The following is a 72,089-nucleotide window of genomic DNA, read 5'->3' on the forward strand; positions in this document are numbered from 1 at the left end:
GTACAGCACCACCAGGGCTAACCTAAAGCGCGGCATCCGGGAGGCCAAGGCAGACCACAGAGAGAAGATTGAGGAATGCTTCCTGAGCAACGACTCCAGGCGGGTGAGGCAGGGGGTTCAGCACATGACAAACTTCAGAGCCAACAGGCTCACAGCCGCGGAGGACGACCCCCTGCTGGCGGAAAAGCTGAACTCCTTCTACGCCCGGTTCGACGAGGGGCGAACGGAGGTAACCACAACACAAACACCACTCTCTCCAGCTCTCAGCAGCCTCACCCTCACAGAGCATGAAGTGAGACGCGTGCTGAAGGCGGTGGACCCCAGGAAAGCCTCAGGGCCGGATGGCGTCCTGGGACGGGTGCTGAGGGACTGCGCCGACCAGCTGTGAAGCGCAATAAGCCCCATCCTCTACATACAACCTCTACACCTACGACTTCACCCCCGTCCACCCCAGCAACTCCATCGTAAAGTTTGCAGACGACACCACCGTGGTGGGCTGCATCTCGGGGGGGGACGAGGCGGCGTACAGGGATGAGGTAGAGCAGCTGAGCAAGCTGTGCAAGGTTAACAACCTGCTGCTTAACCAGTCAAAGACCCAGGAAATCATCGTGGACTTCAAGAGGAAAAAATCTGAGGTCCATTCCCTGCTCATCGACGGAGGGAGCGTGGAGAGAGAGTCTCAACCCTCCGATTCCTGGGGGTGCACATACAGGATGACCTGTCCTGGAAGAACAACACAGCAGCCATCATCAAGAAGGCACAACAGCGGCTCTTCTTCCTGAGAGTCCTCAGGAAAGACCACATCGGACAGGAGATGCTGGTGGCCTTCTACCGCTGCGCAGTGGAGAGCATCCTCACCTACTGCATCTGCAACTGGTTCTCCAGCTGCACAGCCGCAGAGAGGAATGAATGAATGAATGGTCTTTATTGTCATTGCTATAGTACAGGTACCAAACAACGAAATTTAGGAGGGGTGGCTCCCCTGGTGCTAGGAAAGAAAAAAAAAAAAGAAAAAAAAAACACAAGAAGGGAAGGAGCTGGTTTACATAAATAAAGGCTATGTACACTATCCACTATACTATACTGTACAGATAGACGACTAGGGTTGTCATATTGCACATAGTGTTATGCGCATGGTGCACATAGTGGAATGCACATAGTGGAATGCGCTACAGAGTCGTGAGAACGGCCCAGAAGATCACCGACGCCCCCCTCCCCTCTCTGGAAGAGCTGTACAACACACGCTGCCTCAGGAAGGCCTCCAAGATCTCCAGAGACCCATCCCACCCTGGGTACGAACACTTTGCTCGGCTGCCCTCGAACAGGCGGTTCAGGACCATGTTCGCAAGGACAAACAGACCGAAGCTCAGCTTCTACCCCAGGGCCATTCAGGCCCTGAACACAGCAAAGACCTAGGTTCTGGGCCCTGGACAGTCTGGACGGATTGATGGCAGCTGCTGGATTGAAATCAGGTGTAGTGCTGAGGCACAAATGTGTACATTTCAAGCCTGCAAACTGCGACACTTTAAATGAATGTGCAATAACACTATGTGCAATATGACAACCCTAGGGTACATAAGGTTGCAGAGAATAGGAAATGTTAGAATAGGTATAGCATAGCATACAGTACAGCAGTGTTTTATTTGTATAGTATAGTGGATAGTGTACATAGCCTTTATTTATGTAAACCAGCTCCTTTCCCTTCTTTTTTTTTCTTCTTTTTTTTCTTTTCTTTCCTAGCATCAGGGGAGCCCCCCCTCCCAAATTTCGTTGTTTGGTACCTGTACTATATCAATGACAATAAAGACCATTCATTCATTCATTCATTCATATGACGCTGAGCACGTGGACTCAACTTCTTTGGTCGACCCTGGCGAGGCCTGTTCCGAGTGGAACCTGTCCTGGAAAACCGCTGTATGATCTTAGCCACTGTGCTGCAACTCATTTTCAGGGTGTTGGCAATCTTCTTATAGCCAAGGCCATCTTTGTGAAGCGCAATAATCCTTTTTTTCAGCCGCTCAGAGAGTTCCTTGCCATGAGGTGCCATGTTGTCCAGCATTCAGAGAGAATTGTGCCCAAAACACCCAATTTAACAGCCCTGCTTATCATTTACACCTGAATCCTTGTAACACTAACGAGTCACATGACACCAGGGCGGGAAAACAACATCAAACAACATCATTAGGACATGTTCACTATGGGGTGTACTCACTTTTGTTGCCAGCTGTTTAGACATTAACAGCTGTGTACTGAGTAATTTTCAAAGGACAATAAATCTATACTGTTATTCAAGCAGCACACTGACTACTTTAAGTTATATCAAAGTTTCAGTAGGATAATGTTATCCCCTGAAAGGATATAACAGAATATTTGCAAAAATCTAAAGGGTGTACTCACTTTTGAGATATACTGTACATAATATTAGCTCTACCCTTCATCGTACCCTTCAGGGGATGATGGTGGAGGTCTGAAATAATCCCTCACACGTGTTTGATACCATTCCTCATTCCATTCCATTCATTACAATGAGGCCGTCCTCCGATTTCTACCTCAACCAGCCTCCCCTGATACAGTGCCCTCCACAATTACTACCTCCACCAGCCTAACCCTAACCCTGGTAAAGATGAGTAGCAAAGATGAGAAACAGCCAACCTTTAGTTAAAGTACATTTATTCTGAGAAAAAGAAAATCTGTCATCTTGGCATTGATTAATTCACGTCATTGATTGTCAGACACAGGTCTATTGTCATCTGTTTAAAGGGGAAGGCCAATGAGGAGTAGTTATGAAATGTGAATCACATTTTTACATTTTTTGGCATTTAGCAGACAGCATTATCCAACACGACTTACAACAAATACATTTGCCTCAGTAAGTGATCTATGCATCAGTCATCTCAAGAACAGTCATCTCTGCCCGGCCCAGGGGCCATTGGCAGTCATAATGCTAGAAGAAGGAAGATTTATTTGTATTATTATTATTATTATTATTATTTACAGTAGAGAACCTGTACAGGGATGTAGATGTCTCAGGAGGGACAGTTAAGGTGCAGCCTGAAGAGATGGGTCTTCAGTCTACGGTGGAAGACAGGGAGTGACACTGCAGTCAGTGCAGCTGTCAACAGTCTGTCTTACTCACAAAGAAACATCAATTACTCATTCAACTTTTCGCAAAGTGTCTCACACCAATAACCATCCACAAAAGCCCATTATTTATTCTAAATTTGATATCTTTGAGAAATAAATGTAACACTGAAATGTCCGACTTTGTACACTTTCACATAAATACTTTCATTCAATATCAGCAATCTTTGATACAACAGCAAATCCTGTTAAAAAGTCTGATGTTCAAAATATCAATTTAGTATAAATACATTTAATGTAAAACACCTAAGTCTAAACACAAATAACAAGGCCCTGAAATATTACAGGCAAAGGTGTTTTATAAAAACGCTACAATATGAAAAAAGAAAAAAGGACATGACTTCCACCAACTTACATATGACCCGTCATTATTCCTAATAATCGTTACAATCATCTACGTAAAGCATAATTCCAATGTATATACAGTACAATCTGTATATACAGATTGATGTACTACCTTACCTATGGTAATTCCTACATTGTTTAGTCCTCTAGGACTACATTAGCTTCAATGTGAGATGAACAGTTAGGCTTCAGGCCTTACAGTACTGCACTGGGACGGGAGTGCCCTCTGTTGGTTAGAGATACAAACTACAACACACAAACTCACTGGAAAGGCACACAATAGAAGTGACTGATTGGACTGCATCGATTGTGACCCACATTCAACTCTGTTCTCTGTTTGTATTCACTATGTGTGTGGTCAGCTCACCATTACTTTCAAACCAGTCTCTGGTAGGGCAATATTTTCCCCATGTGATGTTTAAGGGCACTTGTTGGCAAAGTTGTCCATAATAAGTAGTCTTTGGCCGGTCCGTCTTTGACCATATTAAGATTCAGGTATTTTGTTAGAGAATGATCTAGGAGAGGGGTGCCCACCGCACATGCTGGGGGGCCACTCTGTGTGTGTGTTTGTGTAAGTGTGTGAGTGTGAGTGTGAGTGTGAGTGTGAGTGTGCGTGTGCGTGTGCGTGTGCGTGTGCATGTGCGTGTGAGTGTGCGTGTGCGTGTAATTGTGTGTGTGATATTTTCAAAGGCTTGTTTTGGGCGTGTTCATACAGTATTTGATTGAAGATGGCTTAGCTCCTTGGAGTGACGATGGTTTCTTTCCTGTGTATTGTTAAAGCTGGACCCTGATGCAATGCTTCCCCAGGTTTTGTTAGGTGTACAGCTTGTCACCATTCAGGGTTATGCCTCTAATATCTTGTGGTCCTCTGGGCTGGCATGGGTGGGGCTGCTCTCTGTTGACCCGTAGTACTGGTGAGGTTGATCCTCCTGCGGTGGCACAGCCGGTGACTCAGGGCGAAGCACCCTGGGAAGGTAGACCTGTGGAGGACAGGGGGGATGGGGAAGGGGACAGAGAGAGAGAGACTGAGCGTGTGCAAAGAGGAGAGGAACTAAGACACTGGCCCTTTCTCAATTGTTCAAAACTCTATTCCTTGCGCCCCACACATCCGTCCTCCACTTGTTTCCATAAAGAAAAACATTGCAGGAGAATATGGGAGCCGCCTCAGATCTCCTCTCGCTTTTAATCAGAAGCCAAAGGAGGGACGGAGGAAAGAACGCAGAGGAATCAAGTTTCACTTCTTCTCTGATACATTTCCTCAAATGGGACTGAATCTGAGCCACACAGCAGCAGCAGTCACCACCCCCGTGTTCCGGAGGAGAGCTGCAAAAAGTGGAAGCTTGGGTTTGGGTTCTGTAGCAAGGTGGAACAGCAGCCCTCATACACTCCACACTATATACCAGACAGTACGCAATGACTATATACCAGACAGTACGGAATGACAAAACACTGAAACTTCAAGGTTGTGGTGATGTCTTGAATCAGGTGTAATCGTTCTGATTGTAATAATAAAGCATTCAGTGTTTCCATCCATAGATGAGACTTTGGTGGGTTAACCATCCATAGATGAGACTGTGGTGGGTTAACCATCCATAGATGAGACTGTGGTGGGTTAACCATCCATAGATGAGACTGTGGAGGGTTAACCATCCATAGATGAGACTGTGGTGGGTTAACCATCCATAGATGAGACTGTGGTGGGTTAACCATACTCTAATTTGTCCCGCCATAGTTTCATTACGAACCCAAAGTATTTTTAGTGCTGTTTTTTCCGTTCAGTACATTTTTCAGAGCTACTCGCGGAAAGGAGCTGGTTCAGGGAAAGGGTGGAGCTACTTTCTGGATGGGTGAGACCTGCTGTATGGATCCATTCTCTTCCAGTCTTGTGATAACGTTAAGAAAACAGCCAACTCAAGATGTCTAAATGTGTCCATGGTGAGAACAGTCTCTACTGACCATGCTGCTCTCTCCCGACCCCTCCACTTGATCCTCGTCCTCCTTCACCTGGAGATGAAACACAAAGGTTTGTGAGTGTCTAACAAGCAGACAGACACAGAGACAGACGGACGCTTACACACGCACACGCGCGCACGCACGCACGCACACACACACACACAGTCTACTTCACCACGCACTCACACACTCACCGCATAGTTGTGCGGGCTGAGGTACTTGAAGTGTCCGAAGCAGGTGTAGCTGACGCAGATGAACACGGTGACACACAGGACCACCAGGGTGAACAGAGACGTGTCAGCCATGAACCCTGGAAGGACACTTCAGGGTTAAACATTTAGGAAACATTGAAATGAATAGTTCAAATAATCAGTGTGTGTGTGTGTGTGTGTGTGTGTTTTACCTGTCCTGAGGACGGAGAAGAAGTAAAGCCAGATGAGGCAGATGATGGGTGCGGCGAGAGCTTGATTGACAGCGCCCAGGTGCACCTGGCGATCCAGGCGGGCGGGCAGGTAGGCGAAGTAGAGGTTGTGTTTGTCCGCCAGGTGTTTCAGCATCATGTACAGCAGACCTGGAGAGGCACGGAGAGCCAGGAGAGATGAGGACCTAGGGAGCTCTACGGCAAGGTCACAATGACCTGGTGTGTGTGTCAGGGTTTCCGTTAACCGGTAATTACCGGTCTTTGTCCGATAAAATCTGTTGAAGTCCGACATATTTAAACCTCTTCGGTCATAATGTCCGGTGAAAATAACCGCTAAACCCAGTAGCCCATTCGGCGGTAACCCGCCCCATCTGGCAACCCTGTCTCTCAACGGCGCGAGTAGTTTAGTCAGTTAATTTAGTTTGATCTAGTCTAAATAAAACCACTGCAGTGACCGGAGTCAAGGTTATTGTTCTGCGTGTTTTGGATGTGCTAGAGCACAGTGAATGACCACCGAGGGCCATGAGATGCGGCTAGTAAAGGACGCTAGCGGCCATCTCAACCCCGTTCATTGATTGAGCCTGCCGTGCCCGTTCCAGCCCTGAGTCGGGAGAAGTACTATGGGAGTAGTGCGCTACTATCGACAACCTGGCCTACTGGTACCATTCATTAGGATTGATTAGATTAGGTTGACAACACCACACTACATTTGAGTTTAGGGATATCAATGTTATATATTTGTGTATGTTTTATCTTTATGTATTAAATGTTATAATTGTTCCACATTTGAGACCTGTCTTCCCCCCACTCAGTTATTCAGTCGGTGTCCATCATTTAAGTTCAATTTAGTCTATCTATAGTGTTAGAGTTTAATTTGTGCCACTAAGTTGAAATAGTCCACGGGTGTGTATCCCCCCGATACATCCTGCTCATTCTCATACTCCCGAGTCCGAGAAAGTATAATTTGACAGGCAGCTAGACTTAATGCCTTCCCAATCAGCGAGACGTGGTTATAGAATTGACGTTGTTTTATTGATAAAAAGGGTAAAACTGGAAAGAGAATATAACAAACTTACATTACTGTCGTGAAACTATTTAACACACTTCAGTTAACGTAATGTGGAGTCCGTTCATTGATCGATCGATGCAGTCCGTTCAAATAGCCATCAAAAGCTAAACTAACTAGGCATACTTAAAATTACCAATTACATACTCAAATCCCATTAATGCAATTGAAATAAACATCTTAAAGTAGCCTACAGTCGTAATTCAAAGTAGCAAAGGTGACTAGGCTGCCCAGTGTGGCGCGCGTGCAGCCCTGGACATATTATGCCATAGTAGCGCATGCGAATCATGAAAGCCTATAATTTAGTTCGCGATCTAATCGTATCGGATGAGAATTTAAATAGACATTAAATGGCATAGGCCTATATAGGCTACACAACAGCTAATCACCGCGACAAACACCTATATTATATTCTAATATGATGACCGGAATTTCTCCCGTTTGTCCGACACATTGAAATCTTCCTGGACACGTTGACCGGCACCACATTTTTCTAACGGAAACCCTGGTGTGTGTGTGTGTGTATATAAGTATCTTTGTGTTTGCTGTAGTAGAGTGTGAGTGTATGTGTGTGTGTGTGTGTGTGTGTGTGTGTGTGTGTATGTGTGTATGGGATTAGCGACACAGTAAAGTAGACTAAATTATGTGTGTGTGTGAGAGAGAATGTGTGTCTGTGTATGTGTTTTTTAGTGTGTTTTTCAGTGTGTGTGTGTATGTATGTGAGCATGGAAACATGTGTGGAGCCAAACAACACTCACCAAAAGGCACAATGACCGGGCAGGTGATGCTGTAGGCCATGATGACGGTGAACACACACAGGGTGTAGCCGTACATGGCCCCGTACTCAAACTCATATGCCTGGTTCTGCACACACAGGGCAACGAGGGGTTAAACAACGCCACAGTACTCTAGGCACTGGAACATAGTACCAATACACTCAAGATAGAAGCTGGCCCCAACTACAGATCTAGAATCCCATTACCCTAGCCCAAGCTAACACACACACACTCACCTGTTTGACGTATTCCCTCTCGGCGGCCGAGCGGGCCAGCGCCATGCGGATGGTGTAGAGCAGTAACCCCGGCAACCGCAGCAGGTCCATCCCCGAGCCCACCAGTCCCGCCGTAATGACGTAGTTGACGAAGAACGCCCCCTGGTCAGGCAGGAACACACACCTGGAGGGAGGGGGGGAGAGAAAACATGCAGAAACACGCAGAAAATAAGACAAGAGAGAAGATACAAACTATTCACATCACATACATTCCATTTTGGGCATTTAGCAGACACCTGTTGTAACTAATAGTTATTATTTATAGTTAAGAGAGTTAAAAAGAAGTACATTTCTGTTGTATTAGCTAAGAATGAATTAGCTAGAACTGCAGGTCCCAGAATGCCTTGCGGCAAGACGTCATAGAAGTTGACAGTTTGTTTTGTTTTTGACAAATGTGATTGAAACGTCCAGATTGAAAGTGAAGATCCTATAGCTCATGTATTTCAGAGATCATAAAGTGGATGCCAATTGATTTTCTATATAAAGAAGCTTTCGATTTATAACCCAACGTCCTAGCCATAATTTTTTAAGGTAGAAATACTGCAATAACGCCTTTATCCAAAGTGACTTACAAACAAATACATTTGTCTAATGTAAGTGAATCATCTATCAATCAGTCCTCAAAAGGTCCTATGCTAGGACCAGGGGCCATTGGCAGTAATAATGGTATAATAATAATAATATTTTTTTTTTTTTTTTTTTTTTACAGTAGAGAAACTGTACAGGGGGGTAGTGGGGACGAAGAGGTCTTTAAGATGTAGCATGACAAGATGGGTCTTCAGTCTACAGTGGAAGATACTTTATAAAGAAGAGGCAGGACAGAACACAGACACACAGAGAAACCATGTGGATCACTTACTCAAATCTTAGCTTCCCATCTGACAGGAACTTTACATCAAACAGCCAGCGGAAGAACACAGCCAGACTGAGGAGAGAAGGAGAGAGAGAGCGATATCAGACCGTAACACACACAAAACAAATACCTTCATATCCAGTTTTGTATCTTATTAATTTGCTGTTTATCTTCAGATAATGTGTTATCTATATATGGGAGAAATAAGAGTAGAGTAAAGTGGGAGAATAAATAAGGTGATGATGGTGATGATGATGATGATGATGATGGTGGTATTACCTTGTGAGTCCCAGAGAGGGCAGGATCAGCACCATGAACAGCAGGAAGATGTACAGCTTGTGCATCAAACTCAGCTGTTCACTGGACCTGCAGAGACAGACAACATCAGTACAGACAACATCAGTACAGGTCACACTGAGACTTACGGTGGGTTCACCCCTAGCTAGTTGTGGCGCTTTTCCACTACAGGGCCGACCCGGGTCGATTTTACAGCGTTCCTTCAAACTATCGTAATTCATTAACTATATGGCCAATCTAAAAAATTCAAACAGTTTCTGAAAGCAGAGAAGTTGCACTTTTTGAACAGTTGAACTTTTTTAGGCTTATTACGGTAGTTCACCAACAAAAAAAAGCACAGTGCTCAACGTGTCAGGAGAAATAAAAATAGAATCGGGGCTTTAACACATGTCGGCATTTCCCTGGTTGCGAGATCTAAACTAGTCTACTAGAACTGAAAGCGGCAAGTAACAGGCACTTAACGTTACATGTTGTATGGCTGTATCTGCTGCATTTTGACATAATTCTTATCGCATTTCCCCCCGCTGATCTGTATAGCGGGGGGAATCTTATGACACGTAACTCCTCCTACAGTCCCGGGTCGTTCCTGTATAGTGGAGAACGATTCCTATATGGAACTTTTCAAAAGCGTGCCGAGGCGAGCCGTGCCGAGCCGAGCCGGTCAATGGAAAAGCACCATTGGTCCCAATCAGGGAGAATTTCCCCCCTCTGGGTTAGTTTGGGCGTATGTGAACACAGCAAATCGCACTCAGATCCAGAGAAAATCAACCGGACCGTGTCCGCCTAAACAAGGTGGTCTCGGTCCGATTGCAATCGCTCCACGGAGCGATTCGTCTGCAGTGAGAATGCAATACAATGCATGTCAACATTAGACATTAATGGTGAACTCTGATAACCTGGTCACGATTATGTCATTTTGTCCGAAAATTAGAATAGTTCTCAAAAGTTGATTGACACAAATTCAGACCCATCACAAAACTGTTAGCAAGCGCGTGGTGTTGAGGGCGTATTCAGAACCACAGCAGACCTGAAGATCGTTGGCTCTGTCAAGATTGCAGTGTGAACACAGATCGAACCGGGTCCAAGTGCAACATTGTAACATATTATGAATAGAAGCAGTCTGAATCAGACCAAATTATAGGTGTGAATCCACCCTTGTGTGTGTGTGTATGTGTGTGTGTGCATTTGTGAGCACAAATGTGTCTGTGAGTGCATCAGCGTGTGTGTGTACCTGCTCCAGTGGGCCTCTCCCAGTGTTGAGTAGTACACTATAGTGGGCAGCAGGGCGGAGAAGGACCACAGCATGAGGGTGGGGAAGAACTGACTGATCACAGCACTCTGCACACACACACACAAACACACACACACACACACACACACACATTTGAATATTACTTACACAGTACAACACACTTATAATACAATATTAACAGCATCTCTTTTTTAAATTACATTTAATTGATAACTACATTTGACTTTACTATGTGTGTGTGCATGTGTGTGTGTGTGTGCACGCGTGTGCATGTGCGTGTGTGTGTGTGTGTGTGTGTGTGTGTGTGTGTGTGACTCACATTGAGGTAGTGGATGGGCTTGGTAACATCAAACTTGTCCAGGGTGGTGAGGATGATGGAGGGAGTGGTAAGGAAGGTGAGGAGGAAGAAGAGGAAGAAGTTGAGCAGCAGACAGCGCATCCACCAGCGGACGCCCTGCACTGACAGGTTCTCCCTGAAGGAGAGATGGAAGCGAGGGATGAAAGGAGAAATAAACGAGTTGTTGTGTTAAACACAATAGCAGCATGGGACGTACTGTTCACACTTTTTTTGTATTGAATTATGCCTCTTGCATTATTGTCTGCAAATTGTCTGGATACTGCTAATTGTATCCTGTCTTATTTGTCACTTATGTCCTGTACTATAGTCACCTTTTTTATCTTGAATTATGCCTATTGCCTTATTGTCTTGTGCTGCAATGTCAGGAACCGAAGCCTAAGTATTTGACTCTCTTACACTTGTTTAATGTGACGTAACAATAAACTTGAAACTTGTTGTTGACAAACAGAAGACCAATGCTGAAGGGGTGATTGTTGGCTGTGGCGTGCGTAGGTTAATGTTATGGTTGTAGGGGGGGCTCACCAGTACACGTTTTTGGGGTGGGGGGCGGAGTTGACCCTCCAGTTCTTCACTTTCAGGGTGGCGCTATTGGACGAGGGCTGGGGCTCCCAGCCACACCCACACCTCACTGCCCCGCTGGCCCTACCCCCACAGTCCAGGGCGTTGAAGTCTTTTAGAATGCTGACAGGGGGAATTAACGACAGCTGTCAATCACACGCTAATTTTGAATGAAATAAAAACAGCTCACTTCCTGTTCATCTAACATAACGTTACTGGACTTCACTCTCTCTTCCAGAGTGACTTACTATTTGGCTATGGCTTCAGACTGCAGCGTGACGAAGGCCATCCCTAGAGGGCGCTGTGGGACCAGCTCCCTCTGCCTCTCCTCCTCCTCCAGCAGACCAGACTCCTTGCCACGGTAATACTCAATGGCATCAACCTGCAGTGGAGACACACACACTTTACACATATATATACATACAAACGCACACACACACACATACACATATGTAAGCGCCAGCCCCCCCTCCTGGCTGACACATGGTACGGCCTGCCCCCCCTCCTGGCTGACACATGGTACGGCCTGCCTCACCGCCCCCTCCCTCCTGGCTGACACATGGTACGGCCTGCCTCACACCCCCCCCCCTCCTGGCTGACACATGGTACGGCCTGCCTCACCCCCCCCTCCCTCCTGGCTGACACATGGTACGGCCTGCCTCACCTCCTGAGAGTTCTGGCAGGAGCAGCAGCAGAGGTGGCCACACAGTCGGGGGTCGATCACCTCCCTCTTGCCGTCCCGCTCCAGGATCCGATCGTAGTAACGCAGATTCTTCCCCGCTCGCTTCCTAGGGAAAACACACACAACACAGAGGGTTGTGACATCACCACAGGAAGTTGGAGGACTTTTAGAGACGTTTCTCTAACTGATCGCTGCTATTGTTGGTTGTTGTTCTTATATCCTGCTTATTTTATTATTGATTTTGCATTCTGCTGCAATGCCAATGTCCAATGAACCTGAACCCAATAATTTGACTCTGTGTAACCGTGATGTAATAAAAGTAGGGATGGGACGATACACTCAACTCACGATACGATGCACCTCTCGATACAGGGGTTGACGATACGATACAGTCACGATACGATATCATAAATAAAACAAGATCAGTGTTTCCCCTAGGTTTGCTGCCTTCGGGGTGTGGCCAGCGTCATGTCCAGGGGGTGTAGGAGATAGGCTCCTGCCCTATGGGCCATTAGGCTCGAGGTTCTCAAGGCTACTTTCTCCTCTGTCCTTCATCGTAGGCGGTCGCATTTTTCGCTCTCTCTCTCTCTCATTTTTCTCTCTCTCTCTCTCTCTCTCTCTCTCTCTCTCTACACCACCGTTGTCTTGTCTTGTGTCTGCTTTCTGCTGGAGTTGTTGCACTGTTTCTTCGAAACTACAAACTACAAACATGGAATTGATAAGCTGGTCTCTCAACACAATTGACAACATTTTTTCTACAAGAAACTCAGGACAAGGCGAACCTGCGTGCCCACATGGCACTTTTGAAGACGTCGAAGATGTGTACCTATTTGGATTAATGATAGCAGGACATCTGCTATTTGGCCTGAGCATTGTCCTGGGCCCGGATTCACAAAGCGTTCTTAAGAAAAAAATTAAGAAGATTTGGTATTCATGAAGAAAATCATATCTTTTCTTTAGTTTTTTCTTAACTTTCTTCTTAAGATTTTTCCTAAGATAGAACTTAAGAACAACTTAAGAACAAATGAGATTCTCGAAAACAAAGTTCTTAGATTTCTTCTCAAATTTCTTCTCAACTTTAAGAGAAGCTCTCACCTGTCTTAAAGCAGCTAAAGTGAAAGGGAAGTCTTACTTGAACAATTTTGTATTGCATTTATTAGATTTTATTTATTTATTTTATTTATTTGATTTTATTAATATTTAGTTTAGCCCTAGACAATGTGTAACACATTTTGTTAATTCAAGTTGGTCAGAGTATTTTTGTGTGAATGTAGCCCATCACATAAAGCATGTTTGAGATATAACTGAAATGGGCCTTTCAGCCTGTGTCACATGTAGGCCTATTCCTAGATTACACCACAATGTACTCAGAAAGTAAATCAACGAGGCAGTTGTTGTATTTGATGTATACTACTTAATTAATCATTATGAACATGTTATTAAGTAGGCCAAGTAACTGAAACAATGTCCTTACTATTATTTATTTTATATTCACATTTTAGATGGAAGTTCTTCATAAGTTCAAAAGAGAGAGAGAGAGAGAGACACACACAGGTGTAAAAATCACAGTTCAAAATCTAAGAAGTTCTTAAGTGAGAAAACTAAGAAGTTCTTAAGAACTTCTTAAGTGAGAAAACGAAGAAGTTCTTAAGACATAGGACAATTCTTAAGAAAAAAATGGTGAATAGCGTTTAAGAACATTCTTAGGAACATCTTGGGCCTGATTATGCACTTCTTAACTTGCCGTCTTAAGTCTTAATTAAGACGCACCGCCAGGTTAAGACCTACCGCCACCCTTATTATGCGCTTCATACGCGCTACTGCTATTATGCAGGTGTCGCTAGGCGCCCACACATAAGACGTAAGACTCCCGTGCATATATTACTCATTGTGGGAGTGTTCATATGTTAATGAAGTGCGCTAGGCGCCCCTGCTATTATGCGATCTGACTTTGCGCCTAGCGCTAAGAAGTGGTTTGAAAAGTTCTTAGGCGCTAGACCTCATGCACGTTTTGAAACACGAGCGCGCCTCCGCGGTTTGCGCATGCGCGCCGACCGACTTCTTAAGAAGTGGGTCAGCGCGCATGCGCAAACCGCGGAGGCGCGCTCGTGTTTCAAAACGTGCATGAAGTCTAGCGCCTATGAACTGCATAATAGCATAGCGCTTATGACTTAACGCAGCCGGTTCTTAAAGGGAATGGTACCTGGCACGCTGATTGGGTTGATTGAGAAGACGCCCAAAACACACCCATGACTAATTTCTGGGCTTAGCGCCGGGTCTTAGGCGCCCACTACCGCACGCATAATAGCAAAGTGGCCTTGACCACGCCTCCACGTCTTAAGTTTAGATCTACCGCCTCGTCTTATTGCTTAAGACTTATGAAGTGCATAATAGGGCCCCTTATCTTTTTTCTTAAGAATTGTCTTAAGAATTATCTTAAGAACACTTTGGTGAATCCGGCCCCTGGTCTATCGAAAAATTGGAGAGACGGCAGCTGCACTTAAGCTGGCCGGCATGTTAAATGACATGGGCAGAGTGGTGAGTAATCAAACTGTCTTGACATCTGAACAAAATCACAAGATGAAAGGCCTGAAACTCAGGACAAGGCGAACCTGCGTGCCCACATGGCACTTTTGTAAAGCGCTTTGAATTGCATTCATGTACGAAAGGCGCTATATAAATAAAGTTGACGTCTACCATTTGATTTATAGCAGGTCATCTCAACCTGCTGAAAACTAATCTCCATTCCGGCCCCCCCCTGTTATTATTAGTGTAAGCTTGATGTAGTTATACAAGTTATTATTAGTGTTATTGATGTAACCCCTCCCTCCCCTCCATTCCTGTTGTCTCGTGTGTCCCCCCCCCCCATCTCTGTAATCTTGTTTTCAATCATTGTTCTATTGTAAAGCGATGTACGAAAGGCGCTATATAAATAAAGTTTCACTTCACTTCACTTCACTACTTCACTACTTACGTGGTCTTGACTACCTGTCCACTTTCTCACCTGGTTCTTGCTGTCTCTCTCTCTGGTGTGCCGACACCATCCTGCTCTCTCTCCTTCTCTCCCTCTCTATCCTCCTCTCTCCCTCTTTTGCTGTCAACCAAAAGGCAAACATAACAACCAGAGTATTTCTAATCTAATAAGAGGTATAAATTGATTCATATACATTTATAACATAATTATAATTGAATATTGGATTGCTGTGGGCAATAATAAGAAAGATTGTATATCTACTTTAAGTAAAATAAAAGTGCATCCAGTTAGCTCTTTATCTGGCAAGTGTGCAAGCAGACTAGCTCATCTCATCACCTCTGAGCTAGCTAGCTAGCTTGCTAGTTCTTTGACTATTTACACCATGGAATTATAGTCACACATTTTCTAGTCACAATAATAACAACCAATTTTAACCAAGTTTCTCTGTCAGAACACTCAGCAATTATATTTGCTAACGTTTCAACTTTCTTACTTTCCATCTGCAGACATCTCACCCACCAAAAACTCTCTCGCGTCGTGCGCACACTCGCGCAAAATCTTGTATTATTCTCCAGCGCGGCACAGCGCGAACCGAAGTGTGGAGATAGGTCTGGCTATGCGAGACTACTGGCGGACTAATACAACGAGCCTATGGGCTTGCCCCTCACCAGATTCAGTTTGGGTGCGTTGGGTGCAGATATTTCAGCCTGCTTGTCAGATGTTTGGTGTCTACGTCCGTAATAATTCCTCTTTATTACGGACGCCTCCCCCCGCCTCCCCAAGAAGTGTAGCCAATGGAAAATAAAACACAGTTTATTTCGCGATCCATTTATCTGCAACACGATGCGTATCGTCACGTTTTTGTATCGCGATATCGCCATACGATATTTCGTCCCATCCCTAAATAAAAGCAATTCGATTTGATTCTGATCAACACGTATGAGTGCAATTATCACAGCTCAAAAACAGACATAGGGTTAGCCTACTAGTGCACACTGTCCAGGGGTCGTCCTACCTTTCTTTGTCCAAGGTCATGAGCTTGGCCACATTGTAGGCCCTGTGCACGTCACACACTCGATAGGTGGGGTAGGCCTCGCTGCGACGAAGGGTGTGAACGGGAGACAGGTTGAGAGACAGGTTGAGAGACAGGTTGAGAGACAGGTTGAGAGACAGGTTAAGTGTTTTGTCCTACAGGCAGGTTATTCTCCTCAAAGCCAGTGTTTACCAGCGTTTACACTTGAGTCACTCTGGTCAGGTTGAAGGAGAAAACAAGGCCACTACATAGGGTTCTGGCATCCCTCCATTCTACATCACATTTACATTTTAGACATTTAGCAGACGCCTTTATCCAAAGCGACTTACGAGTGACTAACAACTACTTTGTCTAAAGTAAGTGAATCTTTCTTAGTCATCATAAGAAAAACTAATCTATGCGAGGACCAGGGGACGTTGACAGTCACAATGCTGGGAGAAAGAGAGTGTGGAGAACAGTACGGGCCTGGTCCACTTACGTGAAGTGTGTCCTGATGGCCTCCTCATCGGCCTCCCGAGGAATGGAATGCACAAACAGGGTGCTTCTGGCCTATGGGGGAGGGGGGGGCGGTTTTGGGCGGTCACAGATCACCACTAACCACTAGCAAGGTGATGAATGATTGATAGATAGATGGTTTGAGATTGTGTATTGAGGTGTTTGGGTCACAGGGTGGAGGAGAATGAGGGTGTGTGTGTGTGTGTGTGAGTGTGTGAGTGTGTGTGTGTGTGACATGGGCCCAGGGTTTGTAACACAGCTAGCACAGGAACTCACCGTCTCCCTGCGCCGCATTCCCTTCATCTGGGAGGTGTGGCGCCTCAGTAGCGCCACCGTGAGGATCAGATAGAGTACTGCAAACACTGTGTGTAGCCACAGCAGGTTGTCACTGGAAAAAGCAGCGTGTACTATTAGAAATGTTGCAATGGACCTCTACCAAACAGCAAGAATTAATGGGCTTACAAAGTGAACATTATCTATATACAAATTCACAGAAACACGCACACCGCGCACACACACACACAAGACACACGCACACACGTGCGAGACAGACAGACGCACACACACACACACACACACACACACACACACACACACACTTACTCCTTCTGAAGATTACCGACAGTTGTCCTTCCAAAATTGTAAGGGTCATTTCCTGAAACAAACCACATCAATTGACTGTCTAACTTCCTTCAGAGGGGACAGTTTCCTAGTAGTGAACTGGCTCCATGAGTGAATTTAATGTGATGCTACTGGATTGCTATCATGAGCAAAATATTATTATTATAAGATTTGTTGGCCTTAAACTGAGGATTGACTGTCACTATATAATGAACCATAATAAACACTTTTACAGCCAAAGTTGTATATAAAGTATTACAAATATATTTTTATTATCTCTTTAATTATAAACTTCAATTTCAGCCTTAATTTGCCTCTGGACGCACCAAGGTTGACCTAGTGAATTCATCCCATGTTCACCATTGAGTAGCTGGATACCACTCTTCCAGTTGACTTGTTGTTATGAGTTATATCCTATCATTTAGTGTATGTTGTTGCAGTCACACTTAATTATAATATTTCCGTGAGGTTATTTAATAGCGATGTTGTGGTGACACTGGCAGGTCAGTTGGGGGTAATGGGATCTGATTGAGGAAGTTGAGCCACACTGTGATAATCAGAGGCAGGAAACCCACCATGTAGCAGGAGAAGGTGAGTAGGAGATGTGTTGTGTTGCTTATTTGGAACACTATGTTGACACTGTCACAGCAACAGCTAATTCTGTTACATTGTGGGCCGGTTTCACAGACAAAAGCCTAGTCTTGCTGGACTAAATCACACTTTTCAATGTAAAACCTCCATTGAAGATGCTTTTTTTTATGATTAGTCTTAGGTCTTTGTGAAACCGGCCCTGTGAGTTAGAAAGAACTGCGACAGTGATGCGTGGGTGGTAATTACAAACACAGGGAGGTGGCTGTGTTGTGTTTGCGTTGCAGGCGGGCCAGACCTACCCAGCAGGTTTCCAGACAGGTTGACTGGCAGGATGACTGCGACCGAGGTGACGGTGATGAGCACCAGGAGAGTGATCAGGTGACGTTGGAAGGACAGGTAGTGCACCGCGTCGATACCACACCTAGCCTTGATCTTCTCCTCGCTGCGCAGACAGACACACGCAGACACACAGACACACAGACAGACAGACAGACAGACACACACAGACACGCAGACACACAGACAGACAGACGGACACACACAGACAGACAGACACACACAGACACACACATGTAAAATGAGGATGCCCTGCGCAGTGCCATAAAAAGGCACACTATCCTTAAACATAACATACAGACACATTGACACACAGACACATGCAAGCATGCACTTAAAATGATAGATGGGGGGCGCTCAATCTCTATTGTCTCTGTCCCAATAACGCAGAAATGCGTTATACATATACATATATTTTTTTATATACCGTACATTTTTTTCAGATAGATAAATGGAAAAAGGAAAAAGGATGGATGGAAAAAGACTCACTCCATTCTGATGACGTAAGGAAGCCAGGAGCAGAACCCCTAAAGGGAGGGAACAAAGAGGGGAAGATGAAGATTGTTATTAATATCTGATGATAATGATGAAGATGATCATATTGAGTGTAATGATTTCAAGAATAATGTTGGCCATGGTTATGATAACCATGGATAGCCCTAGCACTAATCATGCTAAATGGATAACGCTAGTACTAGCGCTGGTAGATGGATAGCACTAGCACTAAAGGTGGTCTAACAATGCCTGTGTAAGTAGCGGAGGCCCTGACCTCAACATCCGCTTAATTACTTCTAAAACAGGTTGATTACCGTGACTGTCTTCTCCCCACCCTGCCCCTCCCTCCTATGGAGCTATTTTAGTGCCATCAGAAATTGAATTGTATTTGACAGATAGAATTGCATATGAGCAGAAATTGAATTGTATTTGACAGATCTGAATTGTATTTGACAGATTGAATTGAATCTGAGCACAAACTGAATTGTATTCGACAGATTGAATTGTATTCAATTCAGTTTTCATTATTTTCATTCAGTTTTCAAATTCAGTTTCTCTAAATACCATTCGTTTTTTCTCTAAATACAATTCAGTTTTACTCAAAATACAATTCAGTTCTCAAAATACAATTCAGTTTTTCTCAAAATACGAGTTAAGTTTTAGAGGCACTCATCCGGGGACTCTGAGCTAGGTAGAATAATAGAGCACCGATTCTAACTCCCATCCCTCCCATCCGACGTCGTTATATGGAGAAAAGTAATGAAATAGGCAATGTGTGTCCTTTCAGTCTGCCTGAGGTGTTGTAGGGGGGTATTTAGTATAACAGGCTAATGGGTTTATTGTGAGTTTACTTTGATTGTTTGTTTATTGCCTTGATCACCGTATTGAGAAGTCATATGGTTATGGGGGGTGATATTGCAAGGTAATTTAAGCACCTGCGCATCTTGCATGGCGGTAGTGGAGAGAGAGGGGAGCGATGTATTTTTGTTGACCGCATTATACGCATATTCTATATGCATTGTTTGTTATTTTTCTGGTTTTGATCGCTTACGGATTATTTTTGTACGTCGCCAAGTTTGATTGTTCTATTCAATAAATGATCTCGCTACAGGTGTCATATAACCCTAACCCATATCCTGTCGTATAAAAGTACCTTATTGAATCTCCAGGTAATGTATTTCTGACATCCATCACTTTTGCTGTCGTTAAGATTAGGGATCTCAAGTCTCACGCATTGGGCGTAAGACACACGCGGCGTGTGAGCGTGTGAACGGGTTGAAATGCGTGTGAGACTTGAGAGCCCTGAGTTAAGATACTTTATTTTTCTGTTTGGTAGTCTGTCCAATGTGACACTTGCCCTCCTCCACCGGCCCTAGTTTTGGATCTAGCTTGCTGTTCATTATTTTCATGATAAATCGTAGCTAACTAGCTATAACATCTTCATATACACCATACAGGCTAAATACTGATTAACAGTAATCACCCTAACTCTACTTTGGCAAATGCCCATTGAACAGATTTATTCATTATCCTATCTTAAGAAAACGAATGTAACACTCTCATCTGGGGATTTACACGGCAAATCAAATGAAGAACTACACATCCCTGATGACAGGGAGATGACATATGACTGCTCTGATGAATCAACCCCTATTTCATCAATTTTCTCTATATAACGACGCCGATCATTGATCGGCAACGACACTATATAATAGTTTTCCTAACTGGCCATCGGATTTGGGCTCCTAATATCTAAAAAGCACTACGGTTTCCTTATTTTATCGGATTAAAGTAGCAAAGACAAGACATTTCCATTGACCGCCAGTCAAACTTCTACACTTCTATCACCCAAAAAGGGGCGTGGACATGACGGGAGAGCAAAGTACCCGGATGCGTTGCTCTTATGAATTCGGATGGGAGGGATTAGAATCGGTGCTCTATTATTCTACCTAGCCCAGAGTCCCCGGATGAGTGCCTCTAAAACTGAACTCGTATTTTGAGAAAAACTGAATTGTATTTTGAGAACTGAATTGTATTTTGAGAAAAAACAAATTGTATTTAGAGAAACTGAATTTGAAAACTGAATGAAAATAATGAAAACTGAATTGAATACAATTAAATCTCTCGAATACAATTCAGTTTGTGCTCAGATTCAATTCAATCTGTCAAATACAATTCAGATCTGTGAAATACAATTCAATTTGTGCTCATATTCAATTCAATCTGTCAAATACAATAAAATTTCTGCTGGCACTAAAATAGCTCCATACCCTCCCTCCATGGCGAATTTCACAGAAAGGTGACAACTTTTCACCCCTGCAGTGATGATGATGATGATGATGATGATGATGAAGATGATGACGACGCACCACCGCCCCTCACCATTTCCTGCTCGCCGTCTTCCCCAGTTGACGCGCAGGACGTCATGCGTCCGTAGCGCCGGTGCGACGTCTCGTTGAACCTGAGGCACATTGGGGGCGAGGTCAGTAGTCATGGCAACAGGGGGGTAAGGTGTCAACAGGAAGTTCAACTGCACAGCGTTACGACTGACCCTTCGTTGTCGGAGACCAGCGCCAGGCGGCCGTAGTCCCACAGCTTCCTCCTGATGACGGAGAAGAGCACGAGCAACACCTGTGATTGGTACAGAACGACGACGACACAGAGCCAATCAAGAGAGGTCTAGTTCATACAATGGTTAGCACTGCAGAAAGAAATAGACAGTTGATTCCATAGTCTGCAGTGTTTCCTCTATATGCATTGATACATTTTCTCCGCCACTAATTGATTCAGTCCCCTTTGATTCAGGCTGCGCAACGAGAAAGGCACCGAGGTATTATGACCGGAGAGCAGAAAAAAAGCAGATTGAAGCTAGATTTAGGCCGCTTTCAGACCTACATTTCGTTCCGATTTAGGGTGTAGTAAGTTACAATGTTGCAATTAACCTCATCTCGGTTTGTGTTCGCACTGCAATCGAGACTGAATCGCTCTCAACGCGCGCGAGGCGACGCGCTTGCAAAACAGTTTTGGGATAAGTCCGAATTTAGCGGGACATTTGAATTTCAGGAAATCCATCTCCTTTCCCTCTCTCTTCGCCCGTCGCCAGTCCCTTTAATCCCGTATCCTAATCGAAAATGGAACATCATCAGCGACGACTGTGGGTTATTGCATTTACTTCTGTTCTCTGGTTCATGTTCTTATACCAGAGTATTTTAAATGAACATTCGTAATGTAGTCTCTGATGTTCATGGTCAACTAAATCAGGCTATTTTGTGAAACAAATAATGTTCCCGCTAATGGGTTAACCGGGCAGCCTCGCACCTAACGCTAGCTTTGAACTATTCATAGCATAAACGTTGGTAAATGTCATAAACGACACAGTATTGGCAGGGGAAAAGAAGGGGAGTGGAATTTTTATTGACAACGGATTTACATGCTGGAAAAACATGCAGCTAAAGTTCAGGGAACATTTGGACAAGGGAGCATGGTCTAATTACAGGGCAATATGCGCGGGGCAAAAACAGAACGGCGGATGTACGGGTAAACAGGGCTCATGTCGGTGTCATCAAAGGTAAGAGTTGGTTTTCTTTAACTCAGCTGATAGCATTACCTTGCTGTTGGTTGTTTACCGAATGCTCCATCTGACTGTCACACTGTGATTTTACTTGTGTAAACAGTTAATGAGTAACGTTAGCCGGTGTTGTGCGTGTACTCTCATGTAGGCCTACTTCGTATTGATGAGCTGATGATCTTTCATTGTGTGTGTGTGTGTGTGTGTGTGTATGTGACTGTCAGTCACAAGTTTATATTCTACGGATGTTGTTCAGTGCTGTATGCGCGTTCCCAGTTCCATGTGTACTCTACTCTTGTGTACTTCATATTCGATGAGCTGATTTTCTTTTGTGTACTTCATATTCGATGAGCTGATGATCTTTCTGTGTGTGTGTGTGTGTGTGTGTGTGTCAGTGTCTTGGGCGTATCTGTCAGTCACATGTATATTATACGGTAACCTATTTTCAGTGCTGTATGCGTGTTCCGCATGTTCTGCTGCAGCTGTAGGATATCTTGGTATTTGATCACCTTCTATATAAAATCACCTGCTCGCCTTTAGTGGCTTAACCGCTATTTATTTTTAATTTTTTTATTATGTTGCCACCCTCTAGTTGGTGAAATTACGTCTTTGTTTTGAGCGCCAGTGCACGTTTCATGTGAGTGCACGCGAAAACTGACCACCCCACCACTAATGTGAAAGATCCTGGAGGAAACACTGGTCTGCATGAAAGACATAGGCCTACATTGGGTCGAAAACAATCTGACAGCTGTGTGTATATGTGTGTGTGTGTGTGTGTGTGTGTTAGGGATGGGACGATTATCGTTTATCGCGATAAAAACACCCGCGATAACTTAATCGTGGAGAATTTTAATTATTTGAATAATCGTCATAATCGTGAATGAATAAACTGTGTTTAACAAATGTCTGCCGCTATTTTTCAGCCTAGGCTACATTGCTTTTGCAGTCAAGTTAGCGACTGTTACTGTAATATAATTGCAATTCCTCACATGAGCCGCGCGCGAATATCCTCACAGAACTTGTCTCGCGCTATTGTTCAGCCTGCATGGGTAACGTTACTGTCAAGTCAGCCTTGTCAGTCAGTCACTAGGTAACGTATGCTAGCCTACTCACCATGTCTGTCAGTCAGTCACTAGGTAACGTATGCTAGCCTTCTCACCATGGCTGGTGAAAAACCTTAGACGGGATACTGTCATTGGCCTTCCTTGTTATTACCAGGCAGTGACAGTCTATGGCTGCAAAAGGCACGGTCGCTCCTAAGCTTTAGCAAATATATTGTGGTTTACTTAATACTGTTCAGCACTTGAGGTTACATGCAATGCATGACTTGTGCTATAGGCTAAATACAATGATTAAAGCGGCAAGTAGCAAGTGTGCGCATCAAAGGCATTAGGCACGTAACAGCCATGCTGTATAAACACATGACAACCGTCCGTTATTTCCCGAACTTTGCCCGAACCCCCTGCGAGGACCCGGGTACAACGGTACGCTCCCCGCGGCTGCTATCAGACTGGTCGCGGGAGTGAGTGTTGAGGGAGAGAGGAGACGGCAACCCTCGCTCGCCATAGACTGTATCCCTACTCGTCTCTCCTGAGCTCGGTTGTAACATGAACCGTGGAATACGGGATATGTTAGATGCTTTACAGTAATTCCCCAAATGACCAGAAAAGGAAGTTAGATTTGTCGCTGGTCGCTTTTGACTAATAGGAGCTGTGGTCGCATGGTCTAATTACAGGGCAATATGCGCGGGGCAAAAACAGAACGGCGGAGGTACGGGTAAACAGGGCTCATGTCGGTGTCATCAAAGGTAAGAGTTGGTTTTCTGCCCGAACCCCCTGCGAGGACCCGGGTACAACGGTACGCTCCCCGCGGCTGCTATCAGACTGGTCGCGGGAGTGAGTGTTGAGGGAGAGAGGAGACGGCAACCCTCGCTCGCCATAGACTGTATCCCTACTCGTCTCTCCTGAGCTCGGTTGTAACATGAACCGTGGAATACGGGATATGTTAGATGCTTTACAGTAATTCCCCAAATGACCAGAAAAGGAAGTTAGATTTGTCGCTGGTCGCTTTTGACTAATAGGAGCTGTGGTCGCATGGTCTAATTACAGGGCAATATGCGCGGGGCAAAAACAGAACGGCGGAGGTACGGGTAAACAGGGCTCATGTCGGTGTCATCAAAGGTAAGAGTTGGTTTTCTTTAACTCAGCTGATAGCATTACCTTGCTGTTGACTAATAGTCGCCAAGGGGCTCTGGAAGTTGGCAACACTGGGAGTGCGTTCTTTAAACTTCCTTGGGTACGTTAATGAAAGGTGCTGATTGGCCGAAAAGGAATTGCTCTTTCTTAAGGACCCGGATTATGGCCAGAGATATGTGCCACTAGAATCTGAATTACTGACTTAAAATGTCCTAAAAATACAACAAAATCTAAGTTAAAGTGAATACAGTGTGTTTTATTGGCATTACATTTATTTTATTTTTTTTACATTTTATTTTATTTATTTTATTAATTCTCGCGATAATATCGTGGCTCGCGATTATTTTGCCCACGATAATCGTGACATGACATTTTCTAATCGTCCCACCCCTAGTGTGTGTGTGTGTGTGTGTGTGTGTGTGTGTGTGTTGGGAGGTAGGGGTATCATTTGAGGCACACTTCTGCAAAATTCCAGCCAGCCATCCAGCCACACACGCACACGCACACGCACACGCACACGCACACACACACACACACACACACACACACACACACACACACACACACACTCACTCACCAAGAAGACAATGAAGTCCAGCAGCAGTACAACAGGCACCCCGCCGAAGCTGACTCCTTTGAGGACTGTGCTCTCTGTGGAGCTGAAGCAGCTGCTGTTGTCCATGTGTTGGGGAGCACTACCATTGCTTGCCTCCAGGGGCTGGCCCCACAGCAAGGACCCCATCACACAGGAGCTGAGGAAACATTCATAGCATTTTTAGAAGTTATAGAAGTATTGAGGGCCAAACTGGAGCTAGACTAAAATACAAAATGGTAACATCATTCAGGACATTATAGCTCAGTAATGTGATGATGGTGCCCACCCCATAAAGGCTTTTATACAACGGATAGATCCGGTCCATTGTCTCTATTGGTCAGTTTGCTTTCCAGCCTCCCAATATCCATGGCTGTGTTCGAAATGGCATACTAGCATACTGCATACTAGCATACTCTAATGAGTATATACTGCATACTGCCTACTAAATTCATAATAAGTATGCCAATACCAGCCAACCGTTTACACTGCAGTATGCATACTGCCTCCCAGAATGCATTTAGCACCGGCCGGCAGCAGGGATTTTAAATCCTACATTTTAAATCTCCATTGGCTAAAAGCTGTAATTTTGGCTCTACAAGTCTTAACATGTCATTTTTAGTTTTAATATGTTTTCAGGCGAGAAAGTAACCATATACATTCCCAAAATGTGTCGAGTTTATCAAAATAACCTGTTTATATATCTGACGTTTTTTTCCCTCTTCTGTTCGCGAGCTACATTACGGCTGCGTTCGTAAATTCGCCCTGGAAATCTGATCAGCACTCATGGAATGCCTCTTGTCCAATCAAATTACCTGGTCCCTTTATGACATTGAACCCAGTGTGCGCTCCGGCGCTCTCAGAGCGAATTTACGAACGCACCCTACGTTGCTTAGATACCTTCATTGCGTGTTTCGACAGAAACGTCGGAAGATATTAGCTAAACAAGTTGTAAAATGATTTGGGGCCTATATCTTTAGCTAGCTAAAGTAACTAGCTTACTTTATTGTTGTCTTAGTAGTTGGTAAAAGAACAGGATTCAAATAAATATATCAGCAATAACATATCGTGGGCTTGCTACAGCAAGCACAATTACAACCCAACTTGAAGCTACAATACTGGGGCCATTCGTGACTGGGCTACAGGCAGTCAAATACTAGGCAAACGTGTGTGTAAGACACAAATAAATTTGGATTTCATGCATTTCAAGTGGCATCTTGCCTCATAATCATGACAATGTAGTCATGTCTTTCACCATGTTAATTCCCCAATATAGTGAAAATACCATCGCTCAGCCATGATCAGACTTAGCTGGGGTGCTGCAGCTGAAGAGTAGCTATCAAATAGAGAACAAAAATGCAGCATCTGCACAGTCAAATCTGTGCAAAAAACGATGTTTATTGCAAGCTTTCGGTCTCCAGCCTATCGGACAATGTAAACAACAGCTGTATGATGAGTTTGTATGACGCAGTTTGATGAATGAATGAATGAATGAATGAATGGTCTTTATTGTCATGATATAGTACAGGTACCATACAACGAAATTTGGGAGGGGGGGCTCCCCTGGTGCTAGGAAAAAAAACTAAAAACAAGAAGGGAAAAGAGCTGGTTTACATAAATAAAGGCTATGTACACTATCCACTATACTATACTATACAAATAAAACACTGTGCTGTACTCTATGCTATGCTATACCTATTCTAACATTTCCTATCTCTGAACCTTATGTACCCGAGGGTTGTCATATTGCACATAGTGTTATTGCACATTCATTTAAAGTGTCGCAGTTTGCAGGTTTGAAATGTTCACAGTTGTGTTTCAGTATTGCACTTTAGGGCTGCAACAACGAATCGATTAAATCGATAAAAATCGATAACGAAATTCGTTGGCGACGAATGCCATTATCGATTCGTAATTTTTTTTTCTTCTTTTTTTTCCGGGTTTTGTTTCCATAACAAACCTACTTCCTGTTGACGCACGCCACGCTGTCTTGCGGCCGGTGTAGGCATCGCGAATCATAGCGAATCATTGCGCTACCTATGGCCGGAAAGGGCAGAACCTATGACCGGAACCGGAAAAGTGGGAAAATCCGGTACCTACACCGGCGCGGCGGCTACATTTAAATCATGCTACTCAAAAGCCTTGAGAGTGAAGCTGTCTGCTGTCTGCTGTCAGGACATGCTAGTGAGTTAGCTAGCAGGGTTAGCTCGCTGCTGCCGCTAGCTGACTGTCACTACGCTGCTCGTCCAGCTGTAGTCTGCGTAGCTGTGCTGAGAACCAGAGCACGAACTATGTTTCTATAGAGGAGGGTTACACTAACAATGTTTCTATAGAGGAGGGTTACACTAACTATGTTTCTATAGAGGAGGGTTACACCTATGTGTTGATGTCTACCTGTGTGTTTGAAGTCTACCTCTGTGTGTTTGAAGTCTACCTCTGTGTGTTGATGTGTGTGTTGATGACCTGTGTGTGACCTGTGTGTGTTGATGTCTACCTGTGTGTTTGAAGTCTACCTCTGTGTGTTGATGTCTACCTGTGTGTTTGAAGTCTACCTCTCTGTGTTGATGTCTACCTGTGTGTGTTGTGCTGAAACTATAACCATCACTAGAGCAGTATAACACCCAGGACTTGTTATTGAATCCTAATAGACAGTCAGTACCCCACCCTGCTCTGCTGATGTCTTTATATGAGACTGCTGTATCAACCCCCCCCCCCCCACTCCACTCAACCTCCCAGTAACAGCGTCCAGACAGACCCTCTTTACACCGGATGTAAATGTATATATAATACACGTATATATTTAAAATATATAGAAATATAATTACACTACACTACACTATTACACTACACTATTACACTATTACTATTACACTATATCATTACAAAGCAATAAAACATGCCTTTTGTATATATATTTTGTATAAAATGGTATATATTTCAATATTTTACAGTCCCTGAATCGAGCAGAGGACGTGCCTCAACCAGAGGGTGTGCTGCAAGGAGACGGCTGTCTTCAGAGAAAGATGCTGGTTGGGGTCACGGTGACTGGCAACCCACAAAGGTTCCATTCACGGCAACCCCTGGACCCCAGAATGCTGCTGCAGAGCTGGAATCTGACCTGCCGGTTGATTTCCTGGAGCTGCTTATTCCTGATGAGCTGCTGCAGCACATTGCAGATCAAACCAACCTGTATGCCCAGCAGTTTTTACAGGCACATCCCGACACTCTGCCACACTCCAGAGGGAGGTCATGGAAACCGGTGACAGTCCCAGAACTGAAACAATTCTTTGGACTCACTTTCATCACCGGTTACATAAAAAAGCCAAAACTAGAAATGTATTGGAGTGTGGATCAACAGGACGCCACTCCATACTTCAATAAAACCATGTCCAGGAACAGGTTCCAGCTCATCTGGAAGTTCCTCCACTACAACAATAATGCATCACAGGACGCCACAGATAAAATGTATAAAGTGCGTCCTGTTTTAGATCATGTTGTAGCCAAATTCAAAGAGCTGTATCAGCCCTTTGAAAGTATCTGCATTGATGAAGGAATGATGCAGTGGCGTGGCCGCCTATCATTCAAAGTGTATAACCCTCAGAAGCCGGTGAAGTATGGAATTAAATCCTACATACTGTGTGACTCTTATACTGGGTATTGTTTTAACATGAAGCCTTATGTTGGCCAGCATAACACACTCCCAGACACAGTGTTCTCCCTCCTTGACCGTCTCACAGGACACGGATACACACTGTACATGTACAACTCTGTTCAACTGTGTGAGCAGTTGATCAAAGCCAACACCAACGTCTGCGGAACACTGCGAAAAAACAGGGGGGAACCGCAGATCATAAGGGAGCCGACAAAGGCCGACTTGGGTGTGGAGGGGAGGCTGGTGCGGCACAATGGCAGGGTGCTGGTTATGGCATGGCAGGACAAGCGTCTGGTGAGGATGGTGACAACCTGCCACCATGACAGCATGCAGAGGGTGGAGGTGTGGCAGAAAGGGAAGAAGGAGAAGGTGGGTCAGCTCAAACCGCAGTGTGTTGTGGCATACAATGCCTGCATGAATGGGGTGGACAAACTTGACCAGAACATTGCATACTACCCATTCATTAGGAAAACACTCAACTGGTCAAAAAAGTTTGTGGCGTACTTGTTTCAGCTTTGTGTGTTCAATGCCTATGTGCTGTACAAGGCCAGGAACCCGGGGAAGTGCAAAACACACTTGGAGTTCATGAGGAGGGTGGCGAGGTCGTGGACTGAAAAAACCTATGAGGAGGAGGAGGAGAGAGGAGGAGGAGGGGGAGGAAGAGGAGGAGAGAGGAGGAGGGGGAGGAGGGGGAGAGAGGAGGAGGGGAGAGAGGAGGAGGGGGGGGAGGAGGAGGAGGAGGAGGAGGAGGAAGAGGAGGTCCGACAAACCAGGGCAGCAAGACAGAGAGACCCAGACAGCAGGCTGGATGGCCGGATGGCCAGGCATGAGTTGGAACGCTTAAGGCCCACCAGCAATAACACACAGCCAGCAAGAAAATGTAGGGTCTGCGTTCGAAGGGGTAAAAGGAGAGAGACCAGAATGTGGTGCAGGTCCTGCCATGTACCCCTGCACTCAGGAGAGTGCTTCAAAGCCTACCACACAGAAAAAAAATATTATTGAGTGATGATGATTCTAAATGTTCTAAATCTGTGAATAAATGTAGTTATTTTGTCATCAAAAGCCTTTTTTCCTGTGTTGTTTTTATTGTTTCATAGAAGTAAACAACTTTTCAGATGTTTGAGGTGTCACTAAAACTAAAATATGTGGACGTCAGTCACCGTTTTGCTTGAATTTGCTTCTCTGCAGAAAAAGCTCGTTTTCTCTGTTTATTGGTCAAAATCAGGTGTTTTTGCTGAAACCACCCTATGTTCTACGGCCGATTTCTAAACACTCAAAGAGGCTAGAAACAATTTTTTTCTGATGAAAGAAGAGAGTCTTAAGTCTTGGTAGATATGTTCAATGTTTATGTAGTCCGAAAAGTCAATATTTGGTGGGTCTTCAAAGTTCAGCGAAAATGCCCCAAAAGTCTGGCAGTATGGAGCTCAATATTATTTTTATTATTTTTTATCTTTTCCCCCTGCTTTTTTTGTATCCCAAAAATAATCGGCAGATTAATCGATTATCAAAATAATCGTTAGTTGCAGCCCTATTGCACTTGATTACAATCTAGTAGCTGCCATCAAATTGTCTAGATTGTCCAGGGCCTAGAACCTAGGTGTTTGCTGTGTTCAGGGCCTGAATGGCCCTGGGGTAGAAGCTGAGCTTCAGTCTATTTGTCCTTGCGAACATGGTCCTGAACCGCCTGTCCGAGGGCAGCCGAACAGAGTGTTCGTTCCCAGGGTGGGATGGGTCTCTGGAGATCTTGGAGGCCTTCCTGAGGCAGCGTGTGTTGTACAGCTCTTCCAGAGAGGGGAGGGGGGGCGCCGGTGATCTTCTGGGCCGATCTCACGACTCTCTGTAGCGCATTCCTCTCTGCGGCTGTGCAGATGGAGAACCACACGCAGATGCAGTAGGTGAGGATGCTCTCCACTGCGCAGTGGTAGAAGGTCACAAGCAGCTCCTGTCTGATGTGGTTTTTCCTGAGGACTCTCAGGAAGTAGAGCCGCTGTTGTGCCTTCTTGATGATGGCTGCTGTGTTGGTCTTCCAGGACAGGTCATCCTGTATGTGCACCCCCAGGAATCGGAGGGTTGAGACTCTCTCCACGCTCCCTCCATCGACGAGCAGGGGCTGGACCTCAGATTTTTTCCTCCTGAAGTCCACGATGATTTCCTGGGTCTTTGACTGGTTCAGCAGCAGGTTGTTAACCTTGCACAGCTTGCCCAGCTGCTCCACCTCATCCCTGTACGCCGCCTCGTCCCCCCCCGAGATGCAGCCCACCACGGTGGTGTCGTCTGCAAACTTTACGATGGAGTTGCTGGGGTGGACAGGGGTGAAGTCGTAGGTGTAGAGGTTGTAGAGGATGGGGCTTAGCACCCAGTGCTGAGTCTGAGGGCTGTGGAGGTGTGGGAGCCCACCCGCACCCTCTGGGGGCGGTCAGACAGGAAGTCCTTGATCCATGCACAGATAGAGTGTGATAGTCCCAGGTCTAGTAGTTTGGTCACTAGCCTGTCTGGAAGGATGGTGTTGAAGGCAGAGCTGAAGTCCACAAAGAGCAGTCTCGCGTATCTATTTCCCCTCTCCAGGTGGGATAGAGTGGAGTGGAGAGTCGTCGCGATGGCGTCCTCTGTGGACCTGTGGGCTCTCTAGGCGAACTGGTATGGATCCAGGTTGGGCGGGAGGCGTGTGACTATGTGGGCCCGGACTAGTTTCTCGAAGCACTTCATGATGATTGGTGTGAGTGCCACCGGGCGGTAGTCGTTTAGGCAGCTCACCGTGCTTTTCTTCGGGACTGGGATGATAGTTGAGGTTTTCAGGCAGAGTGGGATGGTGGCCTGGGACAGGGACTGGTTGAAGATGTTGGTGAAAACCCCGGCCAGCTGGTCGGCGCAGTCCCTCAGCACCCGTCCCAGGACGCCATCCGGCCCTGAGGCTTTCCTGGGGTCCACCGCCTTCAGCACGCGTCTCACTTCATGCTCTGTGAGGGTGAGGCTGCTGAGAGCTGGAGAGAGTGGTGTTTGTGTTGTGGTTACCTCCGTTCGCCCCTCGTCGAACCGGGCGTAGAAGGAGTTCAGCTTTTCCGCCAGCAGGGGGTCGTCCTCCGCGGCTGTGAGCCTGTTGTCTCTGAAGTTTGTCATGTGCTGAACCCCCTGCCACACCCGCCTGGAGTCGTTGCTCAGGAAGCATTCCTCAATCTTCTCTCTGTGGTCTGCCTTGGCCTCCCGGATGCCACGCTTTAGGTTAGCCCTGGTGGTGCTGTACAGCAGTGTGTCCTTCGCTGAGAAGGCATTGTCCCTCTCCTTGAGCAGTTTTTGGACCTTCACAGTCATCCATGGCTTCGTGTTGGGGTAGACCCGGACACGTTTGTCCACGGTGGCTGAGTTGGTGCAGTTCAATATGTGGTTCAGAACCGACGACGTGAACTGTTCCAGGTCCTCATGCTCATATTCCTGCCATGAGGTGTCATTCAGGCAGATCTGCAGTGGAGCGGACCCTGCTGGCCAGGTTCTGACAGTCTTAGTGGTGATGGGAGCACTTTTCCTCATGGGAGTGTAGGCTGGGATCAGGATTCAGGAGGATTGACACGTGGTCAGACATGCCTAGATGAGCTAGTGGTCTAGCCTTGTAAGCAAGCTTGATGTTGGTGTATACCTTATCCAGTGTTTTTTCTCCTCTTGTTGCACATTTAACATGCTGATAAAACTTGATGAGACTGAAGAGATGCACAATGCATTTTGGGGATTTAGTACCCCAGTAGTGTCCAGTCATGGCATACTATAATATTTGCCAAAATCTAGTATACATACTAAATTTCTCACGTACTCAAATCTCTCATACTGTACAGCAGGGGTAGGCAACCTTTTTTATATGAAGTGCCATTTTTACATTTTCTTGTTAGTCAGTGTGCCAACCACAATATCAACATTAATTATGACTCGACATCAAACCAAACCAAACAGACCAACAGATCTGCAATTTTATTCCACAACATGAACAACAATTTTCAGCAAATAGCTATGTATGCAAAGCCATGTATGCTAAATAAACAGGCCTAACAGTCAACTAACTGAAACTTGAACAAAATTACCAACATAACATCTAAGACAACTAAAACTTTGTGATGCGTAGCACAACTTTAAGCAAATTGGAGCGCTCAATTTCTAACAAAGTTGCTAACTGCGCCGCTCCCTATGGTTATCATTTTAATAAGTAGGCCTAACTGGATGGTGATTATACACAGGGGTGCGCATAACTGGTGCGCCAGTGCGCATGCGTCGCCAAAATGCATGCTGCGCGGCAGATCAGCCGCATGAAGGCGCTCTTGCGCACCAACTTTTTTTTTGTTTTGTTTTGAAAAGTTGATTTCAGTGTTTACAGAACAGAGCAGTGCTTAAAGCGATGTCCGTTTATATCAGTGTGTTTAAAGAACAGACATTCAGTTAGTGCTTAAAGAGATGTCAGTTGATTTCATTGTGTTTAAAGGAGTCGGACAGACTTTCATTCTTAAAGAGCAGTCATTTGATTTTGCATTTGTTTCTTTTGTTTTGCACACAATAATTTGGTCGTTCATCTTTATTTATGAATAAATGTCGTTTTGCTAATAATATATCCATGTATCCCTTTTTTATCCATCCTGTGGGACGGGTCGTGACTCGCGAGCTCGGGGAGCACCAAGCAGCATCCCTAGGTGCTCCTCTGAGCACTGGCCCCAAAAAGTGATGTGCACCCCTGATTATACAAGGGTCTTACTTGTATGAATTATAATTTATATTTATATAATTATTTGGTTGTTACTTACATTTTATTCTTTTATTCCAACCACAACAAACATTTTTTTTCGTTTAGCAAAGACCTATGTATGCAAAGCCATGTAAACAGTCCTAACAATCAATGTGATCCCTGGCCCTGTTTTCCTTTGCCTAACTCCATTATCTGGGGGTGGTACTTGGTCACTTTAAGTAACAGACAAGCTTCAGAGTGGTCAGTTGTCAGACGGCTGCGTGAGAGGCTCAGCACACTCTTCATGTGTGAGAATATCTGCTCACACAGATAGGTTGCTAACTCCGACTCTGCATTCTGATGTATTCGCATATTTCAGTGGTGCTGATGCTGTGCGTCACTGACAGCTCCCGTAAGTGTCCGAAGTAGCGGAAAGTGGAGGTAGCGACGCCCTTTGAAAGAACTGCCAGCTTTCCCACAAAAGCCGCCCATGTCTCGTACATATCCAGAACTGTTTGCCCCGCACGGTCCGCACCTGAAGATAAAATAAGATAAGACTTATTGTTGCACTTTGCACTTGCACGCTCACGCACACACACACAACAATATTATTATAGTTAACTAAAGCTAAACCATTTTAAAACATTTTAGTTATATTAATAGAAATAAAAAATAGACTTAAAAAAAAAAACTGAAAACACACACATACACATTACGATACATACATACCTTGCAGACGGAGATTGAGCGTTCAGGTGTCCAGTAATATCTGCGAGGAACATGAGTTTCACAACCCACTTATTGTCCTCGAGTTCTGGATAGTCTTGGCCTTTTTCAGCCAGGAAGGCCTTTATGGCATCAAAGCAGCCGACAAACCGGTCCAAAACTTTCCCGCAGCTTAGGAGAGGGAGACCCTTGTAGACGCAGTCCATTTCTTCAAGCAGGGACTGTAACTGCCGGTGTGTCAGTGCAGATCGCTTGACTATGAAGTTAACAACTTACCCTGGCTGTTTATATAATATCAGGATCAGACGCATGGTGACATTCAACAGGGTGAGACAGCAGGGTGAGATAAAATTCAGAATTTTACTTTGAAAATTGGCGCCAGAATACGACTCTCGTGGAGTGGATGAGAGACTAGGGCTGCATTCGTAAATTCGCCCTGAGAGCGCCGGAGCGTCCCTGAGACTGCCTCTAGTCCAATCAAATTACTTGGTCCCATTGTGATGTTGAACCCAGTGTGCGCGAATTTACGAATGCAGCCAATAAAAATAAAAATAAACATTCTCCCATTCTCGCACTTATTGCTTGCGTGCCACTGTTTAAGCTGCTGGCACGCGTGCCATAGGTTGCCGACCCCTGCTGTACAGTGTGAACGCTCTCGCATACTAAAATCCACGTCATTGTATGAGTAGTATGCTAGTATGCCATTCCGAACACAGCCCATGATATGACATACACACGGCCTAATGGAATGTTGACACATCTTTTCATATTACTCCGCGTTTGTATATATTGTGGCGAATGTTATCGCCTGGTTACGTGTTACATCGACGGAGAGAGCGTGGAGAGAGTCTCAACCCTCCGATTCCTGGGACACAACATGTGGGATGACCTGGCCTGGAAGGACAACACTAAAGGCACCATCAAGAGGGCACAACAGCGGCTATACACCCTGAGATGCCTCAGGAAACAACACAACAAGCAGGAGATACTGGTGGCCTTCTACCACGGCGCAGTGGAGAGCATCCTCACCTTCGGCATCTCCAACTGGTTCCACAGCTGCACAACAGCGGAGAGAAACGAGCTACAGAGAGTCGTGAGAACAGCACAGAAGATCACCGGCGCCCCCCTCCCCTCTCTGGAGGAGCTGTACAAAACACGCTGTCTCAGGAGGGCCTCCAAGATCTCCAAGGACCCGACCCACCCTGGGCACGAACACTTTGTCAAGCTGCCCTTGAACAGGAGGTACAGGACCCCGGCCGCTAAGACAAACAGACTGAAGAACAGCTTCTACCACAGGGCCGTCAAGGCCCTGAACACAGAAAAGGCCTAAGTTCTGGGCCCAGGACAGTCTGGACGGATTGTATGGCAGCTAGTGCTGAGGCACAAACATGTACATTTTCAAGCCTGCAAACTGTGTCACTTTAAAATAATGTGAAAAAATACTTTTTGTGCAATATGACAACCCTAGTTGACTATCTGTGCAGTATAGTACAGTGGATTGTGTACATAGCCTTTATTGATGTAAACCAGCTCCTTACCTTCTTGTGATCTTATGCATCTATGCTTTTTCTAAAATGTGTTTTCTTTTCCTTTCCTAACACCAGGGGAGCCACCGCTCCTAAATTTCGTTGTTTGGTACCTGTACTGTAGCAATGACAAATAAAGTCCATTCCATTCCATTCCATTCCATTCCATTCCATACAGCTAGCTAGTCGCGGCTACTGCTATTGCTCACTGCTGTTGTTCACTGCTGTTGTTGTTGATCACTGATTGGCCGCTTGGCCACAACTGATTTGTATATCAGCGGCTCCAAGGGATTATGGGCACATTCCATGTCAGTTTTATGTGTCAAACCGTAGATGTGTTGTACAGGTGGGAGTATGGGGTAGTTGAGTTCAAGGGGATAACCCAAGCTTTAACCGTGCCTTGAATTGTGACTGTGTCAGTGTTCTATGGCGTGCAACGGTCAATAAAAGCTCGCGTGAGTACACTTCGTATGCGGAGTCCAATCTATATCCAGGTCAATGACGTGACGTGTACATTTTGTGTCCGAATGTAATATTTTCTAAAATTAACAATTAATATATATATACATTATGTTAACTAACACTATTTGCTCTCCTTTATTGAATACACAAAGAGTTTATGGCTCCGATTTATCGGCCACCGATTTAAATCGGTAGATTTCACTCCAAATTACTCGGGTCGGTGATCGTCAGAAATGGCCGATCGCAAAAGCCGATCTTTTACGTTATTTTATTGTGGGAAAACAAATTGTAAGCGAACTATTAATGAAAACATTCGGAATGCTTAGCTATTGCTACACACAACAGTGCCTACGCAGACCGTAAGCACTGTGATTGGTCCGCTTGGTAGCACATGATTCCGACATGATTCCGACTCTCTCGTAGACCAAAATGCGGAAGCCATGACAGAAATTTCATTTATTTTTTCTGTAATTACTTATTAATAAAGATTTGAAAAATTATGATAACCATCGTATTATCTTAGTTTAATGTCATTTCAATGCATCATAGAACTTTTATTTACAACAAGCATAACCCAAAAATCGCTATTATGCCGCTATGAGTACACCGTTCCAACGGAGCACCCCATGCCATGGAAGCGTCAAGCACAGCCTTCGCATAAGGAGCGCGATTCACATTTACGAGATGTACAATCCTGTTTATTTCGAAATAAATGATTACCTGTGGTGTTTCACAGCGGATGATGATAACACATATTTAATGTAAAGTTATCTATAAGAACTGTGATTGGTCCGCTTGGTAGTGTCACATTCCGACTCTCTCGTAAATGCGGAAGCCATGACAGAAATGTCATTTACTTTTTCTGTAATTACTTATTAATAAAGATTTTAAAAATTATGATAACCATCTTATTATCTTAGTTTAATGTCATTTCAATGCATTATAGACATTTTCTTTACAACAAGCATAACAACAACATCTTTATTATGCCGCTATGAGTACACCGACCAACGCGACGCAGACCGACCAACGCAGAACTATAAATTGGGAGAGCCCTTGCGGCTCCGGCGTAGGCTACGGTGTAGCCGCGCGTAAATTCGACGCAGAAGTATAAATTGGGATATTTTATTTTGATAGCCTATCTTACTGGATGTAGGCATTTGCCCTCCATGCTTAGAGTGAAGTTCAAGTGTTTAGAGTATGATAGGCATAGGACTGGGTCAGTGAGCAGTGAGTTTCAGTAAATCTTTTGTTACAGCTTATATAGTGATATGAGACTTCCATAAATATTTGTATATAATGTCCCAATTTATTTTCCTTTTTTTACCAAGATGTTGGCAACTTGTATAGCCTATTGTTAATTAAAAGAGGTTACATTCAAATTAAATGTGTCATTTAGCTTTTGTCTGATATACTGTATATTGAAGTAGGCTATATACATTATATATATAAACTCCTCAAAAAAAGTTCTGAAACGTTATTTTGGTCGATTATTCCTCCCCTTTAATAATATCAATTGGTATTAGTCACCTTTACAACGAGGTACAACTTGTAAGGATCATGCATTCGTAGAATGAGCAACACAGCTAAACGTGTGGGTAGCTGCCCAAAAATATTTGCCAAAATCCCCTATATTCTTCTGCTGGTATTCACTCTCGTTTTGAGTTGCTTGGTGGATTGGATGATTGCACTCTCCCACAGTAATAAGGAAAAAACAACACATATTGGCCATTCTTACACTTTTTTCATTTTACACTGTCAGGGACCTCAGTAGTGTGTGGAAGATCCATACGCAGTCACAACAGCTTGGCTCCTCCTCCTCATGCTGGTCATTCCTCAACCAGGATTTGCCACAAGTCAGCCAACATGGTTGCGTTGGTCACTCTGGCACGTACAGCACGCCCAAGCTGATCCCACAAGTGTTCAATTGGGTTGAGGTCTGGATTCACGGCAGGCCATTCCATCCTCTCCACTCCCAAATTCTGGAGGTACTCTGTGATGATCCTGGCTCTGTGGGGGCGAGCGTTGTTATCCTGGAGGATGGAGTTAGGTCCCAGATTCTGGAGATATGGGATCGCCACTGGCCCCAGAATATAATTCCTGTCAATTAGGTGCCATTCAGGTGCCAGTCACACACCTGTGACTGACATACACCTGCCAGCACTTGAAGCTCAAAACGAGAGTGAATACCAACAGAAGAATATTGCAGGGGATTTTGGCCCAAAAAATTGGGCCGCTACCCATACGTTTAGCTGTGTAACTCATTCCACAAATGCATGATCCTTACACGTTGTACCTCGTTGTAAAGGTGACTAATCAGGCTTCCCAACGATATAAAATACAATACCAATTGGTATTATTAAAGGGGAGGAAGAATCGACTGAAATAACGTTTCCAAACTTTTTTTGAGGGGTTTATATTTTTTGAGGGGTTTATATAATATAATAATAATTTTGAGGGCCTATTCAGGGGGCAGGGGGAACATTGATTGGATGACACAGGTGGACTTGAGTGAGGATTCCAAGGGCAGGAACACAGGTGGATTTGATGATTGGACACGTGGACTGGGCAAAACGATGAACACCTGGGAAAGACAGATAACTGAACAGAAAACATAGGAGGACGTAACAGTATGTAAACCATGAAGGCCACATTTAAGATGTCTTTTATACAGCCATATCGACTGACTTGGGCTTCAGGCCCTAACTGGGTGATAGGCCAGACATTTACTATGCCATACAAATGGGTCTGCATTTGCTTGGTGCCTAATGGATCAAGACTTTTGTCTAAAAAGCAAAAAATATGTAGGCTATTATCCAGTCAGTAGGCCTACAGTTATGTATTCAAAAAAAGATCGGTATCGGTAGATCTTGAGGAAAAAAATCGAGATCCAGATCGGAGCATCCCTATTTATGGGGATTTTCTTTACAAATTCAGGCACTTTCAGCTCTTTAAAGGGTTGAAAAGTAATTCGGTACAACCGTCCGAACACAAATGCAACCAGCTAATGTGCAATTAAAATATCTAAAATTATATTACAACTATTATATAAACATTCTGGGATGATTTTACAAGGGTTTATAACAATATACTGCAAAATGGTTAATGATTTTTATGTAGAAATGTTTGCTTTCCTCAAATCACCTTTGTCACAAAAAAAATCTAATCAACTGATAATCATCATGTGACAGGATATGACATCATTAAGACCCCTGCAGCAGACCCTCTGAGTGAGAAGAAAAGTAGCCAGCTCTCTCTTAAATGTTTGATAAATGCACTTTTCCGCTCCCTGTTATGAATGTCCCCAAATATCACATCATTCGGTACAACCGCTAAAACACACTGAAAATGTTGAAATATTTTCGAAAGATATATAATATGAATTATTATATTGCTAAGTTCAAGCTCAAGGTCAAGTTCTCACATAAGTAGCTAAACATGTGCCTGTTTTAACTGTTTACTTGAAGAAAATCATTCGGTACAACCAAAAAATAATAATTCGGTACAACCAGAAATCTGGTTAAATATAAATATAATGGTTGTACCGAATTATGACAATCAATGTTAGTCCTATTTGCACATCTTTGGGTGCAAAATATAAAATATATTATTAATGGAAAATGCGTTATAGGCCTACATCATTTAACTTTTTAACTTTTTGCACTTCTGAAAACCTTATCCGTCATTGACCCATCGACGTTACAATATTACCGTTATCAAAGTTACATTATTACCATTGCTTAACAACCGATAAACAACTGTTCAACTGATGAATACACTTACAATAAAACATTAGTTCCATTAAAATACATTAATTAGAAGTGTGTCTTGTCTTTCTTTTGTGAAATATTGATAGATAAATGTGGTAACTGTTGTATAAAAACGTTATGGAACGAGAAGCCGTGGATATCGGCACAGCTAGCTGGGTGTTTAGGCACGACGCGAAGCGTTCCATAACGCTTAGGTAGCCTATAGACAAGCAGTCAAAGTGAATCATGTTAGGTAGTAGGGGTGTAACGATGCATCGATTCACATCGATGCATCGATTCATTGACTAACGATCTGATTACATCGACGCAATGTAAAAACATCGATCTATATCGTCATCTTAAAGATACACCTTTATTTTGAAATGGCACATTCTGCGTGACTGTCACCATTATATATGAGTTGCCTCTACCAAATCTATCTAAAAAAGTCACGAGGAAAGTCCTGTCTTTCGCTTTTTAGCTTGAGGTGCGCTTGTTTTGGAATTCCATTCGCTGCAGCGGCCGCGCTCACCCCGCCCCCGTCCAGTTTCTCAACTGGATTGGACAGCGCCTTCGCCTGTCTGGGGGACATCGCTTGGCCGCGCAGTTTTGTTTCATAGGACATTAATGTTTTAAAGCTGAATATCTCTTGTTTGTGAGACTAGTGAACGGGTCTATTTTTCTTTTTGTAACAGAAGAATACTGTATAATACAATATGATTTAAATGCTGGATACCTGGAAGAGCTCACAAATAAAATGGTCAAATCATATTCTAGTTGTTTTTGTGAGTTGATAATTGTGTTAGATTGGCATATGATATCGCGTCATATCGATCATATCGTCATATCGATCTTGAATCGAATCGAATCGAAATCGTATCGTGACTGACATTGTGATATCGTCAAACATTGTATCGTCATACAAACAAATCGATATAATATCGTATCGTGATGAAGCTGGTGATTTACACCCCTATTAGGTAGCCTATAGACAAGCAGTCAAAGTGAATCATGTTAGGTAGCCTATAGACAAGCAGTCAAAGTGAATCATGTTAGGTAGCCTATAGGCAAGCAGTCAAAGTGAATCATGTTAGGTAGCCTATAGACAAGCTGTCAAAGTGAATCATGTTAGGTAGCCTATAGCCAAGCAGTCAAAGTGAATCATGTTAGGTAGGTAGCCTATATGGAAGCAGTCAAAGTGAATCATGTTAGGTAGCCTATAGACAAGCAGTCAAAGTGAATCATGTTAGGTAGCCTATATGGAAGCAGTCAAAGTGAATCATGTTAGGTAGCCTATAGAAGCAGTCACAGTGAATCATGTTAGGTAGCCTATAGGCAAGCAGTCAAAGTTAATCATGTTAGGTAGCCTATAGAGAAGCAGTCAAAGTTAATCATGTTAGGTAGCCTATAGAAGCAGTCAAAGTTCATCATATTAGGTAGCCTATAGAAGCAGTCAAAGTGAATCATGTTAGGTAGCCTAGAGCCAAGCAGTCAAAGTGAATCATGTTAGGTAGCCTAGAGCCAAGCAGTCAAAGTGAATCATGTTAGGTAGCCTATAGACGAAGCAGTCAAAGTGAATCATGTTAGGTAGCCTATAGACAAGCAGTCAAAGTGAATCATGTTAGGTAGCCTATATGGAAGCAGTCAAAGTGAATCATGTTAGGTGGCCTAAAGGCAAGCAGTCAAAGTTAATCATGAATGAATGAATGAATGAATGGTCTTTATTGTCATTGATATAGTACAGGTACCAAACAACGAAATTTGGGAGGGGGGGCTCCCCTGGTGCTAGGGAAAAAAAAACTAAAAACAAGAAGGGAAAAGAGCTGGTTTACATAAATAAAGGCTATGTACACTATCCACTATACCAGGGCTCTACGCTAACCTTTTTCACTAGGAGCACATGTGCTCCTAAATGAAACATTTTAGGGGCACACAAAGAAATTTAGGAGCACAGTGAAAATTTTAATTATAACACATTTTTATTAGTGATTTTGCCATTTTTGCACCAAAATCACACATTGGCCCATGCCTACAGCCCTACTAGACGCAGAGTTGATGGCATTGTATTATGGTAACTAGCTGTGTCAAGTTCTCCTGGTTAGCAGCATGTTCATTCATTCATCCATGTCATGCCTGTCAGCTAGCAGCTAGCAGCCCAGCCAGGCTTTAGGGCTAGGTCTGTCAGCTAGCAGCCCAGCCAGGCCATGCAGAGGTCTGTCTCCATGCTGCCCACCTCCCTGCTGCTGGGTCAGGCTACATCAGTCACACACGGTGGCCAGACAACTCCACATCTAGGGGTATTAAACTACCCCACATCCAGATGACCAGTCCCCAGCCCCATGCTGCCCGGGGTGGTGACATGTGGAGGTGGCCAGCCCAGCACGGTGCCTCTGCGGCGGCTAGCTGTTAGCACACCACCATCCCCGGGGGTCCCACCTCTCTGCCACACTCAAGTACAACATGTTGCATTTTCATGCCATTAGGCAACTTGCTTCCTAGGGTTTCCTAGGGTTAGAGATGCATTTGGACTTCTGGAGTACCTCCACTACTTTCAATGGGTTCTGAAGGTCTGAGAGCTTTCTACTTTCTACCCTGGGTAGTTAACCCTGGTTGTAACCTTGGGTTCAAATCTGGAGTGTGTGGGACCAAATCTGTAGATGTGGTGAGCTAATGAAGCTAATGAAGCTTGAGATGAGAAAAGGGCGCTTGTCTCTTTAAGGCCCAGGAGGGAGTTAGCGATTAGCGATGTTAGCTTAGCGCCAGTTTAACAGAAGTAACTTCACTTTTAACATGACTTCCCGTGGTCGTAGCGGGCTGGCTGACGGCTTAAAATGTGGCCACACGGTTCGCGCAGATTTATTTTTAGAATAATAAATAAAAATAAAATGTACTCGCACGGTGTGCTCGTGAATTTATTTCTCTAGTCGCACAGATGTATTTTTAGTCGCAATTGCGAGTGAAATGGTCGCACTGTCGAGCCCTGTATACTATACTATACAAGGTAGCCTAATCATGTTAGGTAGCCTAGAGTAGTGGTCACCAACCCGTCGATCGCGACTGGTAGATCTTTGAGACTTTCCCTGTAGATCAGCGGTGGCCAACCCGCGGCGGCTCTTTGGCTGTCTGTGTGCGGCTCTTCAATCCATTCATTAAAAGTGTTGGTGTAGCGCTCTCTCTGACAGGCCGCGTTCGTAAATTCGCCGGAGCGCACACTGGGTTTAACGTCATAATGGAACCAAGTAATTTGATTGGACAAGAGACGTGGAGGCACCAACGTTCTCAGAGCGAATTTACGAACGCGGCCTCTGTCTTGCTGCACGCTGCTGTACCCCGCTACTTTTTTTTCAAGGATCATCTCGAGTCACTAACAGCGTTGCCAGATTGGATTGATTTTTCAGCCCAACCAGAGTCTAAAAACCCACCCAGAGTGATCATAAGTAGCTCGATTGGGCTGGAATCGGCCAAATCAGGCAACACTGTTCCCTAATTGTCCGTTCTGAGGAGAAGCTGTCACGTAACACGGCTTTTTGACAGTTCATTTATTGACAAATTACGGATAACAACAACAAAATAAAAATGTCAGGGAAGAAATGTACAGCTAAACGCAAGTATGGAGATGAGCACAGGAAGTTTTTAGCCGAGTGGGAGGCGTCCTAACGATTCCCACCGTAGTTGGGGTAGACCACGCCCACACCACGCCCACGCCACGCCAACTTCTGGAATATGTAGGGGTGTTCTCTGTATCTTGTTCTTCCGCCCCGCAGGTCGTAACACGGGGTGCACGATTAGATATAGGTTACCCATCTCTGTATGCAACTCGGCGGCGCTGAGTGTGCCGCGGGCCAACGGTCAATGTTCGCCGCGGGCACGGCGGCCGCCGGGCGCGGCTCTCATTACCCTGTGGGCCCTGGAACGCGCGCCTATTCTTAGTGTCAGTGATTGTGTTTGTGTTTGAGAAAAAAAAACAAAAAAACACCCCTACATATTCCAGAAGTTGGCGTGGTCTACCCCAACTACGGTGGGAATAGTTAGGACGCGAGTGGCGTCGTGAATATTTATTTGTGGAGCGCAATGGAAAGCCATTCTGCCTGATATGCCAAACATCGTTGGCACATTACAAAGCTTCCAATCTCCAGCGCCATTTCAGCACAACGCATGCTAACATTGACCAGGAGTTTCCAAAAGACACCGAACTTCGCAAGGGTAAATTAAACAGCTTGAAAAGCCAGACACAAACACAGACCAAGTTGTTCCAAATATTGGTTAAGCAATCAGAGACAGTGACACTTGCGTCCTATCAAGTGGCCTGGAACATTGCACGTGCTAAAAAGCCATACAATGAAGGAGAGTTTATTAAGAAATGCATCACTGATGTGATGGAAATATTTTCTCCAAATGAAACACTGAAAAAGATGGCCTCAGACATCCAACTGTCACGCCACACCAAGGGACACCAAGGGACGGTGACTTTTGGGGACTTGTCAGCAGAGAGAAGTTTCCTCTTCTCACTGCATGTGCACTAAGAGTGAGTGCCTACTTTGGATCCACGTATCTCTGTGAAATGTCATTTTCACAGATGAAAATAATCAAATCAAAGTACAGGAGCCGCCTTACTGACAGACACCTCACAGACTGTCTCAGACTGGCAGTCAGTAGCTATGAGCCAAACTACAAAGCACTTGTAGACAGTATCCAGTCACAACCATCACACTGACTTGAGTGAGTAACATGACTGTTTCGATGTGAAAAGTAATGCTGCATAAGATGCACTTAGCACTGACTGTCTGAGACACAAGTACACATTACAGTTCTACTTTATAAAATGCTATAATTGTAAATATGTTTGTCAATGTTCATAATATGAGAAAGTACACATTAGTTTACTTTTGTTTTGATGTGAAAAGTGATGCTGCATAAGATGACTGCACTTAGCACTGACTGAGAAAGTACACATTACAGTTCTACTTTATAAAATGCTAATTGTAAATATGTTTGTCAATGTTAATAAGTAAGAATAATAATTAAGTCAGTCAAGTGTCAAAATGTCAAGAATGTCAATGTGTTAACGTTGACTAATGTTACTATGAAGAAAATAATTTTATCATACATTCCTCCATTCCATGCCTTTATTTTTTTGTGTTGTAATGAAATGACATAATCAAACTTTGAATTGAATTTCAGTTATGTACAATTCTTAAAGCAAGACAGCTGCCTGATATGCTTGATACAGTCTTTTTTGTTGTTGTTGCATCCATTTTAATGTTGGACCAATGCATTGCATCTAATTAAAATACAGGCAAATAAACGTCATTACGTTTAAAGTACTATCTTGGCTGTCTTTTTCTCTCAACGCTTCAATAGGTAGATCTTGCCTTCACCAAGGCCGAGGTCAGGGATCTTGGGCTTTAAAAGGTTGGTGACCACTGGCCTAGAGGCAAGCAGTCAAAGTAAATCATGTTAGGTAGCCTAGAGGCAAACAGTCAAAGTGAATCATGGGTGCTGAGAAGTCTTCAGTCACAAGCAGCGAGCTCCACCCTGAACATTTGAAATAGACTGTGCAAACATTCAGTGCAGCACCAACACAGTAGTAACCGAAAGTTGAAAGTGTTTAATAGTGTAGGCTACATGAAAAAAAAAAAAAGCTACACGCTAAACACGATTTGTATCCATGGACAACAGATCATGTTAAATCATAACAGAGCCGTTGTCAGCTGCCAGCCCAACAAAGCAATGGATAATGCTCGATATTATTTTCACGAGAAAAAGTGTATTTGTTTGTGTCATACTCTGCCACAGAATATGGGGAACAACTGAACAGCTGTTATGATGCAGCCCCACTGTTATGGACGAGTAGGAGACAGACGCGGTCAGGACAAGGAACATTTTCGCATGGACTGTCTACTATCTTCGCAGTCATTGATCAAGTAAAAGCCTGTCTTGTTGACATATCGCACAATAAAATGCACCAGAACCGAAGTAGCAGTTCAGCGCTATGTAGCATTCATCTGCTCACATGATATGGCAGTTCAGCGGTGTGAGACATCCGTGTTGTTTTTGTTGCGTATCAGACATGAAACAGCCTAGTCAGCAGTCGCACCCCGACGTATCTCCTGTTGTGATCTATGGACGAACATACCTGTGTACACTCTCAAAGGTGTTGCAAAGCCCGGAGTTACAGGAAGAAATCTCTGATGTCTCGTCCTGTTAATAGTTGTTCGTCATGTATTCATGTGTTCATGTACCACATCCGCATATGCGCAGATAACCGATTTTTGAATCCCCGTGTCCAGACTGAGGCAGCGGAACAGAGACGCCCATTAAACGTGGCTTTTTAGTGTGATTGATAATCCATTAATACATACTGTAATCATGATAACCTAAATTGCACTTAAACAACTGTCAATTTGAGTACATTTAGACTTTTGTAGGCCTATTGTTATTATCATATGGCTTTACAATAGGCCAAGGCTATGTAAGAAATACATAATAAGCTCAGTCACTACATTGTGGTAGGGGAGAGTGAGGTAATGTGGGACACCGGGTAATGTGACCCCTGTATCTAGGCAACGGAACACATTTGTGGTCATGTGACCATTATGTTTTCAAGCCCCTCCCATTCTCCCCTTGCCAGGAAGCTGAAGTTGGTGCTGGTGCTGTGGAAAGTATGTTTTTACACAAAAAGTAAATTTTCTTGCTGTGAACTTAATCAACTGTTGTGTCAAAGCAAATTGATTCAGGTAGAAAAACTTATATCATACATGTTGATGAACTTCCAACACATAAAACCATGTGATTGATGCTAATTCAGATTAGCCTGAATTGCTAAGAGATGTTGTTTTTTCTAAAAAGGTGGCTGTGGGGTAAAGTAAGACAAATGCTGTGGTGTAAAGTGAGACACTGTCTCACTTTACCCCACCATGAAGCACAAGTTAAGTTTAGTCTTAAACATATTTTAGTGTAATATTACATAACAAATGTTTGATTTTTAATGTCATAAACATTGTAGAAAAGACATCATGCCAAGAAAGTACACCAGGAAGACAACCTGGGGCCAAACAACCTTTGAAGAGATGGAGAGTGCAGCCGCTGAGGTCCTGCAAGGAAAGAAGTCCTTAAGAAAAGCTGGAAGGGATAGAAATATTGACAAGACAACCCTACAAAGATTCATAAAGAAAAAAGAGAAAGGGGAAGTTAAATCAGTAGCCTGGGGTGCAGTAGCTGAGGCAAAGAGAATTTTCACAGATGAGATGGAGGAGGAGCTTGCCAAACACTTGAAACAACTAGCTGACCAGTTCCATGGCCTTGCTCCAGTTAAGTGCTGTGAACTGGCATTTGAATACGCAGAGAGAAACAATATCCCTGTCCCTGCCAATTGGACAGAGAAACAATGTGCAGGTAGGCTAGGGTGTGCAAGAGATCACGTGATTCTGTAGGTTAACTTAGGCCAACTGATCTTGCCACAAAGCTAAATCTTATAATAATGAATTCTCTACTCTTTAGGAGAAGATTGGTTTGGCAGCTTCTTAGCACGTCATGCAGATGATCCACCTTCTGCAGTTGAACCACCTGCTGCAGATGATCCACTCGCTGATGCTAATCCATCCACTCCGCGTGGTCCTCATGGATGTGCCTCGCCAGCTGACTCAGATGTGCCACCTGTTCCCAGCCGACCTGAATATGTGTCTCCTCGTGAAATCCTACCACTTCCCAAATGTCCCCCCAGAGCACAAATCAAAAGAAAGTGTGTGAAGACAGCCATCCTAACTGATACTCCAGAGAAGCAGACAATAGAAAAGGCTTATGAAGAGAGACAAAAGAAACTGGCAGGGAAAAAGCCAAATAGCAAAGAAAAGGGAAAACCGAAAAAGAAAGCACCCAAAAAGAAAATCATAGATAGCAGCTCTGAGGAGAGTGATATCGCAGTCCCACTTGATGAGGAGTTTGACGAAGAGAGCTCTGAGGATGAAAGAAGTGATCCTGGAAACACAGATCTGAACGTGGGTGACTTTGTCCTAGTTAACTTTGCAACAAAACGCAGGAGTGTCCGTTACGTTGGCATGGTTGAGAAAGTTGAGGATGACGAAATTCTTACACAATTCCTCAGAAGAATCCAGGGAAACAAGAAAGAGTGGGAGAGACCCAGGTTGCTTTAAAAGAAAATGATGTGGCACATGTTCCTAAAGGTGATGTGGTGAAGAAGCTGCCTCAACCTAATAGGCCTGGAGGAACCACACGGAGAGAGCAACTCTTCACCTTTCCCTGTAACCTTCAGGGCTGGAATGTAGAGTAGGCCTTGTTTAAGAGTATGAGGCTGATGTTCTAATCCAGGTGGGTCTAGCCTGTGTCCTGAGTCCCAGGCTGTTCTAGCTGTTTCTGATGGTCCTATGTTCTGACCCGCGTCCTAACTATTCCCACCGTAGTTGGGGTAGACCACGCCAACTTCTGGAATATGTAGGGGTGTTTTTATTTTTTTTTTCTCAAACACAAACACAATCACTGACACTAAGAATAGGCGCACGTTCCAGGGCCCACAGGACATTGACCGTTGGCCCGCGGCACACTCAGCGCCGCCGAGTTACATACAGAGATGGGTAACCTATATCTAATCGTGCACCCCGTGTTACGTCACAAGCTAAAATCCAATGGGGTTGCGGAACGACCTGCGGGGCGGAAGAACAAGATACAGAGAACACCCCTACATATTCCAGAAGTTGGCGTGGCGTGGGCGTGGTGTGGGCGTGGTCTACCCCAACTACGGTGGGAATCGTTAGGACGCGTTCTGACCCCCAGACTGTGTACTAGCTGGTTCTGATTATGGGTCCATGTTCTGACCCCCAGACTGTGTATTAGCTGGTTCTGATTGTCCTTTGCTCTGACCCCCATACACTAGCTGGCTCTAAAGGTCCTGTGTTCTGACCTCCACACTGTGAACGTTAATTAAATAAAACATTTTGAATTATATTATGTTGTATTTGATTTACTGTTTAAGTACTTTGGGTTACTTTCAAGTATTTAAAAAAATGTGCTTAATTGACCAATCCCCATGATTCTGTTACTAGTCCAACATTAGTTTTGGAATGTGTGGTTGTCAATCTAGCTGTCAGAATTCTAATTGTTACAACATATGTTGTTATGGTAGTTTTAAAGTGGAAAAAGTAAGTGGATCAGCTTACCCCCAACTGGTTCACTTTACCCCCTTGATTTCTCTGGTCGGTCTCAGTTTACCCCTAAGCTGAGGTAAAGTGAGACACAAGACCACTTTTTAAAAAACAATCATATTTTCATTGCCCTTTGTCCTGAAGACATTCTGATCATTTCCATAGCGAGAAAACATCCTGAATTAATGGGAAATGTGTACATTTTACTGATTTACTCATTTTAGCTTGGCTAGAGGGGAGCAAATGTTAAAAAATGTATCACATTACCCCGCTCTCCCCTATATATGGAACTATTTCCAAATTAGTTATTTTTTCTCATATATTATATATTTTTCTCATATATTTTCTTATTCTTTTTATTTATTTACTGACTATGCTTTATGTCCTTAATGTTGAGGATGTCATTAGATACTGTAGTCTGATCTCACAGTATGGCATGTTGTTGGTCAGTTTATGGTCACTGATCATGGGTCATAAGTCATGATTAGTTCATGCGAGACTTTGCTTTAGGATGGTATGGCCTACTCTGATGTTGTGGGTTTTGGTTTGTTAAATGTAGGCTATTTTCTGGGTGTTATGCAACATAACCAAACTAGGTGTGTTGTGTTTTTGAGACAATTGCTGTCAATGTGTTGTGACGTGTGTATGACTGAGTGTGTACACAAGGGACTGAGCCAAACACACACAGCCAGTTGTTATGCTAATATTGGCTATGGGAAACAGGAGTAGCTGCTAAGTAAACTCTGTCAACAGATTTAAAAACAAAAACAAATGTACGGTATTCGGATTTCAGATAATTCAGATAAAATCAGGCATGAGATGAACTGGCAATTTTATTAACAAAAAGGAAGGGATTTCATCCCTCCAACACAAGTAAGTATGAACCTGCAGGTCCCCACTTGCATATTAAAACTCACTCCTCAAGTTGAACTGCCTCCAACTGTCAACAAAGAATTGACGCTGTGCTAATGAAGGTGTGTGCGTTGAATGACTGATTATCGATTGAATGTGTGACCTTGAACATCTTAGGCTACTCCAACTTCGATGTGTAGGCAAAATTAAAACAACCCGAAGATGGATAAAGCCAGGGGTAGGCAGATTTGAGTATTGTGCCAGGTATTGTGATGGGTATGTAAATAGTTTATTGATTAGAGCTGGGTGAATGGAATTAACGTCACCCTCCTTAACTTTGAACAGCACCACTGGTACTGCCGCGTGTGTGTCTGAGTTGTCCCACGGTCATTTGTAATTCTGGAAAGCGTGTGATGTAGTGAATCTGTACATGAACATGATGATGAAGCACTTTGGGAAGAACACACAGTGCCTCCAGTAAGTATCCCCCCCCCTGGACCTTTTCTACTGGGGTACTTTATGATTAATTCTATTTCAATGTCAGGTTGTAACATATCAAAATATAGAAAAAAGTCGAGGGGAGTGAATACTTACTCACTGTATATCCCAGTATGCTGTAGGTAGTCTGTATATCCCAGTATGCTGTAGGTAGCGATGGGAGTGACCACTATCTCCATAGCGGGGAGGTACACTATGCTATGTCAGAGACAAACCAGCAGAAGAAGTAGATAAATAAACTAAATGTAATGAATTCGACCTTTGTTATAACTGTTTAGCTACCATCTAGGCCTGTAGGCTGAGGTAGCAACATGGGGCGGCTGTGGCTCAGGAGGTAGAGGCTGTGGCTCAGGAGGTAGAGGCTGTGGCTCAGGAGGTAGAGGCTGTGGCTCAGGAGGTAGAGCTGGCGTCTAATGATCGCAAGGTCGGCGGAACCATGTGCTTAGTTTGGTCCAGGTCCTCTGGCAGCCCCAGGGTCCAGATAAGGACCTGTACAGAGAGTGAGGGTGGCGGTAGCAAAGAGGTTAGAGAGACCGGCTAGCAATCGGAAGGTCGCTGGTTCGATCCATATCTTTTCTCAGTATACACCAACGACTGTAAAAGTAACCACCCAAGCAACCATATTATAAAATATGCTGACGACACTGCAATTCTAAGTCTCCTTGATAAAGATACAGACCCCTCGGTGCTCCATGATGAGATTAACATATTCACTAAATGGTGCGACAGCAACCATCTCATCTTAAACCTCACCAAAACTCAGGAGGTTGTGTTAGACCCAAGGCAGGTAACTGACCATGAGCCTGTGGTCGTTAAAGACCAAACAATCATCCAGGTGCCCTCTTATAAGTACTTAGGTATTCAATTAGACAACCATCTCTGCTGGAATACACACTCAGACAGCTTATGTAACAAACTACAGCAGAGGCTTTATCACCTGAGGCGACTCAGACTTTATGGGGTGAGAAAGCAGATCATGAGAATTTTCTATCAGTCCATTGTTGAAAGTGTAATCAGATATGGAATAATTGTGTGGTTTGGCAACTTAACTGTACAAACAAAAAAACAGTCAGCATTCACAAAACAGCTATGAAAATTGTAGGTGAAAGAGACTATGTGATCCTAAATAAACTATATGAAAAAGCTGTCCTGGACAAGGCTAACAAGATAATCGCAGACCCCCAACATCCGCTCTCCACAGAATACGAAGTTCTCCCCCTAGGTAGAAGGCTTCGCATGCCAAGATGTAATTATAAGCTCTTAAAACCATCATTTGTCCCATTCTCCATTAAACTAATCAATTCGCTCAAGCAGAAACGATGATTAGGACATGATCACCAGCACCTGCACTTTATCTTAGACACCACTTGAAGGGTCATGTGCAATATTCGAAAACACCACTTGAAGGGTTATGTGCAATATATATTTATACCAAATGATGCCATGTCCAGGTGGAAACTGCTGCCAATGTCACTCATTGTTTGTTGCTGTCCTGTTGTTTACTTTGTCTACTGTATGTTGTATGTATCGTCTGTTGCACTTGAAGCATGAAAGTACCATGCCCAAGACAAATTTCCCCTCGGGGGACAATAAAGTATAATCAATCAATCAATCAATCAATCCCCGCCTCAGGACGGAGCTGCATATGAGCTGGTGACTGGAGGGTTGCTGGCATCATATCTAAGGTGCCTACCACTGCTGTTGTGCCCATGAGGAAGACATTTAACCCCGAATTGCTCCAATTGTGCTGACTACAGCTAACCCTGTGCCTAGAGCAGAAAAATACATTTTGTTGCACGCTGTGCAATGACAAAAAGGTTGAATATAATCTAATCTAAAATAAACACACAGCACACACTATCAGCCACATCACATAATGCCCTCTAGCCTTCAACCAGCCCTGTGCATAAGTGCACTTTAGCATTGAGATGATTGATATCTTGGCCAGGAGACAGGAGACACTGTGAGGGTTAAGCTGAGGCCGAACAGCACCTGGCAAGCCTGACACTGCCACTTAGTGGGCTGACCGATGAATATAACAACACACTCATAAAGTGGTCCAGCAGGGAGAGCAGAATGAGGGTGATGAGGCTCTATTGGCATTGCACACCAAATCTAAAACTACATTGTAAACACACACACTGTTACGCCCCCTGGTGACTCAGGGTAGCAGGGCGCAACATAAAGAAACAGAATGGACAAGTGAGGGTGCAGTCACACAAAAACCAGGAAACCAAAATGCAATAAATGAATATTTATTGATAAAGCAACACAGGGAACAGAGAGGACTAACAGTGGCACCAAATAAAAGTGATAATCCAAAATAATAATCCCACCCCCCTTTACAGGTGCTAGGTACCTCAAAGTACACTGGGTGGTGCTCACTCTAAACTGGGGTGCTAGACAGCAGGTAAATCCTTTGTGAGTGCAAGATGTGAACCCAGGGTCTCTCAACTAGTCATCTGCCCCTGTGTGCACAAATAAACATAAAAGATTAACAAACAGAATACAGAATATAACTTGAAGTACAATCAAATCATGATGTACAAAAAGTAATATAATAAGTGGAACCTTTCACATCTATAAACATCTAAATTAACAAGACAAAGAAGAAACCAAAAGCCAAACAAGATCTCTACCCACCAGAGCCTATGGACACAGAGGTACAGGTATTTATGGTGGAATGATGGGACTGGAACCAAGCATGCATCTGAGAAATTTAGGAGAATTGACAACAGGGGGAGACAAAAACACAACACCAACCAATAGGCCTACTTCAACATAAATAACCACAAAACCAACACGGTACGTAAGACCCTTGACCCCATAAAGAGTCAACCCATGGCTGAGGATACATCAACCTCTCCTTCACATCTAAATGAGAGTCCACTAATACCCACCAACTACCCACAGGAGAGGGCATAAGCAAACGCATTCCTGGCACACTTCTTGCAATGAGCTAAATTATAACTGTTACCAAACAATGACCAATGCATGAGTCTTTGGCTGTAGCTATAAATGCGATGCAAAACCCGTCCAGAGGATTGTTGTCTGTAAAACAATCACAGGCTCCCCACTAGACCCAACATAGACCACAAAGAACGAGGATCTACAAAATCAGATTGTAGAATCTGGTTTTGGCACTAACAGGCAAGGGGAGCTCCATGGACTGGAACTAGGATGTGCTAAACCATGGTCTACTACATAATAATAATAATAATAATAATAATAATAATAATAATAATAATAATAATAATAATAATAATATCTTAGATTTGTATATCGCCTTTCTCGAACCCAAGGATGCTTGAAATAAGCCACTTCCGGTTTCATCAGAACTCTTTTTGTTGTCTTTTTGTTTGTCTGTCTGTTTTGTTTGTCTGTCTCTTCATCAGGACTCTATAAGAATGTTGTTTAACAGGCCTTATCTCACCCACATCTATAGCATGATGCATGACGTTACACATACTCAGCCCGTCCTCAACACTCTGAGAGAGGAGCGCTGGAGCTCGCTGCAGCCGGTGTTGCAACCGCAGCAACAACGGGCGTACAGAGCGTCACTTCTAAGGTTGGGGAGAGCATGGGTGACAGCACATACAGAGAGATCTTCAGGAAACTCCTGAGCTAACACATCTGGCTGTAAACTAGTGGGACATTGTAAAACTTCCAATACTGGCATAAACTTGTCACCATGTCCTTTCCTAGTTAAAATGTAACCCCCTCCACTGGTAAGGATGGACGCACACCCAGATGTGGAATAATGGGACTGGAAACAAGCATGCATCTGAGAAACTTAGGAGAATTGACAACAGGGGGAGACAAAAACACAACACAACACACAATACCAACCAATAGGCCTACCTCAACCTAAATAACCACATAAAACCAACACGGTCATCCACAGCCAGGGATGAGCAGCCAACAGATATTGTCATTGTCATCAAGTATAGTCCATAGTATCCCAAGGTGAGAGGGGGGGGTACTAAGAGTCATGGTCAAGTGTGTGTGTGTGGGGGGGGGGTTGTTCAGTGGGGTGTGTGGAGGGGGGGATTGTTTATCAGAGTGATAGCTCTGTGGAAGAAGCTGCTGCTGTTGGTGCGAGACCTGAAGACCCGTGGCTGGGGTGGGAGGTGTCCTTGATGATGTTTGCTGCCCTCCGTTGACACCGGGTTGCCTGGAGGGACTCAATGGAAGGGAGTTTGGTGCCGACGTTGCATTGGGCGCACTACTCCGCTAGGTGTTGAACCTCCTCCCTGTAGGCCGACTCGTCGTTGTTGCTTATCAGGCCTATCACCGTGGTGTCGTCGATGGAGTTCGATCTGTGCATCGGTACGCAGTCGTGGCTGAAGAGTGAGTAGAGGAGGGGGCTGAGCACACAGCCTTGAGGCACACTGGTGTTCAGGGTCAGGGTGGAGGAGGAGAGGTTGTCCAACTTGACGAGCTGGGATCTGTTGGTGAGGAAGTCTAGGATCCAGTTGCAGAGGGAGGTGCTGAAACCACGGTCTCTGAGTTTGGTGACCAGCTTGGAGGGGATGATGGTGTTGAATGCTGAGCTGAAGTCAGTGAACAGCATCCTGGCGTAGGTGTTGCCTGTGTCGAGGTGGGTCAGGGTGGAGTGAAGCGCCGTGGAGATGGTGTCCTCTGTAGACCTGTTCTTGTAGTAGGCGTACTGCTGGGGGTGTAGTCCGGGGGGAAGCTTCACTCGAAGACCTTCCACGGAGTGCCTTCTCGAAGACCTTTATGGGGCCGGATGTGAGTGCAACAGGGCGGAAGTCCTTCAGGTTCACTGCAGCAGAGTTATTTGGCACAGGCACAATGGTTGTTGCCTTGAAGCACTTGGGGACCACTCCCTGGGCCAGTGACAGATTGTAGATGTCAGTGTAGACCGGCGTACGTGGTATAGCGCCTGTCCTGAGCACCCAGCCAGGAATGCCGTCAGGGTCTGCAGCTTTATGTACATTCACGTTGCTTAGCTGGGGAAAGACCTCCTCCTCGGAGAGCGTGAGTAGCTGGTCATCTTGGGGGGGCTCGGTTTTGGTGGCTGTTTCTTTGTTGTCCCGGTCGAAGGGAGCGTAGAAGTGGTTTAGCTCGTCGGGTGGGAACGTTGTGCTGGTGGGGGCTGTGTTTTGGGGTTTGTAGTCAGTGATGGACTGGATGCCCTGTCACATACAACGGGGGTCTGAGGTGCTCTGGAAGTGCTCTTCAATCCGCAGCTTGTGATTGAGCTCGGCCTCCTTGATGACCCTCTTCAAACTAGCCCTGGCTGAGCTCTGTGTCGCCTCTGTGACACCGCTGTGTCGCATGCTTTGAAGGCGGTGTTGCGTGTCTTCAGCAGTGTAGGGACCTCTCTGTTCATCCAGGGTTTCCAATTGGGGAAGATCCGCTTGTAGCTGGTGACTTGGACACAAGTAAGGCTAAGAGATTAATAGACATAATAATCTGATAGATAACTGATCTTTTATAGCATTGTCCAGAGTGGAACTAGTCTATTAGAATAGTGGTGTCAATTAAATTACTGGAGAGTTCAAATAGTTCCAAAACTTCCTTCCTGATTCAACCAATATTGATTTTTTAAAAATTATTATATTACATAACATTTTTGGCATTTAGCAGATGACTTTATCCAAAGTGACTTTTAGATGAGACAAATTAGATTAGATTAGAATAGATTAGATTCAACTTTATTGTCATCGCAGAGTACAAGTACTATATAGTTTAGCATCTAACCAAAAGTGCAAATAGTGATATAGTTCAACGGGGTGTGTGGAGGAGGGGATTGTTTATCAGAGTGACAGCGCTGTGAAAGAAGATGTTCAGTAGCCTGCTGGTACGGGACCTGATGCTCCTGTAATAAAATACATACATTTTGTCTAAGTAAGTGAATAATCTATCCATCAGTCATTGCAAGAAAACGTATTCTATGCTAGGACTAGAGGTTTTAGTACTCAGAATCAGAATCGCTTTTATTGCATCATACTGTTAAAATTCTTTGGGTTTGGTTCCTCAACATTGACATTGCAGCATTCAGATGCAAAAATGTAATGTAATGTTCATTTTTGTAGTGTGTGTGGGGTTGGTTAGGGGGGCAGCTTTTTGTATTCTTCCACTGTATTTCTCCAGGAGCCTGATTATTATTATTATTATTATTATTATTATTAATAATAATAATAATAATAACGTACATAATAATAATAACGTACCTAACCCTAACCCAAGTGCCTTTCACAAACCCAAGGTCGCTTTACAAGGGAATGGGACAAACAGAACAGAGCCAGAGAGACAAACACACAAAACAAGAAACAGTAAAACAGCAGAATGAACTAATAAGCTGACATGCAGACTACAGGTTGAATGCAATGGTGATTAGGTGGGTTTTAAAGGCAGCTTTGAATATGTCCAGGGTTGGAGAGTCGCAGATATCCTTGGTAGAGAGTTCCAGAGGGTGGGGGCTGCCACACTAAAGGCTCTGTACCCGAAGGTCCCGAGTTTGGCGCTGGGTTGGATGAGGAGGCCCGTGTTAGAGGACCTCAGGGTTCTGGATGAGGTGTAGTGGTGGAGGAGATCGGAGAGGAACGGGGGGCCAGGCCATGGAGGGATTTGTAGGTAAGCAGGAGGAGTTTAAATGTGATGCGGTGTTTGACTGGGAGCCAGTACAGACGGGCGAGGATGGGGGTGATGTGCTGCCAGGGCTTGGTGCAGGCAGCGGAGTTCTGCAGGTACTGGATTGCTTGGGGGAAATAGTTATTTGTCAGCCTTAGGGATTTAGCCCAGAGGCTTCTGTGCCGTTTCCCCCTATGGTAATAGCTCGAACAGTTTCTGATCGGGGTGGCTGGGGTCCCTAATAATCCCGAGGGCCTTTCTGACACACCAGTCCTTGTAGGTGTCGTGGATGGAGGAAAGCTCACATCCGCTGATCTTCTCAGCTGTCCGCAGTCCGCACTACCCTTTGCAGCGCTTTGCGGTCTTGGGAACTGCAGTTCCCATACCAGGCAGTGATGCATCTCGTCAGGATGCTCTCGGTTGTGCCTCTGAAGAAGAAGGAGGGACAGTTAAAGTGTAACCTAAAGTGATGGGTCTTCAGTCTACGGCGGAAGATAGCTAGTGACTCTGCCCTCCTGACAGCTCATTCCACCAGCGGGGCACCAGGACAGTGAAAAGCTGTGACCGAGTATGTGTAGGGGGGCGGGGCTAACAATAAAACTACCACACATTTGGAAAATCTCTCTGTTGAATTTGTTTGAACACACAACTTCCATATAACTATGTTTTGCGGTGAACTATTCAGTTTAAAAATAGTAAAATTTAACTACCAATATTTTTCAAGACTGGCTAGCACAGTAAACGCTTGCCTGGCAACATGCTCCATAGATTTGCGTGAAGCAGGAACTATTTGAATCTCCATTAGCGTTGACCCCTTCATTGGCGCCACTCTTCTAACATCCAACTCTTCTACCATGATGGAGAATGTCTACTGTATTGATATTATGCATGTCGGTTTGTTTGATATTAGCACGGTATGACCCTGCACCTGACTGTTTCTACTTACAACATAACTCATCGACCCTTCCAAACAAGTTAGCTAAAGCTATAGTATAGAGTTATAGGCAGTCATTATATATCTTTGGTCATCAATAAATACTACATATGGCACATATTTATTTTCAGAGTGCAGTAGTCAGATGTGTCAGTAGATTATTGACTTGGCTGATTCATCCTCAGGTGGCAGTGGTAACCGCAGTGAATGCCCTGCTCCTCCCGTCTTAGCCGTTGTTGGGGGGCTACCACTCAGAGATATGCATAGCGGTTTCTAGGCACCTCAACCTTGAGAACATTCCTCAGGTAAGACTGAAACCTCAACCAAAACAATAAAAACTCATGTCCATTGTTAAGACTGCTTATGTGTTAGGCTGCCGATTTGAGTACTACTGTCACACACTCTTTCTCGGATTGGTACACACATTTTTGTACTTTTGATAGATATATATAGTCCTTGCATAGCTCCATCCATTCATTTGAGAGTGGTTATATTTTCTAGGCCCATTCCTCTTCTGTTTACCCAGAACAGTGGCAGGACCTGCCATTAAAGACTGTGTCTTGTTGTGTGTATTGTGAGGATTTTCCTTTAGTGACGTTGATGGAATACCCAGTTGATGGAATACCCAGTTGACGGAATATCCAGTTGATGGAATACCCCCCAAGAAAAATCTTGTATCTCATTTTTAATTTTTTGACTTTCTTACATATTTTGTTACTTTTATTATGTGTTTTTTCCATTTTCCTCACCAGATCAGTTACGGTGCGACCGTACCAGGCACACACCATCGTCCAGATCCTTGCCGCCCACAAGTGGACCTGGGTTGGTGTGGTGACCACGGATGGAGACTACGGTCGCTACGCATTAGACCGATTCCAACACTACGCCGAGATTGCCGGCATCTGCTTAGCCTTCACCACCATCCTCCCTGACGTGCTGTATGATGCCAAGGTGAAAGACAGTGTCAACAAGACGGTCGGTCACATTGTCAACAACCCTAGTGTCAAGGCCATAGTTTCCTTTGCCAAGCCCGATCACATGATGTATGTCTTTGCCAGTCTGCTCAAATATCCGAGAGGCCAGGGAAAGGTGTGGGTGGCCAGCGATAACTGGTCAGCTTCAGCTCGCGTATTGGGGAACTGGACCCTTAGCGATGTGGGGACGGTCATTGGGGTCACTCTCCAGTCGAGGGAATGTGTCTGCATTCAAGCAGTACCTCGATGATTTGGACACAGATCCCGATGCCCACAGGAACAACTCTTTCTCCGAAACTTTCTGCTGGAGCACAGACAGAAACAACAGAGGGAGTGGCTTAGACCAAGCCACACCCACAGGGAAATACAAAGGGGAGCGAGGTTGGTCAGGTTGTTGTGGTCAGGTTGTGGTCAGGTTGTTGTGGTCAGGTTGTGGTCAGGTTGTGGTCAGGTTGTGGTCAGGTTGTTGTGGTCAGGTTGTGGTCAGGTTGTTGTGGTCAGGTTTTTGTGGTCAGGTTGTGGTCAGGCTGTGGTCAGGTTGTTGTGGTCAGGTTGTTGTGGTCAGGTTGTGGTCAGGATGTGGTCAGGTTGTTGTGGTCAGGTTGTGGTCAGGTTGTGGTCAGGTTGTGGTCAGGTTGTTGTGGTCAGGTTCTGGTCAGGTTGTGGTCAGGTTGTTGTGGTCAGGTTGTGGTCAGGCTGTGGTTAGGTTGTTGTGGTCAGGTAGTGGTCAAGTTGTTGTGGTCAGGTTGTGGTCAGGCTGTGGTAAGGTTGTTGTGTCAGGTAGTGGTCAAGTTGTTGTGGTCAGGTTGTTGTGGTCAGGTTGTTGCATACCTGTCAACCCTCCCGTTTTTCCTGGGATTCTCACGTATTTTACCTTTCTTTCCCACTGTGCTCCCGTTATAATATCATTTAACACATTGTTGGAGTATGTTAAGATGTGAATGGTAGGCACATGTTAGACATGCACACAATCGCGATATCCATGTCGGAGTTAACTTGTCTCCTCTCGTTTCTTGGGCCGCGTTCGTAATTTTGCTCTGAGAGCACCGGAGCGCACACTAGGTGCAACGTCATAAAGGGTCCAAGTAATTTGATTGGACAAGAGGCATTCCATGAGTGCTGATCAGATTTCCAGAGCGTACTTACGATAGTTATGGAGATAGACTGCAGTTCTATGAGTGGAGCGGAGCCCCATAGGGGAGCTCTGCTCCTATTGGTTTACCCGCTACCTAAAGTAGCCAATGACTGAATTTTTCAATGCCTGCGCCCGCCTGGGGTGCTATAAAAAGGGGCGTACTTCGCTCCATCATTCTCCCAAACATACAAAACAGCCGGGTTTGAACGAGTCGAAGTGGGCCAGCAGCCCTATGGGGCTCCGCTCCACTCATAGAACTGGAGTCTATCTCCATAACTATCGTTCTATATCGTGAAGCTCCGCCCCATAGGGGAGCTCTGCTCCTATTGGTTTAGGCGGAGCGAGCGAGGCCAAATGTACCCCCACTGAGACTATTAATCCGAAAACAATCTCAGCGGCACCCGGAGCTGACCACTGATGTTGGTTCAAGACAACCTTAAAAAGTTGGCCCAACCCACACCGAGTCTGCTCCACTGATCTAGCCCTTACGTGAGCACGCAGGGTTGTAGATCTAACGGAACATGTCCTGGAGGAGGGTCCCCTCCCCAGGCACATCCGTAATCATCCTGACAGCACTTGAATAGCATCCCCAACCAGGGTAATCCAAGTGCCATCCCCACTACATCAGTCATCAGCAAACTGAGGACAGAATGAGAAAAGGATGAGGAAGAAATATCACTTACCCAACCCTTACGTTGGGTTGTTGATCTAACAGAACATGTCCTGGAGGAGGGTCCCCTCCCCAGGCACATCCGTATTCATCCTGACAGCACTTGAATAGAATCCCCATGACCAGGGTAATCCAAGTGCCCTTCCCACAACATCAGTCATCAGCAAAAACTGAGGACAGAATGAGAAAGGATTGAGGAAGAATATCACTGACCTAACCCTTACGTGAGCACGTAGGGTTGTTGATCTAACGGAACATGTCCTGGAGGAGGGTCCCTTCCCCAGGTACATCCGTATTCATCCTGACAGCACTTGAATAGAATCCCCATGACCAGGGTAATCCAAGTGCCTTCCCCACTACATCAGTCATCAGCAAACTGAGGACAGAATGAGAAAAGGATGCGGAAGAAATATCTTCCAAGTAATACCGTATAAAAAGTGATGGCGACGACCAAGACGCCGCCTCACATATCTCCTCCACTCCCACTCCCCTGAGAATGGCCACTGATGTGGCCATGCCCCTGGTGGAATGAGCCCGAATGCCAGGCGGCACGGGCTGCCCCTTCGATTCGTATGCGAGGCTAATAGCCTGAGATGGCAGCCGCGTAAACTTTAATAGTTCCCGCCGCCAATCCCTTGTCAACAGCGACTGTAAGAAGCACAAGAACGTTTCGACCCGACAACAGACAGGGTCAACGTCCTGTCCCTCACACCACTGTGTAAAACTCGCCAGCGCGCCGCATATCCCTTTGCAGTGGATTGCGCACGCACACTCTGAATGGTCTGAATGACCGCGTCTGTCAGACCCCTGCGTTCTAACAATCCCTCTCAGTAACCAGGCCATGAGGGGCCCCCCCTCATAGGCGGCCCCTTCACCAAGCCTCCGGCTTGAGAGAGTGCATCTTGTCGATGAGGTATGGGCCATGGGCCCTCTACCAACATCTCCATCAGTTCCGGAAAACACGGGGCTCCGGGACGGTCCAGGGCTACAAGAATTAACTCTAGCCTCTCTGACCTCACTCGTGCCAACAGTGGGAGGATAGATGTCAGGGGTGGGAACGCATATAACAGGACCCTCGGCCATGGGTGGTGTGCGAATGTATCGACTCCCAATGGCGGGTTGTCCTGTTCGCGCAGGGAGAACCAAAGGCGACACTGCGCATTCGTCCGTGACGCAAACAGAACCACTTCTGCTTGCCCGAACCGTGCCCAATCAGCGACACAATGGAGGGTGCTAACCTCCAGTCGTCGTCCCTCGGGCCTCCCCGTGATAACAGATCTGCTCCTTCGTTGAGCAGACCTGGAATGTGGAGAGCTTCCAGCGAACTCAGGCGACTCCGCGCGCGATGACGCGCGGGTCTCTCCATTAGCTCAGGTCGGTTTTGACCGATCACTGTATTACAATCAACTTGCGACGGCGTCTCACTGGAACCAGTCGCAGTCGTGCGAACCGCCTCTGCAGTCTGCGCATGTGTAACAGGCCTAAGGGGACCACTACATGGGCTGCAGACATCAGTCCTAGTAAGGACATCCTTGACAGAACGGTGATTGTATTTGTCACTCGACACACCCGGAGAGCTGACGTCAGTGTCGCTCTCCGTGGTGCCGATAAACTGGCCCTCATCTCGGCAGTATCCAACTGAATGCCTAGATAGGAAAACTGTTGAGCCGGCCACGGAGCACTCTCTGTCCAGTTTACAGCTAACCCCAGCTGAGTGAGGTGCTGCACCAGTGAGGTTGCGTCCCGAATGGCTCGATTTGGGCATTGGGCCAAGACCAGTAGGTCGTCGAGATATGCTAATATGCGTATCTCGTTTCGCCTCAGTGGTTCGAGTGCTGTCTGCACGCATTTGGAGAAAAATCGAGGAGCAAGCGCGTACCCGAAGGGCAGGCGCGTGTACTCGTAAAACTTCCCTTGGAAAGCAAAACGTAGGAATTTCCTGTGCCACTCTGTGATTGGCACACGAAATACGCGACCCTCAGGTATCTACGAAAGGGGCGTTTCACCACTCTCTCGTTGAGGACCCTTAAATCTAGTATGGGTCTCATGCCTCCCGATTTCTTTGGGACAAGGAAATATGGGGAGTACCACCCCATGTCCCACTGGTCCCTCGGAACCATTGTCACTGCGCTCTTTGTTAGGAGATTCGTAATCTCCTCCTGGAGCGCACGTGTTTTTATCGGGCAGGACAAAACAGTCCCTCTCACGCCCCTGAAGGGCGGAGGAGGCTGAATGAACTGTAGTGCATATCCCCTCCTCAATGTCCTGTCCAGCCAGCCCGACAGAATACCTGCCCCTTCTAGCCATTCTGTATAACGCAACGACAGCGGCTGGGCCGTCTGTTGTGGTGCAGTCGACAGAGAAAACTTGAATTTCTGTATGACCCCAGCCGCCGCTGCCCACCGAGGAGGTGGCACAGCCCAAGGTGGGGTCATTTCGAAAGGGATGGGCTGCCGTCTGTAAAGAGTGTTTGTTATGTGTAACAATGCTCTTTATTGACGCAGGTTTATTATGCCTGATAATCAAAGAACCGGCCGCACGCTCATGAGCTGGGCCAGGTCTTGATAGACATGGAGGGGTTTTTGATGTAAATAAAGGTCCCTCTATACGGCTACATACAGGGGTGTTTAACCCGCTACGTGTCGTGATAGGGGTAAGTCCGTTAGGCAGAGAGCTGGCCACACGCCGGTAAGCTGGGCCAGTCTCCGGTTTGTTTCTAACCGGTAGCGAGTCGACCACACTCTGACAAGGCAGGTGGGTCTCCGCTCTGGTAGATACCATGGAAAATCCTCCTTAGGGATGGTTTGCCGTCTGTAAAGAGTGTTTGTTTTGAGTAACAATGCCCTTTATCAACGTAGGTTTATTATGCCTGATAACCAAAAAACCGGCCGCACGCTCATGAGCTGGGCCAGGTCTTGATAGACATGGAGGAGTTTTTGATGTAAATAACGGTCCCTCCATACGGCTACAGACAGGGGTGTTTAACCCCCTTTGTGTCGTGATAGGGGTTAGTCCGCTAGGCAGAGAGCTGGCCACACGCTGGTAAGCTGGGCCAGTCTCCCGGTAGCGAATGGACCACGCCCTGACAAGGCAGGCGGGTCTCCGCTCTGGTAGATAACATGGGAAAATCACCTTTACTGAAAAAGTAAGGTGGGGATTTTCCTTCCTTTGCCTCTTTATGAGGTAGCAGCCATGAAGAGGAAACCGGTGGTGGGGTCATTACCGACCCCTCCGCCAGTGAAGCCGGGTCACGCTGCCATGGGGGGCCGGGAGCTGGGGATGCCGAGTGGGGCATGGCTCCGTCGGTAGAGGTGGAGCCAGTGCCGCATCACGCCGAAAACTTCGTTTCGCAGCCGTTGACGGCCTAGTCGTCACCACGGCGGAAGAAGAAGAGGTGGACCAGGTACATCGTCGCGGCACTGAGCTTGCTCAGAAACTCCGCCTCCGCTGATTTTCGCAATGGCGGCGTTAAATACGGCGATGTTATTCGCCGCCGCCGCCTGCGCACCGAGCTCATCAGAGCTTTCTGATTCTGACACCGGCACCGACCACTCAGCTGGGTGAGGGCGGCGTGATGTCAGGGCCGGCTGAGCGGGCGGGACCATCCCTACTTGGGGAGGTGCCTGCCCAGAACGCCGCTCTGGGGCCTGTCCGGACGCATCATCGGCAGAGCTATTCGAGTCGGATAGCATCCCCGAGATAGCGCCCGCCAGGGGAACGCTCTCCTTGAACCAGGCCATCCCCTTTCGCCTTTCCGTGACGGAAAGGAGGTGGAAGGGGAGGCAGCTGGGGGAGGCGACCAACGCCGCCTCGGCATGTTCGGGGCCGAGGCAGACGTGGCAGAAGTCGTGCTTGTCCTCCGCTGCTAGGAAATCGCAGCGGCAGGTGTCCCGGAGGAACTTCTTCGTGGTCGGCGGCGGACGATCCATCGCTGAAGGGAAAAGTGTCCTCCGCTGAAAAGTGTCCTCCGCTGCTTGGAAGTCGCAGCGGCAGGCGTCCCGGAGGAACTTCTCCAAAAGCGGCGGACGATCCATATCTTGAAGGGAAAAGTCTGGCGGGTTCTCCAGTCTTAGTAGTCGTCCTTCTCAGTCTTCAGATATAAACCCGTGCTGAACTTTTTGGGAGAATGATGGAGCGAAGTACGCCCCTTTATATAGCACCCCAGGCGGGCGCAGGCATTGAAACATTCAGTCATTGGCTACTTTAGGTAGCGGGTAAACCAATAGGAGAAGAGCTCCCCTATGGGGCGGAGCTCCACGATATAGAACGAACGAAGCCTCGATTATCTCCATTTTGAAATGATCTCTGGTAGCATTGCAAAGCTCTTTTCCCTCTTATCCCACAGAATCAGATTCTGATTCTGATTGACACCATGGTGTCAAGTAATGTAAAAATAAATGTGCTGAATTGATATGCCCTTTTGTGTTTTCATGTATATAATGCAGGGATGTTCAGAGTATTTTACTTTCAACCAGCTATCTGATTCTGACCACCTGTAGACACTTACTTAATGTAGGAACTAGTTAACCCAATTTTTGTTGCACTGACGCAGGTGGTTGATTGACTGTCTACGCTTGTCTAAATGTAAGGGGTATCCTATGGTTGCCTAGTGGTGATGTTAGGATAAACTGTGTGTACCTTGTCTAAATGTAAGGGGTATCTTATGGTTGTCTAGTGGTGATGTTAGGATTGACAGTGTGTATCCTTGTCTAAATGTAAGGGGTATCCTATGGTTGTCTAGTGGTGATGTTAGGATTGACTGTGTGTATCCTTGTCTAAATGTAAGGGGTACCCTATGGTTGTCTAGTGGTGATGTTAGGATTGACTGTGTGTATCCTTTTCTGAATGTAAGGGGTACCCTATGGTTGTCTAGTGGTGATTTTAGGATTGACAGTGTGTATCCTTGTCTAAATGTAAGGGGTATCCTATGGTTGTCTAGTGGTGATGTTAGGATTGACTGTGTGTATCCTTGTCTAAATGTAAGGGGTACCCTATGGTTGTCTAGTGGTGATGTTAGGATTGACTGTGTGTATCCTTGTCTAAATGTAAGGGGTCTCCTATGGTTGTCTAGTGGTGATGTTAGGACTGACTGTGTGTATCCTTTTCTGAATGTAAGGGGTACCCTATGGTTGTCTAGTGGTGATTTTAGGATTGACTGTGTGTACCCTTGTCTAAATGTAAGGGGTACCCTATGGTTGTCTAGTGGTGATTTTAGGATTGACTGTGTGTACCCTTGTCTAAATGTAAGGGGTATCCTATGGTTGTCTAGTGGTGATGTTAGGATTGACTGTGTGTACCCTTGTCTAAATGTAAGGGGTATCCTATGGTTGTCTAGTGGTGATGTTAGGATTGACTGTGTGTACCCTTGTCTAAATGTAAGGGGTACCCTATGGTTGTCTAGTGGTGATTTTAGGATTGACTGTCCGTGTCTAAATGTAAGGGGTACCCTATGGTTGTCTAGTGGTGATGTTAGGATTGACTGTGTGTACCCTTGTCTAAATGTAAGGGGCATCCTATGGTTGTCTAGTGGTGGTGTTAGGGTTGACTGTTTGTCTAAATGTAAGGGGTATCCTATGGTTGTCTAGTGGTGATGTTAGGATTGACTGTGTGTACCCTTGTCTAAATGTAAGGGGTCTACTATGGTTGTCTAGTGGTGGTGTTAGGGTTGACTGTGTGTCTAAATGTAAGGGGTCTCCTATGGTTGTCTAGTGGTGGTGTTAGGGTTGACTGTGTGTCTAAATGTAAGGGGTATCCTATGGTTGTCTAGTGGTGATGTTAGGATTGACTGTGTGTACCCTTGTCTAAATGTAAGGGGTATCCTATGGTTGTCTAGTGGTGGTGTTAGGGTTGACTGTGTGTCTAAATGTAAGGGGTACCCTATGGTTGTCTAGTGGTGATTTTAGGCTTGACTGTGTGTATCCTTGTCTAAATGTAAGGGGTCTCCTATGGTTGTCTAGTGGTGATGTTAGGATTGACTGTGTGTATCCTTGTCTAAATGTAAGGGGTACCCTATGGTTGTCTAGTGGTGATTTTAGGCTTGACTGTGTGTACCCTTGTCTAAATGTAAGGGGTACCCTATGGTTGTCTAGTGGTGATGTTAGGATTGACTGTGTGTACCCTTGTCTTAATGTAAGGGGTACCCTATGGTTGTCTAATGGTGATGTTAGGATTGACTGTGTGTACCCTTGTCTAAATGTAAGGGGTATCCTATGGTTGTCTAGTGGTGATGTTAGGATTGACTGTGTGTACCCTTGTCTAAATGTAAGGGGTACCCTATGGTTGTCTAATGGTGATGTTAGGATTGACTGTGTGTACCCTTGTCTAAATGTAAGGGGTATCCTATGGTTGTCTAGTGGTGATGTTAGGGTTGACTGTGTGTCTAAATATAAGGGGTATCCTATGGTTGTCTAGTGGTGATGTTAGGATTGACTGTGTGTACCCTTGTCTAAATGTAAGGGGTATCCTATGGTTGTCTAGTGGTGATTTTAGGCTTGACTGTGTGTATCCTTGTCTAAATGTAAGGGGTACCCTATGGTTGTCTAGTGGTGATGTTAGGATTGACTGTGTGTATCCTTGTCTAAATGTAAGGGGTACCCTATGGTTGTCTAGTGGTGATGTTAGGATTGTGTGTATCCTTGTCTAAATGTAAGGGGTACCCTATGGTTGTCTAGTGGTGATTTTAGGATTGACTGTGTGTACCCTTGTCTAAATGTAAGCGGTACCCTATGGTTGTCTAGGGGTGATTTTAGGCTTGACTGTGTGTATCCTTGTCTAAATGTAAGGGGTCTCCTATGGTGGTCTAGTGGTGAAGTTAGGATTGACTGTGTATCCTTGTCTAAATGTAAGGGGTACCCTTTGGTTGTCTAGTGGTGATGTTAGGATTGACTGTGTGTATCCTTGTCTAAATGTAAGGGGTACCCTATGGTTGTCTAGTGGTGATGTTAGGATTGTGTGTACCCTTGTCTAAATGTAAGGGGTATCCTATGGTTGTCTAGTGGTGATGTTTGGATTGACTTTGTGTACCCTTGTCTAAATGTAAGGGGTATCCTATGGTTGTCTAGTGGTGATTTTAGGATTGACTGTGAGTACCCTTGTCTAAATGTAAGGGGTACCCTATGGTTGTCTAGTGGTGATGTTAGGATTGACTGTGTGTACCCTTGTCTAAATGTAAGGGGTATCCTATGGTTGTCTAGTGGTGATGTTAGGATTGACTGTGTGTACCCTTGTCTAAATGTAAGGGGTATCCTATGGTTGTCTAGTGGTGATTTTAGGATTGACTGTGTGTACCCTTGTCTAAATGTAAGGGGTACCCTATGGTTGTCTAGTGGTGATTGTAGGATTGACTGTGTGTACCCTTGTCTAAATGTAAGGGGTACCCTATGGTTGTCTAGTGGTGATTTTAGGATTGACTGTGTGTACCCTTGTCTAAATGTAAGGGGTACCCTATGGTTGTCTAGTGGTGATGTTAGGATTGACTGTGTGTACCCTTGTCTAAATGTAAGGGGTACCCTATGGTTGTCTAGTGGTGATGTTAGGATTGACTGTGTGTACCCTTGTCTAAATGTAAGGGGTATCCTATGGTTGTCTAGTGGTGATGTTAGGATTGACTGTGTGTCTAAATGTAAGGGGTATCCTATGGTTGTCTAGTGGGGATGTTAGGATTGACTGTGTGTACCCTTGTCTAAATGTAAGGGGTATCCTATGGTTGTCTAGTGGTGATGTTAGGATTGACTGTGTGTACCCTTGTCTAAATGTAAGGGGTACCCTATGGTTGTCTAGTGGTGATGTTAGGATTGACTGTGAGTACCCTAGTCTAAATGTAAGGGGTACCCTATGAGATGGTGGGGGGAGAGGATAGCCCGGGAGCGTGCAGGGGGATATCCCTTATTTTTTGGAAAATATCCCTTATTTTCAAATCCTAATGTTGACAGTTATGGGTTGTTGTGGTCAGATTGTGGTCAGGGGGCCGTTCCACTAAAGTGGATTAGTATATCGGCGATTGAAATAAATCAGGCGATCAGGCAACTCGGGATTGGAATTCAAGCCTCAGGTGATTCCTCGAACGAGGATCAGGCTTGTGTCATCAGTGTTCACAGAACACTGGCTTACAAATCCTCGATATGGGCGCGTGCACGCAGACATAAAGAGCCCCGAAGAGTCGATCTGTCGAAATGAAGATACTCCACTCTGCAGGGGTTCTACATTTGCGCAGCATTCCGAATTATTGATCTTCATGAAGACGGAAAAATAAGATGTAAAATAGTGCAATACTGCCACAATTAACAAGGCGAGGGAAATGGTTTGGCAAGAAATTGCTGACCGATTAAATGCGTAGGTCATACTAGCCCCAGTTATTGTTATATGTTCATATTTTAATCAGCAGCAGGCTACAAGCCGTCATATCGTCACAATGGCCTAGTGGTATCGACCGCTGCCATAGTTTTTATTCGTCATTTTAAATTGGTGGTTCGAATCCCTCTTAAGACACACTTTTTACTGCATTTCGTTGTCTGAATCTAATCTAAAATCTCATCTAAAAAAGTATGTAGGCTATACAATTATGGTGCAGGCTAATTTACAAGAACTGACACGATTACAATGGTGTTTGAAGCCTTTGCATGAAGGTTTCGGTTAAATGTAAAAATAAATAAATAGAATCACTAAAATCAAGTTTCGAACTCGCAACCTTTGGAACTCTAGCTGGTTGCCTTAACCACTGCGCCAGCCAGACCGCTGTGACAAAAGCAATGCAAGTTGATAGACATCCCTATTTATTTTATTTTATTTTTTACACTTTTTCATTTATTTATCTATCGATCTATCTATCACACTTTCAAAATATCAGGTTATCTATCACACAATCAAACTATCTATCTATCGATCGATCACACTTTCAAATTATCAAATGATCTATCTATCACACAGTCAAACTATCTATCTATCTCGTGTGAAGTGGGAACTAATATTTCCTAAAAGACACTTGAGGAACTATCGTTCGGGATGTAGTTTCCGCCTGTTTTTACATTTTCCATTTTTGGCATTTAGCAGACGCCTTATTCCAAAGCGACTTACAATCAATACATTTGAATACTAAGCATGTTAATCAGCAATCCACCATTCGTTGCAGGAAGAGTAATCTAGCTCGGGCCCGGGGCCACTGATAGAAGGAAAAACCTTCTCCCTATCGCCTTCTACTAAAACTTGTTTTTTTCTCTTTTTTTTCTTGAGAAACTGAGAAACAGTACAAGGGGGGCAATATAAGTTCTTAGGGACACAGTAGAGGGGAAAGCGGGTGTCTTTAGGAGACGTAGTGGTGAGGGTCAGAAGATGTCTCAGGAGGAGCAGTTAAGATGTAACCTGAAGAGATGGGTCTTCAGTCTACGACAGAAGATGGGTAGTGACTCAGCCGTTCTGACGGCCGTGGGGAGCTCATTCCACCAGCGGGGAGCCAGTGTTGTGAAGAGACGTGATCGGGCAGCCCGACTGCTGTGTAGAGGAGGTGGGGCCAGTCGGCCAGCCGAGGTGGAGGAGCGGAGTGAGCGGGCAGGGGTTTGGGGGGTTACCATTTCCTTCAGGTAGGCAGGGGCTGTCCCTTTAGCTGCCTGGTATGCAAGCACCAGGGTCTTGAATCTGATGCGAGCTGCTATCGGGAGCCAGTGCAGGGTGCGAAGGAGAGGGGTGACATGCGAGTATTTGGGGAGGTTGAATACCAGCCGGGCAGCAGCATTCTGGATGAGCTGCAGAGGTCTAATGGCTGAAGCGGGAAGCCCAGCCAGGAGTACATTGCAGTAATCCAGGCGGGAGATGACCAGTGCCTGGGTCAAGAGTTGCGCTGCCTCTCTGGTAAGGAATGGTCGTATCCTTCTGATGTTGTAGAGGAAGAATCTGCAGGAGCGAGCCGTTGCTGCAATGTTCTCCGCACAGGATAGTCGGTTATCCAGGATCACTCCAAGGTTCTTGGCTGTCAGGGAGGGGGTTACAGTAGAGTTCTCCACTGTGATGGAGAAGTCTTGGAGAGGGCAGGCTTTCCCAGGGATGAAGAGGAGCTCGGTCTTGTTAAGATTGAGCTTGAGATGGTGGTCTTCTCCTTTCGTGTAACGTCAGAGGTCCAACTCGGTGTCGCGTAGCCATGCCCGCATCTCTGGTTCTAGGTCGAAGAGGCTGGCTTCTGAGGGTGGTCTATATAAGGTGCAGATGGTGATTATGTGGTCGGCGGTCTGCTCTGGGTCACCGCACTCGCATGCCGCACTGTCCGCCAGGCCCCACGCCTTCATTGATGTTTTAAAGCGACCGACACCAGTTCGTAGACGGTTCAGTGTGGTCCATTGCCGGCGTGGTAGGTCGTCTCCTCCAATGGCGCCATCTCCTGGGTCCCAGATGTAGCGGTGGATTCGGGAGGACCCGGTTGACTCCCACTCCTGCTTCCAAGCTGCTGCCAGCCATGCATCTCTGGAGATGTCCTCAGAGGTGGAGTTGAGCATGGCTTGTGCTGCCTTGTTGTAAGGGTGGCGGGTCTTGAGTCGGCTTGGAGGTGCTGGTGTTATGGTGGTGTTGTGCAGGATGTGCCAATCATGCTTTTGTGCCTTCCTGGCCAGGGCGAGGGTGGCAGCCTCCCGTCGGAGGCCGGCCGGTGCTATTCCCGCGAGGACTGGCAAGAGGGACACAGGGGTAGGCTTCAAGCATCCAGTTATTATTCGGAGGGAGGTATTGATAGCCACGTCGACCTTTCTCGCATGAGGGCTTCTGCTCCAGACTAGGGCGCAGTATTCTGCTGCAGAGAAGACCAGGGCTTGGGTGGATATTCTTAGCGTCTTAGCGGAGGCTCCCCAGGTTGTACCAGCAAGGCGGCGGATCAACGCGGCCCTGGATGTCACTTTGGCCTTGACTTCTTCCAGGTGTTGCCTGAAGGATAATGTCCGATCCAGGCGCACTCCAAGGTACTTCGGGGCTTGCTGGACCTCCAGACATTTGTTGTCAACGCGCACCTCAAGTTCCCTCCTGGCTTCTCTGGTGCTGAGGTGGTATGCCGCTGCGACTGTCTTTCCGACACTGAGTTGTAGACGCCACCTTCGAAGGTATGCTACCAGTGTGCCTATGTCTACGTTAAGACCCTCTTCCATCGCCTTCCACGTTGGTCGGCTCAGCATGATGGCAAGATCGTCTGCATAGCCATACTTTCTAGATGCTGTATCAGGTAGGTCGTGGATGTAAACGTTGAACAGCATCGGCGAGAGAACAGACCCCTGCGGTACCCCGTTCCTCAGTCTTCTGAGCCTACTGCACTGGCCACTGCTGGTCTGTAAGATGAAGCTGCGGTTGGAAAGTGTCTCCATGATGAACTTCACCATGTGGCGGTCCGGTATTGTCCTCAGCAGCTTCAGGTGGAGTCCCCGGTGCCACACGGTGTCGTATGCAGCAGTCAGATCCAGGTACACTACCCCAGCTTTCTCATTGTCCTGGAAGCTGTCCTCGATGTCCTGACAGAGTAGTGTTACCTGGTCTGCTGTTGATCTTCCACGACGGAAACCAGCTTGTTCCCGTGGGAGCTGTGAGTCCACCACTGGCTCGATACGGCTA

General features: G+C 45.3%; 1 protein-coding gene across 1 annotated transcript; it reads right to left on the bottom strand.

The window, feature by feature from the left end:
- Positions 1–3,594: 3,594 nt before the first annotated feature.
- tmem63a (transmembrane protein 63A) lies at positions 3,595–34,160 on the bottom strand (the record flags this gene model as incomplete). Its single annotated transcript, XM_080534292.1, has 23 exons — positions 3,595–4,466; positions 5,443–5,490; positions 5,634–5,749; positions 5,843–6,010; positions 7,685–7,790; positions 7,939–8,101; positions 8,837–8,902; positions 9,110–9,196; positions 10,359–10,465; positions 10,699–10,852; positions 11,260–11,418; positions 11,544–11,677; positions 11,960–12,083; positions 15,967–16,047; positions 16,463–16,530; positions 16,756–16,867; positions 17,083–17,134; positions 17,991–18,133; positions 18,517–18,554; positions 20,905–20,983; positions 21,074–21,153; positions 24,863–25,037; positions 33,958–34,160. 23 exons carry the CDS (start codon positions 34,158–34,160, stop codon positions 4,329–4,331), a joined length of 2,601 nt encoding a protein of 866 aa, XP_080390418.1. The 3' UTR covers positions 3,595–4,328.
- Positions 34,161–72,089: the final 37,929 nt, after the last annotated feature.

Source organism: Nansenia antarctica (assembly GCF_963989245.1).
Source record: "Nansenia antarctica genome assembly, chromosome: 6".
Classification (NCBI taxonomy): domain Eukaryota; kingdom Metazoa; phylum Chordata; class Actinopteri; order Argentiniformes; family Microstomatidae; genus Nansenia; species Nansenia antarctica.